The sequence below is a fragment of the Magnolia sinica genome, chromosome 3 (assembly GCF_029962835.1).
Source record: "Magnolia sinica isolate HGM2019 chromosome 3, MsV1, whole genome shotgun sequence".
Taxonomy (NCBI): domain Eukaryota; kingdom Viridiplantae; phylum Streptophyta; class Magnoliopsida; order Magnoliales; family Magnoliaceae; genus Magnolia; species Magnolia sinica.
Window position 1 is genome coordinate 58,547,581 of NC_080575.1, and position 72,089 is coordinate 58,619,669.

General features: G+C 42.9%; 1 pseudogene; it reads right to left on the minus strand.

Moving 5' to 3' along the window:
- Positions 1-672: 672 nt before the first annotated feature.
- Positions 673-46,825, minus strand: LOC131238895 (probable boron transporter 2; annotated as a pseudogene).
- Between the last annotated feature and the right edge of the window lie 25,264 nt (positions 46,826-72,089).

The window sequence follows — 72,089 nt, forward strand, 5'->3', positions numbered from 1 at the left end:
TTTGTCATGTTCTTGCTTAGTAGTTCCCTTTTTTTCCCAATTGAATACTAGCAAGGCTCGAATGTATAATTTATAATTGTCAGTGTATCAACTATCATACTCTGCCCAAAATACAAGTTATAAACTTTCAAAGCAAATCAGGTTTTAGAATGTCTTGTACTAAATCTTTTCATTCAAGGAAATGTGTGATATTCATGGTTTTCTTAACCTTGCAGTGAATGGGCAATACCATTCATTTGTTAGTGCCTGTCATCAGGAAAGACGGATACCATCTTTATTTCATTTCCATCCTAACCCAATTGAAAATTCATCAAAAGATGAAAACCTAAATTTTGATAAAGCAATCCTATTGGATAGGTTAATTAGATGCCATACATAGACTACATAAATGTTACACAAATGTTTTAGGAATGCTCATTTTATCTATGAATGATTATTTTTTGAATCTTCCTTGAAAATGGTAAAACTTACAAGCATGGAGGACAAACTGCTACATTGCTGTCTAACTCGAGAGCTTGGACTGAGGTTGATTACTCAGTGTGCAAAGCTACAGGAAGAAAATTTTTCCAGCCAAAAATTCATATGCATATTAGATACTACACTGGTGATTGGATACATGAAGCCAAAAAAAAATGTATTGGTAAAAGAAGCAAAAAATCCAAGTTGCATGGACTATAGCTGTTGATAAGCTTCTTGCATATTTCCATATAGTTGTCCTAAGCTTGCGTTCTTACTCATACTTTTACGTGTTGTGGCCACCAGTTGATTGCAAAGCAACTACAGGATTAATAGTTTTATGTTGAACGAGAACATTTGATGGCTCAACAGATAAATCTTCGACTCATTGAGTTGCATAGATGGTATTCATGGGATTACCTGATGCTTAACAAGTAGCCAGGCTCTTTGCGTACATTGGAGATTGTGGAATGACACCATTGGCTGGAGGAATTCCAATAAGACCACATAAAATGACCTGACATGAGGAAATGAGGATTTAAATAGAATAATTAGAGACCAGTCACCATTTATAAGAAACAATAGAACTAACCAACCATCAAAATTCAATATAACCAAATAGTGATTCTCATTGTCTTTTAATGCTTAGCTCATACAGATATGTCAACAGGACAACCTTGTCTAGTCATATGTTGATTCCCTTTAGCTCCCTACTGGAAGTGACACACACACACACACACACACACACACACACACACACACATATAATGGCCATTAATAGAGTGGAATGGCAGAACAGGACTCATGTAACCTGATCTCAATTGGTTGGGATAAGGCTTTTAGATGATGATGATGATGATATATAACTAGCATACCATAAACCCCAGGAGTAGTAAATCGTAATGAAATGAAGGCGGCTTTCTCAGATTGAACTCTTTTTGCTGAGCAAGTTGAGATGCTATGCTGTGATCGAAATAATAAAGCATGGTAATCATCATTGCTAGAATGAAAGCTCTGACTATGTAGAGTATGGGCACATCTAGCATTTCCTGCAAGTTCAAGTGCTTATCATCAGCTGCAATACACATAATAGGCAATTTCAATAATGAAAAACGGTTCCCAAGATATTCCCAATGAAGAAGCATTAGATCAAGCAGTTCAGTCAAAGATGAAATGACCCAATTTTAAACACATTCCTTGATGATTGTCCAGTTCTCATATGCACCTGGAGACCACGGATTCGGGCTGAAAAGCCACCTCGGGATCTTGCTTGGAACACTGGATGAAGGTATATAAGAAACGGCAGTCCAGACTAGAACCATCAAGGGCACTCCATAGTCTACAATGAAGCCTCGCAGCCAACTTGTAAAAAAAATTTTATTTTTTTTTAAATCCCAAGTTCAAATTTGTAGGTAGAATATAAATGACAGTTTTAACCATTTAAGCTTGCTAAACATGTGTTAATTACGAACATATCTCTTGTATATTATCAAGGGACTCCTTAAACGAATCTAGTAGCTATACTTACCAGCCCTGTATCGCCATGATTGTGCTTTTCAGCTTCTTAATGCTGTGATTAGAAGTCCAAATGACAGGAGCAAAGCAAACATCCCGCTCGGAAACCTCCATGAAGGTATGAATTCTATCGAATTTTGATTTTCTCGTTGAGGTATGTGAACCTCATCCACAAGTCCCTATATAGCAGCCAATCCATGAATTAATGATAAGTTCGAATTGATGAAAAGAGTAACACCTTAAATCTCATATTAATGTATTGACACAAGATACATTTCAATAAGATAAGATTTTTCTAACATGTTCTAAATTTTGCTTAATTGAAAATCTCAAATGATGAAGGTGGAAAAGAACAGTAAAAACCTAACAAACCCATTTGATTTGTTTTAATGTTATTCTATTCAATTTTAACCACAAAAGGGTCTCCAACTAAGACAAGTGATTTCCCTTGTTTTCCATTAATTTTTGAAGATCATGTTTTAGCTGAATTTGAAAGTTATCCAAATGCCATTAATGGTAAAAACTAGTCATCAATATATTCAAAAGAATTGGTTTATGGGTCTTCTTGAAATACATCATAATACATGAAGCCCGCCAAAATAGGCATTAAAATCCTTACTTTGATAGGCTGTTGCATGAAGAGCATCGCGATAAGCAGACCAAACAGTTAACCGGCCATACAGGTAAACCTATTGTAAGCCCCGTATCCTAGACCGTACCGTTCCATAGGCTTCCGCGGTCTTTCCGGTCGAATTCCGGCAACCTTCGACCCTTAACCGGTATTTGCGTGCGACCTGGATTCTCATGCCGTCGACCCGAGTCGACTCAACCCAGGACTTATACCTTAGCGACCGCGTCATCGCCGCGGTTCCGATGCCGCGACTCGCGCGCTGATGCGATGCTCTGGTTGGGAGTTGTGGGCTAGCGTTCGGTGCGAGGAAACGCCGCGCGTGCGAATTCTAAGGGAATCTCTACAAGGTGTCACATCAATCAATCAATCCCATCATGTCAAGTACACATCACCTTTCACCCTTTCCCAAGCAAACCCCAAAGTCAAAAAGTTCTTACACCACCCATACCCTTTCTTACAACTTTTGCCAAAAAAGTCAAAAATCTCTTACGCTCCCATCCCTCTCTCCCATCCATCACTCCCTCTCTCTCTCTCCCTTACAAGTCTCTCTCATTTTCAAACTCTCCCATAAGCAAAATCCCATACGTATGAACCTCTCCAAGCTCTCCCATGGTGAGAAAAATGCTCATATGTGGCCCACCTTTCCATCCCTAGATCTCTCATCTCAACCATCCATTTCACAACTTCCTCCATCAAAGAGAAGCACAAGGAGCTAAGGAAGCCAAGGGAGCAAGAAGATCAAGCGGTGGGTGTTTTGATAGGATAGTTTTTTATGCTTTTAAGATGGGCTAAGTGAGGCTAACCGATCAATGGTTCGGATCTCACTTTGGACCCTAAGATGTGGCCGATGGCCCACTTGGATCATCATGATCATTCCATGATGGGGCCATTCTCCATGGACCCCATCATGATGTTTATTTCTTTGCATGCTTAGGGTCATCTAGACCGTCTATTTTAGTGGAGAAGGGATCTCCACCGTTGGATTTCGATTTCATGGACCCACATGTGATAGGACCCACTTGATGTATGATTTAGTGCAAGGGAGGGCCCATAGTGCCGGGGTCCCTCCATCACGCGGGTCTCACTCTCTATCCCTCTCTCTTTTATTTTATTTTATTTTATTTTTGTGATGATAATGAGGTTATGTGGCCCACTTGAATGGACCCCACCATGAGGTAGGTATTTTATCCAAACCATTTATAAGTGGGGCCCACCTTATATGTGTAGTACCATGCCATCCATCACTTGGTGGCCCACCTAAGCAGGGCCCACCTCCAAGGAATATGGAAAGTCCAGCGTCCAGGGACGCTGGACGTTCGCTGGAAAGAAACACAAATATCAGCTTTTTCCCAAGCTTTGGGGTGGTCCACTCATGTAGGCCCCACCTTGATGCATGTATTCAATCCACGCCGTCCATTCCCTTCTTGACCCCATTTCAGGCGTTGAGCCAAAAGATGGGATCAATTAGACCTTCGGGCGGGCCATACCATACCAAATGGTGGTTTTCACCATTGAAACCTCCCCTGATTTCCTATACGCCAAAATATGTCCGATATTGGACTTATTTTGCTCGTGCTGAGCCATGGAATGCCATTAGACGGTGTGGATTGTCAAAATATGGACCCCACCTGCAAAATCCTAAGAAAAACAGAAATAAAAAAAAATCATCAACACTGGCCGACGTATAGCCCAGCACGGCTGTAGCCGTGGGCCCCACCTTGATGTTTATATGTCATCCAATCCATTCATATGGTGGACCCTGAGGTCAGTGGACCACCCTCCAAATTTGAGGTCCATCCAAGACTCGGGTGGCCCACATCAAAGGAAACAGTGTGAATTGGACTCTACCCTTGGAACCCTTTCTGGGCCCACAGAAGTTTGGGATCAAGGTGAAATTTATTTTCACCCTTCATCTGGGCCCACGTGGCCTTATCAACGGGTTGGATGACATAGCAACATTATGGTGGGCCCCACATGGAGCCCACAAAAATGTATGTGTTCCATTTCCACCGTCCGCCTGGACGGTGGAGCCCACTGTGATGCGTGCGTGTGTGTGTATATATATATATAATATTATATTTCATATAATATTGTATGTATTATGTATATATATATTATATACTATATTATATATATATATATATATATATATTTACTAGTGTTGAGGCCCGTGATTGAGGCCCACCTTGATATATAGGTAAGGCCCACCTCAATTTGCTTGAGGCCCACTTTGATATATAGGTAAGGCCCACCTCAATTTGCTTGAGGCCCACTTTGATATATATGTAAGGCCCATGGGTCGAGGCCCATTAAGATGTAATGGGGCCAATGGGTTGAGGCCCATTTGATGTACATATGGGGCCCAATTGGTGTGGCCCATTTGATACATATAAGGCCCATAAGATTAGGCCCATTTGATGCATTATAAGGCCCACGGGTCATGGTCCATTGCAATGCACATAGGGCCCATTGGTGCAGCCCAATGATGTGGCCCACTTGATGAATATAAGGCCCATATGATATGGCCCATTTGACATATTTAAGGCCCAATGGGATGTACCTAAGGTTCATTGCAATGTGCAGTCCCAACATGATTTATGTAATGATGTTTACGTCAGGGCTATGCCTTGGGAGCAATGGTAGTTTGACGTCCACATTGCAAGTATAGTGTGGTTAAATGTCTGCATTATGACTTTCCCTAAGGCCCATTGTTAGGCTCGTACGTCTGATGTGTAGGCCGTCTAGGCCCATCTTCGTTATGCACATCATCCATCCTATATAACATGTTTAGTTCCATGATTCATGATCATATGCATCATACGTATGCTTGATATGAGAAATGACTGATCATAGCATATGCCTTCGGGCAGATTGTTTAGGGGCTCCCGTACAGGGGATGTTGCCTTACATGAGCGCACGATACGCGCAGGATTGCTGCATGACTGAATAGTTTGATTCATGCATTTGCATTATGTGATATGGTTACTGTATGCCCTAGCGACATTAGGGTCGTTGTCACGCCCCAAACTCGGAAACCGGGCTCACAAAATTCCCGATCGCCGAATCCGGCGCGACAGCCTCCGTAGAACCCCATTCTCGGCTCCCAGCGCCCATTTGCCAGGTTCCGATCCTGGGATGCTAAAAGGAGGATTTTCAACATCAGTTTGATTCGTAATAAGCATAACCAAAGGCATAACCCACAAACAACAACCAAAAACTCCATCACATTTCCACTATAATAAAAAACTTTACAAGTACAATGAGCATAAGGGAAATACAATGATGATAGACCAAAAGCTCCACAAAAGATCAGCTACGCGCCCAAGCCTCAGCGCTGCTGCGATCCAACATCACCTGCACGCAACGGTCATGCATAAGCTTATAGAAAGCTTAGAGGGTGGTGAAAGTGTATGATCAAGGTGGTAATGCAGCTATACAGTATCAGAGTAATGCGGAACAAGCTAATGAATGCCAAGAATACCATAGCCGTACCAAGGCCATGCGGTGCAAAGAATGATGTCGGCCATACCAAGGCCATGTAATGCGAAATGCAAGTCAAGCATACAAATCCTCGTCTAAGTTCACATGTCAATACGGCTCAAATCTGGAATATCACCGGGGTCTAGTACATTCCAAGCCAGATTGCCACCCCATCGCGCGCAATAAGGTGAGTGGAAAAGACCTCACTATCCGCCTGCTAATATCGGTCTCGACTCGTCAATAGCGGACCCATTCCTCGAGCTAGTCAGACTCAGCCTAGCATTGCCCCCTACTCTCGGGCGGGTAAGGCCGCACCCCCTTCCAACCGACCACGACACAGTGGAAAGCGCAACCGTCTGGTAATCGGTACTCAGCACTCACACTATCCAGTCATGCAGCAATCCTGCGTGTATCGTGCACTCATGTAGGGCAACACCCCTGTATGGGGCCCCTAGACAATCTGCCCGAAGGCATATGCTATGATCAGTCATTTCTCATATCAAGCATACGTATGATGCATATGATCATGAATCATGGAACTAAACATATTATATAGGATGGATGATAATCATAACAAAGATGGGCTTAGACGACCTACACATCAGACACACGAGCCTAACAATGGGCCTTAGGGAAAGTCATAATGCGGACATTTAACCACACTATACCTGCAATGTGGACGTCAAACCACCATTGCTCCCAAGGCATAGCCCTGACGTAAACATCATTACATAAATCATGTTGGGACTGCACATTGCAATGAACCTTAGGTACATCCCATTGGGCTTTAAATACATCAAATGGGCCAAATCACATGGGCCTTATATTCATTAAGTGGGCCACATCAATGGGCCGCACCAATGGGCCTTATGTTCATTGCAATGGGCTATAACCCGTGGGCCTTAGAGTGCATCAAATGGGCCTACTCACATGGACCTTACACATACATCAAAGTGGGCCTCAATCATGGGCCACAAGCAACTGAGGTGGGCCTTACCTATATATCAAAGTGGGCCTCAATCATGGGCCTCAACATTAGTAAATATATATATATATATAATATAGTATATAATATACATATGCATAATACATATAATATTACATGAAATATAATATTATATATATATAAACACACACACACACACGCACGCATCATAGTGGGCTCCACGCCATCATCACAGTGGGCCCACACAATCATCACAGTGGGCTCCACCGTCCAGGCGGACTGTGGAAATGGAACACATACATCTATGTGAGCTCCATGTGGGGCCCACCGTAATGTTTATAGTCCATCCAAACCGTTGATAAGGCCACGTGGGCCTAGATGAAGGGCGACAACAATTTTCACTCTGATCCAAAACTCCCGTGGACCCAAAAAGGGTTTCAAAGGTAGAGGCTCAATTCCACTCTTTCCTACGGTGTGGGCCGCCTGAGTCTTGGGTCAGGCTGATTTTTGGGGTGGGCCCACTTCAGAGGTTGGCCCACACTATGAACGGGTTAGATGACATATGAACATCAAGGTGGGGCCCACGGCTACAGCCGTGGTGGCTGTACGTCCGCCCGCTGGGCGCTGGCGCGCAGGCAGGGCTGCTGCCTTCTGACACAGCAGCAGCAGCTGCTGTGTTGTTTTAATTTTTTTTTTGATTTTTTATTTTTCAATGGTTTTCGCAGGAGGGGTCCACATCTAGGCGATCCACTCCGTCCAATAGCCTTCCATAGCTCCTGACAAGCGGAACAAGCCCAATATTGGGCCTGTTTCGGCGTATAGATACAACAAGGAAAATTCAATGGTACACCCGTCGTTTGCCGTACCATGGCCTGCCTGAAAGTCTGATTGGTCCCATCTTTTGGCTTAACGCTTAAAATAAGCATGGGAAAGGAATGGACGGCATGGATTTAATACATACATCAAGGTGGGACCTACATAAGTGGACCACCCTCCTTGGCTTGGAAACAAGCTATTTGTGTTTTCCAAAAAAAAACGTCCAGCGTCCCTGGACGCTGGACTGTCTGCCGAACTAGGTGGGCCTCCTCATGTGGGCTACCACTGATGGATGGTGTGGTACAATACATGCACAGTGGGCCCCACTTGTAGGTGATTTGGATGGAACACATACCTTGTGGTGGGGTCCATTCAAGTGGGCCACACAACCTTCTTAACATCAAGCATAAAAAGAGGAATAGAGAGGGAGAGAGAGAGATAGAGGGTAAGATCCGCGTGATGGAGGGACCCCGACACTATGGGCCCTCCCTTGCACTAAATCATACATCAAGTGGGTCCCCTTTACATGTGGGTCCATGGAATTGAAATCCAACGGTGGAGATCCCTTCTCCACTAAAATAGACGGTCTAGATGACCCTAAGCATGCAAGGAAATAAACATCATGATGGGGTCCATGGAGAATGGCCCCATCATGGAATGATCATGATGATCCAAGTGGGCCATTGGCCACATCTTAGGGTCCAAAGTGAGATCCGAACCATTGATCGGTTGGCCTCACTTGGCCCATCTTAAAAGCATCAAAACTATCCTATCAAAACACCCACCACTTGATCTTCTTGCTCCCTTGGCTTCCTTAGCTCCTTGTGCTTCTCTTTGATGGAGGAAGATGAAAAATGGATGGTTGAGATGAGAGATCTAAGGATGGAAAGGTGGGACACACATGAGCATTTTTCTCACCATGGGAGGGCTTGGAGAGGTTCATACGTAGGAGATTTTTGTTGCTTGGAAAAGTTAAAAATGAGAGAGAGACTTGTAAGGGAGAGAGAGAGAGAGAGAGGGAGTGATGGGTGATGGAGTGATGGATGAGAGAGAGAGGGATGGGTGTGTAAGAGGCTTTTTGACTTTTTTGGCAAAAGTTGTAAGAAAGGGTATGGGTGGTGTAAGAACTTTTTGACTTTGGGGTTGCTTGGGAAAGGGTGAAAGGTGATGTGTACTTGACATGATGGGATTGATGGGATTGATTGATTGATGTGACACCTCGTAGAGATTCTCTCGGGATTCGCACGCGCGGTGTTTCCTCGCACCGAACGCTGGCCCACAACTCCCAACCAGAGCATCGCATCAGCGCGCGAGTCGCGGCATCGGAACTGTGGCGATGACGCGGTCGCTAAGGTACAAGCCCTGGGTTGAGTCGACTCAGGTTGACGGCACGAGAATCCAGGTCACGCGCAAATACCGATTAAGGGTCGAAGGTTGTCAGAATTCGACTGGGAAGACCGCGGAAGCCTGTGGAACGTTACGGTCTAAGATACGGGGCTTACAACTCTCCCCTCCTAATAAAAGTTTCGTCCTCGAAATTTACACAATCATCGCAACTAGGCAGAACTCAAGAGGGAGAAGAAACATAACATCACTATATAAAATCAAAGATAACATACAACATACAACACATAATCAATCATCAAAAAGATGGGGATAACGCTCTCGAATCTCAGCCTCGCGCTCCCAAGAAGCCTCCTCAACAGAATGGTGACCCCACTGAACCTTCACCAACGGAATGACCTTGGTCCGGAGGACCTGCTCCTTCCGATCAAGGATACGGACTGGTTGCTCAATATAGGAAGCGTCCTCACGAACCTCTAACGACTGCCAATCGATAACAGGAACGATGTCTGACCCACACTTCCTCAACATGGAGACATGAAAAACGTTGTGGACGCCAGACAACTGAGATGGCAAGGCAAGCCGATAGGCCACGGCGCCAATGCGCCCAGTGATCTCAAAAGGTCCTATGAATCTCGGGGCAAGCTTGCCCTTCGCTCCAAATCGAACTACGCCCTTCATGGGCGAGACCTTGAGATACACATGGTCCCCTACATCAAACTCCAAGGGACGACGCCGACGATCAGCAAAACTCTTCTGCCGGCTCTGAGCTGTGCGCATCCTCTGCCTGATGATATCAATAGCCTCTGACGTCTCCTGCACAAGCTCGGGACCTAAGAGACGACGCTCTCCAACCTCGGTCCAACAACTCGGTGATCTGCATGGTCTGCCATATAGTGCCTCAAAAGGAGCCATGCCGATGGTCGCCTGATAGCTGTTATTGTATGAGAACTCAGCCAATCGCAGATGCTCATCCCAGCTACCCCCGAAATCAATCGCGCAGGCCCGAAGCATATCCTCAAGGATCTGGTTGACCCTCTCGGTCTGGCCATCGGTCTGCGGATGGTACGCGGTGCTGAGCTGTAAATCAGAACCCATCGCTCTCTAGAAGCTCCTCCAAAACTGAGATGTGAACCTCGGGTCTCGGTCAGAAATGATCGAGACTGGAACGCCATGCAGTCTCACAATATCCTCGATGAATAATCTCGCAAGCCGATCCAAAGGCCAAGTTGCACGTATCGTAATAAAATGTGCCGACTTCGTCAGATGATCCACAACAACCCAAATGGCGTCATGACTACGCTGAGTCCTCGGCAAGCCCATAATGAAATCTGTCGACACGTGCTCCCACTTCCACATCGGGACACTCAACGGCTGCAATAGACCAGGGGGTCTCTGATGATCGGCCTTGACACGCTGGCACGTGTCACACTCGGCCACAAAGCTGGCGATCTGGCGCTTCATCCCCGCCCAAAAATACTGTCGCCTCATGTCATGGTACATCTTCGTCGAGCCAGGATGGATAGAAAACCGCGATCGATGTGCCTCGGTCATAAGATCTCGACGTAGCTCAGGAATATCCGGGACACATAATCGGCCTCTGAAGCGAAGTCCACCATCTGTACCAATCTGTCTGACTCTCAGATGCTGCCTCTGCTCGGTAATCCTGTAACGACTCGTCTACTGCCGAGCCTCGATCACCCTTGCGACAAGAGAGGGTTGAATCGACAGGCTCGATAACTGCACAATAGAAGACTGCAAGCCAAACTCAAAGTCGTACTCTGCTATATCCTCGAGCATCCTCCACTCCTTAATCATCATATGCGCCACCAGGCCTCGTGGCTGACGGCTGAGGGCATCCGCCACCACGTTCGCCTTGCCCGGGTGGTACTGGAGATCGAAATCATAGTCCTTCAGGAGCTCCATCCAGCGCCTCTGCCTCATGTTCAACTCATGTGAGAAGAGGAACTTCAAGCTCTAGTGGTCGAAAAGAACTCAAACCTAACCCCATAGAGATAGTGTCTCCACACTTTCAGTGCGAGACGACTGCGGCCAACTCTAAATCATGCGTGGGGTAGTTCGGCTCATGGACCTTGAGTGGCGAGACGGAAGACCTCAAAATGACCCGTGCTGCATCAGGACAGCACCCAAACCAATATGCGAGGCATCAGTAAATACAAAAAATTCGTCACTCCCAGAGGGAAGAGTGAGGACAGGAGCGGACATCAGACGGTCCTTTAACTCCGTAAATGCTCGCTCGCAGGCGTCACTCCAAATAAACTCTGTGCCCTTCCGAGTCAACCTGGTCAACGGGGCTACAATACGAGAGAAGCCCTCAATGAAACGCCAGTAGTAGCCCGCTAAACCAAGGAAACTACGGATCTCGGACGCAGTCGTGGGCTGGCCCCACTGACGCACTGCCTCAACCTTCGAGGGGTCCAATGCAACACCCTCCCTCGTCACCACGTGACCGAGGAACTTCACCTCCTCCTGCCAAAACTCGCACTTCTCCAGTTTCGCATACAACTGGTGTGCGCGGAGGGTCTGCAACGTAACCTCCAAATGCTGCGCGTGCTCCTCACGAGTCCTCGAATAGATCAGAATGTCGTCGATGAAGACTACAATAAACTGATCGAGATACAGACGGAAGACCTCGTTCATCAACTACATGAACACTGCTGGCGCATTGGTCAGTCCGAAGGACATGACCTGAAACTCGAAATGACCATAACGCGTCCTGAATGTTGTCTTCGGAATGTCCTCCTCTCGGACCCGAATCTGATGATAACCGGAACGGAAGTCAATCTTCGAAAAGAACTGTGCACCCTGCAGCTGATCAAACAAATCATCAATCCTCGGGAGCAGGTACTTGTTCTTGATCGTGACCTTGTTGAGCTCGTGGTAATCTACGCAGAGCCTCAACGAGCCATCCTTCTTCTTCACGAAGAGTACCGGCGCTCCCCACGGTGAATTGCTCAGACGGATAAAGCCCAACTCGCGCAACTCGTCTAACTACTTCTGCAGTTCCCGCAACTCCAACGGTGCCATACAATACGGGGCCTTCAAAATAGGCGCAGTATCCGGCACGATATCAATCTGAAACTCGGTAAGTCAGCGAGGCGGTAATCTCGGAATCTCCTGGAACACATCGAAAAAATCGCAAACCACAGGCAACTAGTCGATGCTCATCGCTATGGGCTCCTCTATGGCACATGACATCAAACAAGACAACAGCTCTCCTCTGAGCTTAGCAATGAACTGGAACTGCGGCAAGCCAGGTATACAAAACGTGACTGTCCTCGCGGAGCAATCCAATATGACGTGGTACTCAGCAAGCCAATCCATGCCCAAGATGACATCGAACTCAGACATCGGCAATGCAAACAGATCGGCAGGCAAAAAGATATCCCCAACCAGAACGGGGCAAGACGAGCAAAATCGGCCCAACACTGCAGTCTTCCCTAAGGGAGTTGATACTGTCAACCCCTCATGAGCAGACTCCAATGGCAAACCAGTCGATCGGCAAAAACTCTCGGCCACAAAAGAATGAGATGCACCAGAATCAAACAACACATGTGCAATGCATGCAGATACTGGAAGTATACCCTCAACGACTCCTCCAGATGACTGAGGATCCTGCTGGGCCGCATAGAATCGAGCCTGTGCCGGCTGGGGAGGTGCCTATCCCCTCTGAGTGTGCTGCTGCCTCTGCTGCTGCGGCCTCGGAGGCTGGTGCTGATGCTGCTGCTGAGGTGCTCTCGGTGGTGGGGGCTGCTGTCGCTGCTGCTGTGGGGGTCTCTGCTGCTGCTGCGGTGGTGGAGGCTGCTGTGGACCTCTCTGCTGCTGCTGCTGGGGGCGAGGACACTCCCACATACGGTGTCCTGTCGCACCGCACCTAAAACAAGTGCCGGTGAACTGCCTCAGAGGTGGTGCTGGAGGTGCTGGAGGTGCTGCTGGCGCTTGGAAGGCTGGGCGACCTGTGAGCCTCTACTGAGGTCGACCCTGCTGTGTATCACTGGAAGAAGCCTGCCTCTTCCGGTCTCTCCTCTGACCACGATCAGACTGAGAACCGACCCACTCAGCCTCAAAAATCTGGGCCTTCTGCACCACTTCCTCAAAGGTAGGGAGCTCATGTCCAATAACACGGCCTCGAAGACCGTAACGCAAGCCGCCCTCAAATCGGCGGGCTCTCCGCTCCTCATCGTCCACTAAGTAAGGTGCAAATCGGGACAATGCTACAAAACGAGCGGCATAGTGAGCCACTATCATATCGCCCTGCACCAAGGCCTCAAACTCTAACGCTTGCTGCCGCCGGATGTGATCAGGAAAATACTGTCGGTCAAACCGATCCACAAAATCCTCCCAAGTCCATACAAAATCAGCACCCGCTGCTCGGGAGACTGACGCCCACCAGTGCTCAGCCTCACCATGAAGAAGAAATACGGCTAATCGGACTCGCCGCTCAGTCGCGCATCCCATCGTCTCAAATATCTTCTCTACGTCGGCGCGCCATCTCTCAGCCACGGTCGGGTCTGGCTCACCCTGAAAATGCGGGGGATCGAGGCGTCGGAACTCTCGAAGGAGGGCACTCGAGCGCTCCTGCTCTGCCTGCGCTGGTGAAACGACTGGGGGTCTGCCCTGCCCCTGAAGTGCGGCCGTCACAGCCTGCAGCATCTGCTGTAACTGAGAAGCACTCACGGAAACGGTCGGCTCCGCACCGGTCTCTGGTGGAGGAGCTGCACCCATAGGCTGGGCAGCATGAATCCCTGGTAGATGGGCGGCATCCTCAGGCTGGGCAGCAGGAATCTCGGGTGGTGGAGCAGGAATCGTAGGTGGTAGTGCGGGAGCCGCAGGTGGTGGAGCCGGAGTCTCAGGTGGTGGTGCGGGAGTCGATCGGGTCACTCTCCTGCGCGCCATGTCCTACAGGAAAGAGCGAAGGTGCCTAATCAACCTTGAAACTCTCGGATGCACGCTCGTTAAGGGTCGGTAATAAGAAATCGCTAGGCTATCCGAACTTAGGACTTAAATCATTCATAGCAGATATGTAATGTTGTTCTTGGTTTTTCCCGGGTTATGCTCTGATACCAACTTCTGTCACGCCCCAAACTCAGAAACCGGGCTCACAAAATTCCCGATCGCCGAATCTGGCGCCGACAGCCTCCGTAGAACCCCATTCTCGGCTCCCAGCGCCCATTCGCCAGGTTCCGATCCTGGGATGCTACAAGGAGGATTTTCAACATCAGTTTGATTCGTAATAAGCATAACCAAAGGCATAACTCACAAACAACAACTAAAAACTCCATCACATTTCCACTATAATAAAAAACTTTACAAGTATAATGAGCATAAGGGAAATACAATGATAATAGACCAAAAGCTCCACAAAAGATCAGCTACGCGCCCAAGCCTCAGCGCTGCTGCGATCCAACGTCACCTGCACGCAACGGTCGTGCATAAGCTTATAGAAAGCTTAGAGGGTGGTGAAAGTGTATGCTCAAGGTGGTAATGCAGCTATACAGTATCAGAGTAATGCGGAACAAGCTGATGAATGCCAAGAATACCATAGCCGTACCAAGGCCATGCGGTGCAAAGAATGATGTCGGCCATACAAAGGCCATGTAATGCGAAATGCAAGTCAAGCATACAAATCCACGTCTAAGTTCACATGTCAATACGGCTCAAATCTGGAATATCACCGGGGTCTAGTACACTCCAAGCCAGATTGTCGCCCCATCGCGCGCAATAAGGTGAGTGGAAAAGACCTCACTATCCGCCTGCCAATATCGGGCTCGGCTCGTCAATAGCGGACCCATTCCTCGAGCTGGTCAGACTCAGCCTAGCATTGCCCCCTACTCTCGGGCGGGTAAGGCCGCACCCCCTTCCAACCGACCACGACACAGTGGAAAGCGCAACCGTCTGGTAATCGGCACTCAGCGCTCATGCACCCACTCAGTCTAAACGTTGGAGCAACCTCTTGGTACCATAAGGGTTTAGGGACTTTCACCCAGGGATATCTATCGCACCCCATATAGAACAGTATTTTCGGTATCCAATCCTGCCAACCACGATACGTCTGTGGAGGCTACGGCCCTGATGTCGCTAGGGCGTACAGTAACCATATCACACAATGCGAATGCATGAATCACACTATCCAGTCATGCAGCAATCCTGCGCGTATCGTGCGCTCATGTAGGGCAACACCCCCTGTACGGAAGCCCCTAAACAATCTGCCCGAAGGCATATGCTATGATCAGTCATTTCTCATATCAAGCATACGTATGATGCATATGATCATGAATCATGGAACTAAACATATTATATAGGATGGATGATAATCATAACAAAGATGGGCTTAGACGGCCTACACATCAGACACACGAGCCTAACAATGGGCCTTAGGGAAAGTCATAATGCGGACATTTAACCACACTATACCTGCAATGTGGACGTCAAACCACCATTGCTCCCAAGGCATAGCCCTGACGTAAACATCATTACATAAATCATGTTGGGACTGCACATTGCAATGAACCTTAGGTACATCCCATTGGGCTTTAAATACATCAAATGGGCCAAATCACATGGGCCTTATATTCATTAAGTGGGCCACATCAATGGGCCGCACCAATGGGCCTTATGTTCATTGCAATGGGCTATAACCCGTGGGCCTTAGAGTGCATCAAATGGGCCTCAACCCATGGACCTTACACATACATCAAAGTGGGCCTCAATCATGGGCCACAAGCAACTGAGGTGGGCCTTACCTATATATCAAAGTGGGCCTCAATCATGGGCCTCAACATTAGTAAATATATATATATATATATATATATAATATAGTATATAATATACATATGCATAATACATATAATATTACATGAAATATAATATTATATATATATATATACACACACACACACACGCACGCATCACAGTGGGCTCCACGCCATCATCACAGTGGGCCCACACAATCATCACAGTGGGCTCCACCGTCCAGGCGGACTGTGGAAATGGAACACATACATCTATGTGAGCTCCATGTGGGGCCCACCGTAATGTTTATAGTCCATCCAAACCGTTGATAAGGCCACGTGGGCCTAGATGAAGGGCGACAACAATTTTCACTCTGATCCAAAACTCCCGTGGACCCAAAAAGGGTTTCAAAGGTAGAGGTTCAATTCCACTCTTTCCTACGGTGTGGGCCGCCTGAGTCTTGGGTCAGGCTGATTTTTGGGGTGGGCCCACTTCAGAGGTTGGCCCACACTATGAACGGGTTAGATGACATATGAACATCAAGGTGGGGCCCACGGCTACAGCCGTGGTGGCTGTACGTCCGGCCGCTGGGCGCTGGCGCGCAGGCAGGGCTGCTGCCTTCTGACACAGCAGCAGCAGCTGCTGTGTTGATTTTTTTTTTTTTTGATTTTGTCCACATCTAGGCGATCCACTCCGTCCAATAGCCTTCCATAGCTCCTGACAAGCGGAACAAGCCCAATATTAGGCCTGTTTCGGCGTATAGATACAACAAGGAAAATTCAATGGTACACCCGTCGTTTGCCGTACCATGGCCTGCCTGAAAGTCTGATTGGTCCCATCTTTTGGCTTAACGCTTAAAATAAGCATGGGAAAGGAATGGACGGCATGGATTTAATACATACATCAAGGTGGGACCTACATAAGTGGACCACCCTCCTTGGCTTGGAAACAAGCTATTTGTGTTTTCCAAAAAAAAAACGTCCAGCGTCCCTGGACGCTGGACTGTCTGCCGAACTAGGTGGGCCTCCTCATGTGGGCTACCACTGATGGATGGTGTGGTACAATACATGCACAGTGGGCCCCACTTGTAGGTGATTTGGATGGAACACATACCTTGTGGTGGGGTCCATTCAAGTGGGCCACACAACCTTCTTAACATCAAGCATAAAAAGAGGAATAGAGAGGGAGAGAGAGAGATAGAGGGTAAGATCCGCGTGATGGAGGGACCCCGGCACTATGGGCCCTCCCTTGCACTAAATCATACATCAAGTGGGTCCCCTTTACATGTGGGTCCATGGAATTGAAATCCAACGGTGGAGATCCCTTCTCCACTAAAATAGACGGTCTAGATGACCCTAAGCATGCAAGGAAATAAACATCATGATGGGGTCCATGGAGAATGGCCCCATCATGGAATGATCATGATGATCCAAGTGGGCCATTGGCCACATCTTAGGGTCCAAAGTGAGATCCGAACCATTGATCGGTTGGCCTCACTTGGCCCATCTTAAAAGCATCAAAACTATCCTATCAAAACACCCACCACTTGATCTTCTTGCTCCCTTGGCTTCCTTAGCTCCTTGTGCTTCTCTTTGATGGAGGAAGATGAAAAATGGATGGTTGAGATGAGAGATCTAAGGATGGAAAGGTAGGACACACATGAGCATTTTTCTCACCATGGGAGGGCTTGGAGAGGTTCATACGTAGGAGATTTTTTTTCTTGGAAAAGTTGAAAATGAGAGAGAGACTTGTAAGGGAGAGAGAGAGAGAGGGAGTGATGGGTGATAGAGTGATGGATGGGAGAGAGAGGGATGGGTGTGTAAGAGGCTTTTTGACTTTTTTGGCAAAAGTTGTAAGAAAGGGTATGGGTGGTGTAAGAACTTTTTGACTTTGGGGTTGCTTGGGAAAGGGTGAAAGGTGATGTGTACTTGACATGATGGGATTGATGGGATTGATTGATTGATGTGACACCTCGTAGAGATTCTCTCGGGATTCGCACGCGCGGTGTTTCCTCGCACCGAACGCTGGCCCACAACTCCCAACCAGAGCATCGCATCAGCGCGCGAGTCACGGCATCGGAACTGTGGCGATGACGCGGTCGCTAAGGTACAAGCCCTGGGTTGAGTCGACTCAGGTTGACGGCATGAGAATCCAGGTCACGCGTAAATACCGATTAAGGGTCGAAGGTTGTCAGAATTCGACTGGGAAGACCGCGGAAGCCTATGGAACGGTACGGTCTAAGATACGGGGCTTACAGTCGTAGCCTCTACAGACGTATTGTGGTTGGCAGGATTGGATACCGGAAATACGATTCTACATGGGGTGCGATAGATATCCCTGGGTGAAAGTCCCTAAACCCTTATGGTACCAGGAGGTTGCTCCAACGTCTAGACCGAGTGGGTGCATGAGCGCTAGTGCCGATTACCAGACGGTTGCGCTTTCTACTGTGTCGTGGTCGGTTGGAAGGGGGTGCGGCCTTACCCGCCCGAGAGTAGGGGGTAATGCTAGGCTGAGTCTGAGTAGCTCGAGGAATGGGTTTGCTATTGACGAGCCGAGCCCGATATTGGCAGGCAGATAGTGAGGTCTTTTCCACTCACCTTAGTGCGCGCGATGGGGCGGCAATCTGGCTTGGAGTGTACTAGACCCCGGTAATATTTCAGATTTTAAGTTGTATTGATATGTGGACTTAGATGAGGATTTGTATGCTTGAGTTGCATTTCGCATTGCATGGCCTTGGTATGGCCGAATCATTCTTTGCACCGCATGGCCTTGGTACGGCTAATGGTATTCTTGGCATTCATCAACATGTTCCGCATTACTCTGATACTGCATAACTGCCTTACCACCTTAAGCATACACTTTCGCCACCCTCTAAGCTTTCTATAAGCTTATGCACGACTGTTGCGTGCAGGTGACGTTGGATCGCAGCAGCGCTGAGGCTTGGACGCGTGGCTGATCATTTTGGAGTTTTTGTTCATCATCATTGTATTTCCCTTTATGCTCATTGTACTTGTAAAGTTTTTTATCATAGTGGAAATGTGATGGAGTTTTTGGTTGTTGTTGTGGGTTATGCCTTTGGTTATGCTTATTACGAATCAAACTGATGTTGAAAATCCTCCTTGTAGCATCCTAGGATTGGAACCTGGCGAATGGGCTCTGGGGGCCGAGAATGGGGTTCTACGGAGGCTGTCGGCGCCGGATTCAGCGATCGGGAATTTATGAGCCGGTTTCCGAGTTTGGGGCGTGACAGAAGTTGGTATCAGAGCATAACTCAGGGAATAAGTAAAAATAACATTACATGTCTGTTATGAATGATTTAAGTCCTAAGTTCGGATAGCCTAGCGATCTTTTATTACCGACCCTTAACGAGTGTGCCTTCGAGAGTTTTCAAAGTTGATAGGCACCTTCCCTCTTTCCTGTAAGACATGGCGCACAGGAGAGTGACCCGATCGACTCCCGCACCACCACCTGAGGCTTCAGCTCCACCACCTGCGGCCTCCGCACTACCACCTACCATTCCTGCTCCACCACCCAAGATTCCTACTGCCCAGCCTGTGGATGCCGCTCCTCTACCAGGGATTCATACTGCCCAGCCTATGGATGCAGCTCCTCCACCAGAGACCGATGCGGAGCCGACCGTTTCCGTGAGTGCTTCTCAGTTACAGCAGATGCAGTAGGCTGTGACGGCCGCACTTCAGGGGCAGGGCAGACCCCTAGTCGTTTCACCAGCGCAGCAGAGCAGGAGCTCTCGAGTGCCCTCCTTCGAGAGTTCCGACGACTCGATCCCCTGCATTTCCAGGGTGAGCCAGACCCGACCGTGGCTGAGAGATGGCGCGCCGACGTAGAGAAGATATTTGAGACGATGGGATGCGCGACTGAGCGGCGAGTCCGATTAGCCGTATTTCTCCTCCATGGTGAGGCTGAGCACTGGTGGGCGTCAGTCTCCCGAGCAGCGGGTGCTGATTTTGTATGGACTTGGGAGGATTTTGTAGATCGGTTTGACCGACAGTATTTTCCTGATCACATCCGGTGACAGCGAGCGTTGGAGTTTGAGGCCTTGGTGCAAGGCGATATGACAGTGGCTCAGTATGCCGCTCGTTTTGTAGCACTGTCCCAATTTGCACCATACTTAGTGGATGATGAGGAGCGGAGAGCCCGCCGATTTGAGGGCGGCTTACGTTACGGTCTTCGAGGCCGTGTTATTGGGCATGAGCTCCCTACCTTCGAGGAAGTGGTGCGAAAGGCCCAGATTTTTGAGGCTGAGTGGGACGGTTCTCAGTCTGATCGTGGTCAGAGGAGAGACCGGAAGAGGCAGGCTCCTTCCAGTGATTCCCAGCAGGGTCGACCACAGCAGAGGCGCACAGGTCGCCCAGCCTTCCGAGCGCCAGCAGCACCTCCAGCACCACCTCCGAGGCAGTTCACAGGTACCTATTTTGGGTGTGGTGTGACGGGGCACCATATGTGGGAGTGTCCCCACCCCCAGCAACAGTAGCAGTAGAGAGGTCCACAATAGCCTCCACCACAGCAGCAACCCCCACCACCGAGGCCCCCTCAACAGTAGTATCAACACCAGCCTCTGAGACCGCAATGGCAGAGGTAGTAGTCTCAGTGACCCCAGTAGCAGCAGCACGCTCAGAGGGGACAGACACCTCCCCAGCCGGCTCAGGCTCGATTCTATGCGGCCCAGCAGGATCCTCAGTCATCTGGAGGAGTCGTTGAGGGTATACTTCCAGTATCTGCATGCATTACACGTGTGTTGTTTGATTCTGGTGCATCTCATTCTTTTGTGGCCGAGAGTTTTTGCCGATCGACTGGTTTGCCATTGGAGTCTGCTCATGAGGGGTTGACAGTATCAACTCCCTTGGGAAAGACTGTAGTGTTGGGCCGATTTTGCTCGTCTTGCCCCATTTTGGTTGGGGATATGTTTTTGCCTGCCGACCTGTTTGCTTTGCTTATGTCCGAGTTCGATGTCATCCTGGGCATGGATTGGCTTGCCGAGTACCACGCCATATTGGATTGCTCCGCGAGGACAGTCACGTTTTGTATACCTGGCTTGTAGCAGTTCCAGTTCATTGCTGAGCCCAGAGGAGAGCCGTTGTCTTGTTTGATGTCTTGTGCCATAGAGGAGCCCATAGCGGTGAGCGTCGACCAGTTGCCTGTGGTTTGCGATTTTCCCAATATGTTTCAGGAGATTCCGGGATTACCGCCTCATCGGCTCACCAAGTTTCAGATTGATCTCATGCCCGGTACTGCGCCTATTTCAAAGGCCCCATATCGTATGGCACCATTGGAGTTGCGGGAACTACAGAAGCAGTTGGACGAGTTGCGCGAGTTAGGCTTTATCCGTTCGAGCAGTTCGCCGTGGGGAGCGCCGGTACTCTTCGTGAAGAAGAAGGATGGCTCGTTGAGGCTCTGCATAGATTACCGCGAGCTCAACAAGGTCACAATCAAGAACAAGTACCCGCTCCCGAGGATTGATGATTTGTTTAATCAGCTACAGGGTGCACAGTTCTTTTCGAAGATTGACTTGCATTCCGGTTATCATCAGATTCGGGTCCGAGAGGAGGACATTCTGAAGACAGCATTCAGGACGCGTTATAGTCATTTCGAGTTTCAGGTCATGTCCTTTAGACTGACCAATGCGCCAGCAGTGTTCATGCAGTTGATGAACGAGGTCTTCCGTCCGTATCTTGATCAGTTTGTTATAGTCTTCATCAATGACATTCTGATCTATTCAAGGACCCGCGAGGACCATGAGCAGCATTTGGAGATCACCTTGCAGACCCTCCTTGCCCACCAACTGTATGTGAAGCAGGAGAAGTGCGAGTTTTGGCAAGAGGAGGTGAAGTTCCTCGGTCACGTGGTAATGAGGGAGGGTGTCGTAGTGGACCCCTCGAAGGTTAATGCAGTGCATCAGTGGGGTCAGTCCACGAGTGCGTTCGAGATCCACAGTTTTCTTAGCTTGACAGGATATTACCGATGATTTATCGAGGGATTCTCCCGTATTGTAGCACCACTAATCAGGTTGACCCGGAAGGGCGCAGAGTTTGTATGGAGTGATGCCTGTGAGCAAGTATTTATGGAGTTGAAGGACCACCTCATGTCCGCTCCTATCCTCAGTCTTCCCTCTGGGAGTGATGGATTTATTGTATTTACCGATGCCTCGCATATTGGTTTGGGTCCTGTCCTGATGCAGCAATGCAGGCCTATAGCCTTCGCGTCTCGTTAGCTTAAGGTCCATGAGCTGAACTACCCTACGCATGATTTAGAGTTGGCTGCAGTTGTCTTCGCACTGAAAGTGTGGAGACACTATCTCTATGGGGTTAGGTTCGAGCTCTTTTCTGACCACAAGAGCTTGAAGTACCTCTTCTCGCAGTCTGAGTTGAATATGAGGCAGAGGCGCTGGATGGAACTCCTGAAGGACTATGATTTCGATCTCCAGTACCACCCGGGTAAGGCGAACGTGGTGGCGGATGCCCTCAGCCGTCAGTCACGAGGCCTGGTGGCGCATATGATGATTCAGGAGTGACGAATGCTCGAGGATATAGCAGAGTACGACTTTGAGTTTGGCTTGCAGTCTTCTATTGTGCAGTTATCGAGCCTATCGATTCAACCCTCTCTTGTCGCAAGGGTGATTGAGGCTCAGCAGGTAGACGAGTCGTTACAGGATTACCGAGCAGAGGCAGCATCCGAGGGTCAGGCAGATTGGCAGATTGGTACAGATGGTGGACTTCGCTTCAGAGGCCGATTATGTGTCCCGGATATTCCTGAGCTACGTAGAGATCTTATGACCGAGGCACATCGATTGCGATTTTCTATCCATCCTGGCTCGACGAAGATGTACCACGATATAAGGCGACAGTATTTTTGGGTGGGGATGAAGCGCCAGATCGCCAGTTTTGTGGCCGAGTGTGACACATGCCAGCGTGTCAAGGCCGATCATCAGAGACCCCCTGGTCTATTGCAGCCGTTGAGTGTCTCGATGTGGAAGTGAGAGCACGTGTCGACAGATTTCATTATGGGCTTGCCGAGGACTCAGCGTGGTCATGACGCCATTTGGGTTGTTGTGGATCGTCTGACGAAGTCGACACATTTTATTGCGATATGTGCGACTTGGCCTTTGGACCGGCTTGCGAGATTATTCATCGAGGATATTGTGAGACTGCATGGCGTTCCAGTCTCGATCGTTTCTGACCGAGACCCGAGGTTCACGTCTCAGTTTTGGAGGAGCTTCTAGAGAGCGATGGGTTCTGATTTGCAGCTCAGCACCTCGTACCATCCGCAGACCGATGGCCAGACCGAGAGGGTCAACCAGATCCTTGAGGATATGCTTCGGGCCTGCGCGATTGATTTCGGGGGTAGCTGGGATGAGCATATGCGATTGGCTGAGTTCTCATATAGTAACAGCTATCAGGCGATCATCGGCATGGCTCCTTTTGAGGCACTATATGGCAGACCATGCAGATCACCGAGTTGTTGGACCAAGGTTGGAGAGCGTCGTCTCCTAGGTCCCGAGCTTGTGCAGGAGACGTCAGATGCTATTGATATCATCAGGCAGAGGATGCGCACAGCTCAGAGCCGGCAGAAGAGTTTTGCTGATCGTCGGCGTCATCCCTTGGAGTTTGATGTAGGGGACCATGTGTATCTCAAGGTCTCGCCCATGAAGGGCATAGTTCGATTTGGAGCGAAGGGCAAGCTTGCCCCGAGATTCATAGGACCTTTTGAGATCACTGGGCGCGTTGGCGTCATGGCTTATCAGCTTACCTTGCCATCTCAGTTGTCTGGCATCGACAACGTTTTCCATGTCTCTATGTTGAGGAAGTGTGGGTCAGACATCGTTCCTGTTATCGATTGGCAGCCGTTAGAGGTTCGTGAGGACGCTTCTTATATCGAGCAGCCAGTTCGTATCCTTGATCGGAAGGGGCAAGTCCTCCGCACCAAGGTCATTCCGTTGGTGAAGGTTCAGTGGGGTCACCATTCTGTTGAGGAGGCTTCTTGGGAGCGCGAGGCTGAGATTCGAGAGCGTTATCCTCATCTTTTTGATGATTGATTATGTGTTGTATGTTGTATGTTATCTCTAATTCTATATAGTGATGTTATGTTTCTTCTCCCTCTTGAGTTCTGCCTAGTTGCGATGATTGTGTAAATTTTGAGGACAAAATTTCTATTAGGAGGGGAGAGCTGTAAGCCCCGTATCCTAGACAGTACCGTTCCATAGGCTTCCGCGGTCTTTCCGGTCGAATTCCGGCAACCTTCGACCCTTAACCGGTATTTGCGCCGACCTGGATTCTCATGCCATCGACCCGAGTCGACTTAACCCAGGACTTATACCTTAGCGACCGCGTCATCGCCGCGGTTCCGATGTCGCGACTCGTGCGCTGATGGATGCTCTGGTCGGGAGTTGTGGGCCAGCGTTTAGTGCGAGGAAACGCCGCGCGTGCAAATTCTAAGGGAATCTCTACAAGGTGTCACATCAATCAATCAATCCCATCATGTCAAGTACACATCACCTTTCACCCTTTCCCAAGCAAACCCCAAAGTCAAAAAGTTCTTACACCACCCATACCCTTTCTTACAACTTTTGCCAAAAAAGTCAAAAATCTCTTACACTCCCATCCCTCTCTCCCACCCATCACTCCCTCTCTCTCTCTCCCTTACAAGTCTCTCTCATTTTCAAACTCTCCCATAAGCAAAATCCCATACGTATGAACCTCTCCAAGCTCTCCCATGGTGAGAAAAATGCTCATGTGTGGCCCACCTTTCCATCCCTAGATCTCTCATCTCAACCATCCATTTCTCATCTTCCTCCATCAAAGAGAAGCACAAGGAGCAAAGGAAGCCAAGGGAGCAAGAAGATCAAGCGGTGGGTGTTTTGATAGGATAGTTTTTAATGCTTTTAAGATGGGCCAAGTGAGGCCAACCGATCAATGGTTCGGATCTCACTTTGAACCCTAAGATGTGGCCGATGGCCCACTTGGATCATCATGATCATTCCATGATGGGGCCATTCTCCATGGACCCCATCATGATGTTTATTTCTTTGCATGCTTAGGGTCATCTAGACCGTCTATTTTAGTGGAGAAGGGATCTCCACCGTTGGATTTCGATTTCATGGACCCACATGTGATAGGACCCACTTGATGTATGATTCAGTGCAAGGGACGGACCATAGTGCCGGGGTCCCTCCATCACGCGGGTCTCACTCTCTATCCTTCTCTCTTTTATTTTATTTTATTTTATTTTTGTGATGATAATGAGGTTATGTGGCCCACTTGAATGGACCCCACCATAAGGTAGGTATTTTATCTAAACCATTTATAAGTGGGGCCCACCTTATATGTGTAGTACCATGCCATCCATCACTTGGTGGCCCACCTAAGCAGGGCCCACCTCCAAGGAATATGGAAAGTCCAGCGTCCAGGGATGCTGGACGTTCGCTGGAAAGAAACATAAATATCAGCTTTTTCCCAAGCTTTGGGGTGGTCCACTCATGTAGGCCCCACCTTGATGCATGTATTCAATCCACGCCGTCCATTCCCTTCTTGACCCCATTTCAGGCGTTGAGCCGAAAGATGGGATCAATTAGACCTTTGGGCGGGCCATACCATACCAAATGGTGGTTTTCACCATTGAAACCTCCCCTGATTTCCTATACGCCAAAATATGTCCGATATTGGACTTGTTTTGCTCGTGCTGAGCCATGGAATGCCATTGGACGATGTGGATTGTCAAAATATGGACCCCACCTGCAAAATCCTAAGAAAAACAGAAATAAAAAAAAAATCATCAATACAGCAGCCGCGGACGAGCTGGCGGACAGCTACCCACGGCTGTAGCCGTGGGCCCCACCTTGATGTTTATGTGTCATCCAATCCATTCATATGGTGGACCATGAGGTCAGTGGACCACCCTCCAAATTTGAGGTCCATCCAAGACTCGGGTGGCCCACATCAAAGGAAACAGTGTGAATTAGACTCTACCCTTGGAACCCTTTCTGGGCCCACAGAAGTTTGGGATCAAGGTGAAATTTGTTTTCACCCTTCATCTGGGCCCACGTGGCCTTATCAACGGGTTGGATGACATAGCAACATTATGGTGGGCCCCACATGGAGCCCACAAAAATGTATGTGTTCCATTTCCACCGTCCGCCTGGACGGTGGAGCCCACTGTGATGATTGTGTGGAGCCCATTGTGATGATTGTGTGGAGCCCACTGTGATGCGTGTTTGTGTGTGTGTATATATATATAATATTATATTTCATATAATTTTGTATGTATTATGTATATATATATATTATATACTATATTATATATATATATATTATTTTTTTTACTAGTGTTGAGGCCCGGGATTGAGGCCCACCTTGATATATAGGTAAGGCCCACCTCAATTTGCTTGAGGCCCATGATTGAGGCCCACTTTGATATATAGGTGAGGCCCACCTCAGTTTGCTTGTGGCCCATGTTTGAGGCCCACTTTGATATATATGTAAGGCCCATGGGTCGAGGCCCATTTAATGCATTAGGGGCCCATGGGTCGAGGCCCATTAAGATGTAATGGGGCCAATGGGTTGAGGCCCATTTGATGTACATATGGGGCCCAATTGGTGTGGCCCATTTGATACATATAAGGCCTATAAGATTAGGCTCATTTGATGCATTCTAAGGCCCACGGGTCATGGTCCATTGCAATGCACATAGGGCCCATTGGTGCGGCCTAATGATGTGGCCCACTTGATGAATATAAGGCCCATATGATATGGCCCATTTGACATATTTAAGGCCCAATGGGATGTACCTAAGGTTCATTGCAATGTGCAGTCCCAACATGATTTATGTAATAATGTTTACGTCAGGGCTATGCCTTGGGAGCAATGGTGTTTTGACGTCCACATTGCAAGTATAGTGTGGTTAAATGTCCGCATTATGACTTTCCCTAAGGCCCGTTGTTAGGCTCGTACGTCTGATGTGTAGGCCGTTTAGGCCCATCTTCGTTATGCACATCATCCATCCTATATAACATGTTTAGTTCCATGATTCATGATCATATGCATCATACGTATGCTTGATATGAGAAATGATTGATCATAGCATATGCCTTCGGGCAGATTGTTTAGGGGCTCTCGTACAAGGGGTGTTGCCCTACATGAGCGCACGATACGCGCAGGATTGCTGCATGACTGCATAGTGTGATTCATGCATTCGCATTGTGTGATATGGTTACTGTACGCCCTAGTGACATTAGGGCCGTAGCCTCCACAGACGTATCGTGGTTGGCAGAATTGGATACCGGAAATACTGTTCTACATGGGGTGCGATAGATATCTCTGGGTGAAAGTCCCTAAACCCTTATGGTACTGGGAGGTTGCTCCAATGTCTAGATCGAGTGGGTGCATGAGCACTGAGTGCCGATTACCAGACGGTTGCGCTTTCCACTGTGTCGTGGTCGGTTGGAAGGGGGTGCGGCCTTACCCGCCCGAGAGTAGGGGGCAATGCTAGGCTGAGTCTGACCAGCTCGAGGAATGGGTTTGCTATTGACGAGCCGAGCCCGATATTGGCAGGCGGATAGTGAGGTCTTTTTCACTCACCTTATTGCGCGCGATGGGGCGGCAATCTGGTTTGGAGTGTACTAGACCCCGGTGATATTCCAGATTTTAAGCTGTATTGATATGTGAACTTAGATGAGGATTTGTATGCTTGAGTTGCATTTCGCATTGCATGGCCTTGGTATGGCCGACATCATTCTTTGCACCGCATGGCCTTGGTACGGCTAATGGTATTCTTGGCATTCATCAGCATGTTCCGTATTACTCTGATACTGCATAACTGCATTACCACCTTAAGCATACACTTTCATCACCCTCTAAGCTTTCTATAAGCTTATGCACGACCGTTGCGTGCAGGTGACATTGGATCGCAGCAGCGTTGAGGCTTGGACGCGTGGCCTATCATTTTGGAGTTTTTGTTCATCATCATTGTATTTCCCTTTATGCTCATTGTACTTGTAAAGTTTTTTATCATAGTGGAAATGTGATGAAGTTTTTGGTTGTTGTTGTGGGTTATGCCTTTGGTTATGCTTATTACGAATCAAACTGATGTTGAAAATCCTCTTTGTAGCATCCCAGGATCGGAACCTGGCGAATGGGCGCTGGGGGCCGAGAATGGGGTTCTACGGAGGCTGTCGGCGCCGGATTCGCCGATCGGGAATTTTGTGAGCCAGTTTCCGAGTTTGGGGTGTGATACCTATTGATAATGGAGCATGCCCCCAAAATAGCAAATACGAACAGCAACAATGCAGTTCACATGCATACCCTGCCCATCCAAATGACATAAGTAGCTGTAGTGAAAGGAAACTCATTTTGCATGTATCATGAACATGAAATTCAGTATCCTTATTTTTTCCATTGAACATAAGCAAATAACATACCACCCAGTCCATGCTAGAAACAGCTTTCATCCCAAATCCGGTCTATCTTTCACGAAGTCAAACATGAAGGTGTACATAAGTACTGTGTGCTCTGCTACACCGAGAATCAGCAAAGGCTGACCGCCAATGATTGAGTGTATGATCCCGCAAATTGTAGTGGATACCAATGTTTGAACTGCAGTTATGATCCCATCTGCCATGACTAGGTAACATATATAAACCCAAGTTAGAAATATATGTGTGAGCCCTTCATTTTGTAAAGAAAGATGTTGCACTGAGCAGCTAATAACTGAAATGGTATAGCATCAAAATTTTTGGATAGTAGATTACTCTAATTGCAAGGTTAAGGTCATGTTTCGACACTCCATTGAAATGTAATAATTCAATTCAGTATGGTGGGATGACCCAAGTGTTGCTAGCCTTCCCATTCATCATGAGAGACTAGCAACCCAAACAACAATTCAGGTAGTTCCAAGTCTAATGTAAAAATGGAATTGGAATTCGGGGCTAGTTGTCTTTTTTAGTTAAAATGGTCATACCTCCATGGGGTTCATTTCCTCTATGTTAGTCGAATATAGCGATTCAGTCAAACTGGGCAACGGGAATCCAATTGAGATATGGAATGAAATGAAAAACTACTGTAACAATTGGTTTACCTGTATTTCTCTCTAGCTGTTCGCCAAATGCCATGCACCCAAACATAGAAGAATTGACCTGCATGTATGACAACAACATATGCTTAAATCTAAAATATGCAGCTCCAATCCTCCCACATGTAACATCCACTTGAAAGAATGCACATAACCGTCATGCATGAGCAATCAATACAGGAATGTACAAGTAAAACCATAAAACCAGAGATACTCACTGCACTTTCAGGATCTCTTCCATAATTAACAATCTCATTCTAAAGCCCTTCTCCCTCCTCCTTTACCCGAGCTTGGGATCGGCAATGCAAGGAGTTGCATTGGTGGAGTTAAAAAAGGGCTCAAGCTCCATTTGGTTTGGAAAAAAAATGTATTCATAAATACTAATGTGATGACCAAATGGAGCCTAAGACTATAAATAAGTTCAAATATAGAGTACAAAATTCAGTACATATTAAAAAAATATAAAAAAAAACAAATCAAATAACATCTACAAAAGCCATGGACAGGAGCTATTTCGACCCAATATATTTGGGTCTACTGCCCCCATCAGGTTCTTAACAACCATGGGTGATGCTGCGGAACCTGTTGTACAGGATTCTTCTTCAGTTAGCCCTGAGATAGTTCGGCCCATCAAATTCAAAAGGCCTGATAAAACAACCAGGCACATAATGTAGATTTTGGATAAGGAAGTAGTGGAGGCAGTAAAGGTAGATAGAGAGATCCCTAACATAAAGCCCGGTTATATTGTCCAGCTTAAAGTGGAAGTGCCCGACAACAAGCGTCGAGTTTCAATTCTGAAGGCATCGTTATAGCAAGGTGCAATGCTGGTCTGAATACAACATTTAGATTACAGAGGCTGGTAGCAAGTGTTGAAGTGGAATCTGTTTTCCCTTTATACTCTCCCAACATAAAGGAATTCAAAGTGCTGGACAAGAAGGAAGTCAGGAAGGCAAAACTATATTACCCTAGGGATAGAATGAATGCTCTCAGGAAATGAGAGTTGTACAAGTGAGACTCTCCCCCTGATTTTTCTTCCCAATGGATTTGATTGAATCAATTTTCATATTTTATTCGAATGCATCAACTGATACTTTTGCACACAAGATGTCTGGGGAAATGGTACCTGGATCCACAGATACCTAACATACGGTTTCATCGGATTGGGTCTAGATTTTGGGTCTGATTAAGAATCCAGATCCTACTCAGTTGGATCGGATTCCTGTCAATTTTGGGTAATAAAAATCTCTAAATCTGTTCACAGATGTTGGTTCTGATCTAATCAGGTCTAAATGTGGGTACAATGCTTCAAATCTTATTAGAAATATGGTCAGATACTTGAATCCACCGTATATTTATGTACGCATTTTATTTTTATTTTTAATTTCAATATTTATTTTATTAAAAAAAAACCATTTAGCATTCTCCAACCGATAGTTCAACTGCTGAACATCTCAACTTAGTTTAGGTCGATATAAACCATTGGAGAAGCAACATCCCTTGATGCTATCAATATAACCACTTCTAAAGGTTTTAGAATTTATGAGAAAAGGAACTTTGTGACATTGGATAAATTTCTATAGCATAACAATATAACACATTTAGAGGAAGTCAGATGCTTGGTTCCCGCACATGCTCTTTCAAAGCAAGGGTACCAAGTATAATTTTAACATCCTGTCAAAATCCAAAAATCCCCCAAATGAAAGTTTCAATTTTTTAGCAATGCAGAACGAAATTCAGAGAAAGAAAACAACCAAACGCCATTTCAGAATCATCTGCACAAAATCAAAAGAAAAGGAAAAGAAAAACCTAGTTAAAGTTTCTACCATTCTACCAATAAAGAAAAGCAACTAAGAAAGCTTAAACACCCAACAACATTACAAAAAAGGAAGTTTCAGGATATTTTGCCAAAAGCCAAGAAATCCAGATGAAGTTTCCAGCTTCCCAGCATTGCAGAACCGAAATCATAGAAGTAAAATAACCACAACACTATACAACAGAAGATTATTTCTGGTTCCGAAATTAGTAGCCTCTCTTCCACGACTTGGAGATGGGTTCTGGTGTTCTGTTGCTGGTGGCTCAGCTTCACCATTACCAGCATTAAAACATTCTTATCTCGCCTTATAAGGCTGATTTCTACCTCTAATTGATGAACAGGCACAGAGATTTCTTGTGCAAGATATATATGTTGGGCAAGTGATAGTACAACATACAGAAACAGAGATTTCAATGGTGCATCCAACCACAACTGATTTTGAAAATAGAGAGAGAGAGAGAGAGAGAGACTAATCGTTCTTCTCCTTCTTGCGGCGAAGGGGATTTTGAAATTGCTAACGAGAGAGGGAGAGAGAGAGAGAGAAAGAGAGAGAGAGAGAGAGAGAGAGAGGTTGGGAAATAGAGAGGGGAATGCGGTCGAGAGACGGGGAGAGGTTAAGGGAGAGCGGGAGATCGAGAGATGGCGAGGGAGAGGCTGAGTGCGAGAGAGAGAGAGAGAGAGAGAGAGAGAGAGAGAGAGAGAGAGGGTGAGGAAGCCTAAGAGATGGAGATAGGTAGCAGACGTAAAAGCCCTTGTTTTGGGAGGTACACGGGCGGGAGAAAATGGCGGAATGAAATTTGGGGAGGGGTACGTGACGGACGGCTCATTAAGACCATGGGTTTTATGAACGTGGGGCCCACCATGATGTATGTTATTTATCCACTCCATCCATTAAATTTAAAATATTATTTTAAGGGTTATTACAAAAAATGAGTTAGATCGAAGCTATAAGAAGACCACACAACATATTAACAATAGTATTTAATTTTTATTATTTCTTATTGTCTGGTCCACTTAGACCTTTAATCTACATGACTTTTTGCCCGATCCACTGAAATTATATATCAAAATTTATAGATGGCTTAGATCAAACACATATATTTCAATGGGCCCCATGGAACCCCTTAAGCACCATCAATATCTAATACGGCTATGACGAGAGGGTAGGCTTTAGGTACGGATCAATTAGGTTTTAGGCATGGATTAAATTCGTAGCTGAAAACTTTCAAAGTCCATGCCCTTTGCTCGATTTTTTAGTAGTGAAAGTAGATCCCTAACCAACCAAAAAAATAGTGCCACGGGGTGAATGAAGAAGTTGCTCCAACTATTGGGCTTGAACAATGTGCTGCGACGTTTCGAAAAGTTCTGTATAGAGAACATAAGACAGGAGGAGCTAGAGAGTATTTCTTTTTGCCCTCTGTCATGGCTCATGCATCCAAAAATAGAGTTGGGCAGATTAAATCTGACCACTTCGAGCTGGGTAAGACAACTAGACTCAGCCAATATGCAAGGAAAGAAGCTAGCTCAGTTTCGGGGGTAAAAGTAGCCGGACCCCTTCTCTGGCGAGCAGCCTCCAGCTCTAGAGAGTGACTTCCAGAAAACCTGAGGAGAAAAGGAAAAGTATAAGAAACACATGTATACTGTAAGAGACAAGAAGAAAGAAGAAGAAGTATTAAAATTATATACCGTAGGCATCTTGAGAAATGTGCTAGTCACTAGAGGGGGAATATTTTATGCACATCTGGAAAGTTTGACATCTCCTTGAAAAGCTTGATGGTAGAAGTGAAAATTTGAGGCACTCTTCCCGATGCAACATAAGCAAATTTTGCATTAGTTGGAATGTATTCATTGAGGAAGGAGCCCGTGATGGGAAGGCCGGCCATTTAATGCAGATCCCATAGAGTGATACTCGCTTCACCGATCGGTAAATGGAAAGAGTTTATGGCAGAAGACTAGTGCTTTAGGAATCCTTTGTAGATTAGAGTGTCTTTATGGAAGAAATCAGAGGTGGCTTCTATCGCTACATATATGTTCATTGCATTAAGAACCCCTTTGTATTTTTGGAGGATAGCCTTAACCCACGAACTATAGAATTGACGATGGGAAAAGAGACTACGTGTCCTGAATTCAACCTTTCCCCATAGAGAGTCACGATCACGGAAGCGTTGTTGGATGGTTTCGAAGTAATGAGTGGGATACAGAGAGTGGGGATTATGACATGAGGTAAGGAAGTGCATGTATGATATCTGTCCAGTCTTCTGCACCATACACTTCTCTGTGAGGAAGCCTTCCAAAATCTTTAGTTCATTAATAACCCAATTCGCTATGTATAACAGTCGATTCTGCGTCATGTGATCAAAGGGCTCACTCTGGATTATGGAAAGATGACATTGCAGATTTAAGGGAATGATGACAGTCTCATCCTTGTAAGGATTCTTAAATTTGATCACATCCTCCTGTGATTTGATCATGTCCCAAATGTTTTGGTAATGCTTGTTATGGTCCTTCATCTTCTTCTGGAAAATTTCATCTTTACTCTTCTGCTTTTTGCCTTTCAAAATGGAGGAAGGAGGGGAAGATTCGGCAAGAGCGGAGTGAGAATCATCAGTGCAGAAGTTGGTATGAATTTTAACCAGTTTTCCCAATTAAACTCATGGGCCTCCGTTGGTGGTCCTTCCTAGTCTCTCATTAATACAGCATTGCGAATAGAATCAGGAAGATGTTGGATTCGATCAGCTAGCGATCTGAGGGTCTGGTACCTTGAAGAGAGAGGAATAGTCTTCAGTAAGTCTAGACCTCTTCTGAGGGCTGTCTCCTGACGGTTGGGGATTCAAAGATTCAGCAGCATATTCATCAAGTGAAGAATGTGGTCTCTTGGAATGAGCCATAGTAAAAGCAAGCAAAAGTCTATAGGGGAGTTGTGCGCAAGCAGTTGTGCGCTGAAGGAGATTAAGCGCTGAAGGAGATTGTGCATTGAAGGAGGTTGTGCTAAGGAGTTGTGCGCAAGGAGATTGTGTGCTAAAGTGGTTGTGCACAAGAAGTGGTTGTGCGTAGGAACTGGTTGTGGGCAGGAAGTGTTTGTGCATAGGTATATGTTGTGTGAAAGGGATTTGCACGAAGAGGAAGCCGGTCAAGATTCTGAATGGGGGAAATGAAATTAAGTCTTGCTTTTATAGTGTTCTGAACTCGGGTCAGTTGTGCGAACCATTACCGTACAACAAGCATTGGTTGTGCGCAAAGAATGATGTGAAGGAAAATTTATGGATTAATCCTCCATTTCATCTTAAAAGTAGAAAATCAGAAATGAAGGATCAAGGGGGCATCTATTGAGGCATAAAATTATCATCAGTCAGAAGATGTGAAGAGAAAAAAATGAAATTTCTTATACTTTGGTTGTGCAGCACACAATAAGAATTTATTTAATAGTTCCATTGTTCGGTGCACAATGAGAGTATGAACACAAGGGAGCTAGCGCACAATGGAGACTTATATTATGTGGATTAAGAGGTTTACACGTGTGGAAGTCTATAAATACTCCAATTCCCCTTATGATTCATTCATAAGAAAAGCAAGATTAGAGCAGCAGGAGAGAATTCATACTTCGGGACAACTCAAGTATTCGAGCGCACAACTAGTGAGCTACACAACCAGTTTGGACACACAATAGCTCTGTTCATATCAAGGGTTCATTGCACAGACAGTCAGTTTAGTTGATAATTATTCAATGTTAAAAGATCAATGTATCTACTCAGAAGCACAAAATCAATCAGAGTGGATGTCATTCCAGCACAACAATATTCAGATCTGAAATGCTGCAGAAGTTAATATCAAATGTTTAATATCTGTATTGGTTTATGTAAATGCTTTACTTTGGAATCAAAGGAGATAAAGTATGTAAACAAATTCCAGAATAGATAAATATTGTGATTGCTCTCTTTATTCTTATTTTGTTAATTATTGAGTAAAATAAATTCCCCCAAATCGAATGCATTTGTTTCTTATCGAAACACAGTCCACTTGACAGAACCAAATTTTCCAACTTAAAGCATGATATTGGTTTGTGCTTTATTAAATAATTATCTTGTTTCTTTTTATGCATTGTTTGTTTATGTTTATTTTTATTAAATGCACAAAATGTTAATAATGATAAATTTTAAAATAAATAAGTAAAAAAAATATCAAATTTTATGATTTTTCAACTAGTCGAAGTACATACTCGACCAGTCAAAATTTTCAACCAGTCAAAGATCATGCGATTTCATCTAAAAAGGAGGAAAATCACTTTTTCTTTTCATTTCTCATCTTCTTTCTCGACTAGCTGGTGCCCCATTCGACTAACCCATCATCCATGCTTGCCAGTAAGTGTTTTTCTTTCAATTTCCTTATAATATTTGGTAATTAATTGCTAGCAAATCTCTTTTAGGTATTGTATTCTTCATTTGAAACCCTATTTGGGGTGGGTTTCTTCAAAAACTGATCCAGTCTCATTCCTTTCACTTTCTTTGATTTCTATCTTGTGCAAACTAATATGGAGTATCGATCAAAGAAAATGGCATGCAAAAATTGTGCTAGCTCATCATCTAGATCTACTCCTATTGGTGTGAGAACCCTACGGGCCCTAGAGGAGGATTTGGAGCACGTTCGGGATTTCCGCACTAAGGATATTCTCATCGAAAGAACAGTCAATGTTGATCATATTTCTTCTTTTGGTCTAGTTCACATTCTCAATGAAATCAGTTGGGAACGTATTTTGGGATGGGGTAGAACGGCTTACCGCTCCATTGTGCAAGGAATGTATGCATTAATCTACGATGTATCTCTTGATAACTTAACATTCACAATTAAATTCGTTGAAGGGACATTCCAAGTTTCATTGCACGTTATTTCAGCGTTGATGGAAATCGATGTTACGGAAGGTGGCATACCTATTGCCACATTAACTGAAAAATGTCACATACTGAAAAGCAAGTGATAACAAGTAAGTTGTGTCACTTTAATGCCAAATGGAGGTTGGGAAATGCTCTCCCTGCAAACCAAATGCTCCTTAAGTATAGAGTCTTGTATAGAATTTTTACTTCCAATGTTTATCCTCGATCAGGGAATAAGACTGATCTTACTTCCTTTATGGTTAGAGTTTTTCATTCAATTGTGCCGGGTATGTGTATTTATCTTCCATCGGTAATTTGTTACATCATTATTCAGTATCGCTTGCATCCCAAGCATAGTTCGATTCCTTTTGCATATCTTATGACTTTCCTTGCATTGCATTATAATGTTCAAATCCCATTGGCTGAGGCACCAAAATCCGAAATCCCATTCAATAACTCTAATCTGAATAAGATGAACTTGAAACCTCTTCCTAGTCAAAATGAAGAAGAGGAGGAAGCACAACAAGCTATAAATACAACCATGGATGACATTTTCGATGAGTTGGAAGAATCAGATATCTAAATGATTTTGACTACCAAGCCTCCGAGGTTGATGAGCATCTCAAATTACTAGAGGAGAAGGTTGAAGCGTTGCATGTATCATAGGAAAATTTGGTTCAAACCCACAAGTCTTCAATGAAGTACATGAAGAAGTACTTCCATCACATCAACCAGAGTTTGAATCAACTTGACCCATCAATGCCTGCTCCGTCTTCTTCCGGGTTGGATTGAGATTAATTATCTCCTAGTTAAACTTATTTTGATGGTTATGTAACTTAAAACTTTAATCTTGTGATGGTGCTTGAATGATTTCCCTTAAGACTTCCTTGACACTTTTTAATTTTCAATGTCATCTGGTTTCCCGACATTTGCTATTTCATATGCTTACTTCTACTTAACCTATTTCATAGCTATCTCATATGCTTCTTCTTAATATTCATAGTCTATCATTGCTTACTTGGTACTTATATCATTCTTCCTTTGTCAACTTGTGCTAAAAGGAGGGAGAGTTGGTTATAATTATACTAGTGAAAATGGAGAATGCATGAATGATTTGCATTAATGCTATGGAATGGTATATATATGTGTGTGTGTGTGTGAGGGGGAGTACCGAGGAAATGCTATTTGAGGGGGAGTACCAATTGAGCATCATAACCTTTAAGAAGCTCCTACTACAAGATTTCTTCGAATTACAAGACTTCAAGTATTTACATACCTGTAATGATATTTTTTTGTCACGAAATTGACAATGGGGGAGATTGTAAGTTTTAAAATGATTAATCATACTTTAGTTGTCAAATTTTATAAAGCCAAAACAACTTGATAAGAGATCTTCAATATTGGTCCATAATCGAGAAAAGATCAAGCTCAAGATAAAGAGAAGATTAAGCTCAGAGGCAATGGCCAACCCAACAAAGAGGAGAGTGGCAATGGCCAACTCAACAGAGAGGAGAGTGGTAGTGGCCAACTCAACAAAGAGGATAGTGGCAATGGTCAACTCAACAAAGAGAAAAGTAACAAGGGCTAACTCAACAAAATTGGTAAAGGCAAAGGCAAAGCTTTTATCCATCGCCCCACATAAAAATAATGAAGATCACTTGTAATTAACATCATATGATAATTCCTAAAGGATAAATAATTGTTAATAGTAAATTAACAAATGCATGGAGAGAATCATAATATCATAAAAGCATAAAAAGGTAAGATAGGATAAAACAACTTAAATTACTGTAAGCTTAAAGGATTCCCTCACCTCTAGTCATTGGATTGCTTTCTAATGTTACTAGATGTTTGTAGATGTACTTCAAATTCAATTTTTATCCTAAATTACAAAACTTGTATGGTTAAAGTTTACTCTGGAGTTTGTCTTATGATTTATGGTTTACATCAACTTGTGATCTAAAAAGGAAAGTAGATGGACAACTCACCTTCTTCAGCACCTAACCTTAGCCCAATAAATGCTTCTGTGAGTCTATTTTCTGAGTTAACTCGGTTGGGCTCACTGGTTGATGAATTTTCATGGTTATGAGTTAAAAATTGAATGGAACTTAACATCTAATGAAATTAGAAGGAAGATCTTCACCACAGGACTTTTCCTTTTAGCATGGTTGGTTAGAATCGATCTGAACCTGGTTTGGTTGTTGTTGGACTCAGTGGTTCCACTGAGTCAACTCGGCTAGCAAAGTCACTTTCTCTCCTGGTCGTCTTCTTCTTCTTCTTCTTCTTCACTTTCTTTTCTTTTTCTTCTCTCCCCATTTCTCCTTCTCTTTCTTTGTCTCTCTCTCTCTCTCTCTTTATTTCTAAATGGTTGTTAAGGGGAGAGTTTAAATAGGGATTCTCCATATTGGTCTCCCGCATCTCGTATGCAGAATGAGTTACGCGTTCCGCAAGCGATGCTTGCGGCTCCATGGACGAGCAGCGTAAACGCAATTCGCAATTGTCCTTTCTCTCTCTCTCTCTTTTATTATCTTAACTTAGTTAAATCTGACTTTGATGATGGTTCAGATTGACTGATAACAGTAATTTCATCATCTTGATCAAGTTGGGTGTGACAATTTGATCATCAATAACAACATTTATAGATTCTTGTATCACCCCAGTTCTTTTATTTATGGCACAATATGCTCGACTGTTTAGAACATATCCTAAAAATATTCTCTCATCACTTTTAGCTGTTGAGTGTCAAATATTGCATATTTTTCCCTACTTATATCTTAGTTTTATGAACATAATACTGCTTAATGTTATATTTTATACATGTTTGCATTGCAAGGAGAATTTGAGAGCTTAAATTAAAAAGAATGTTAAAAGTATGGATTTGATGCTCAAGAATCACCAAGGCAAGGGATGGATCTTAGGAGACCAAGATTGAAGAATGCACATGCCAAAGATCCAAGGAAACTAAGTGAGGAATGAAGAGAATCAAAGATTTGAAGTGAATTTGCATGATTCTCGACTTACCTAAGCTCTGGCTTGACTAGCCCTGACTGTAAGACCTGTATCCTAACCCATACTGTTCCATATCCTTCCACGGTCCTCTCGGTTGAATTTTGATGACCCGCAATCTATAATCGGCATTTGCACACGATCCTGAGTCATATCTCGTATTCCTTAGTCGGCTCGACCCGAGACTTGTATCCTTGCGACCGCGCAATCGCCGCAGTTCTGATGTCGCGTCTCACGTGCCGAGGTGATACCCAAGCTAGGAGATGTGGGCCCATGTTCAGTTCGAAAAAAATGTCGCACGTTTACAATCCCAAGAGAATCTCTACAACATGTCCCATCAATCAAGTGCACATCAATCACCTCATGTCAAGTACAAGAGCAACCCCAAAGTCAACTCTCTCTCTTACACACCCATACAAGTCAAGTACATACCCATCACCCATCACTCACTCCCCATCACTCCATCACTCACACCCATCCCTCTCTCTCCTTACATCACCTCTCTCTCTCTCTCATCTCTCTCATTTTTTCCCAAGCAACCCAACGTCCATGGCTTCCAAGGAGAGAAGAGCTAGGTGTGGCCCACCTCCCTACCACCAATCCCACCATCCAAAGATCATCTCCACCGTTGAAATGTATCCCTTGGAGCTCTAGGATGAGTTGATGGAAGAAGAAGTCCAAGAAGATCAAAGGTGGGTGTTTTTATGATTTGATTTTTGTGATTTAAGGGCCCACATATGGTGGGACCCATCTTGATCTATACATTGTATCATGGAAGAGCTCATAGTGGCGGAGCTCCTCCCACCTCATCCGATCTCTCTTCCTTTTCTTTATCTCTCTCTCTCTCTCTCTCTCTCTCTCTCTCTCTTGTGATGCATGTGGCCCACTAGATCCACACCGATCATGGACCCATATGATGTACGTTTTATCTATGTCGTCCGATCGTGAGGCCCACCTTGCTGCTGCCCATTTTTGGGCATATCCTGGGTGAATGAAAAATATAAATATCAGTTTGATCCAACCCACGGTGGGCCATCACGCGGGACCCACTTGATGCGTGCGTTGTATCCACACCATCCGTCCCTGGCTAGATGTGGGCCCACTTGATGACACCTTCCATCCAGACTGTCCATCCTCTGGACGTCCAAGACGTCTGGATGGAGTGGAAATACAAATATCAGCTAGATGCAAAGCTGGTGGGTCCCACACGTGTGGATCCACCTCAATATATATATATATATATATATATATATATATATGCGTGTGTGTGTGTGTGTTTTATATATCTGGGCCGTCCATCTATTGGACGGCCATCAGCCATGGTAGCTGCTTTAACATCAGCTATGTGGACTGATTATGAGGTATATGTTATATCAGACCATCCGTCCAGGACGTGGCCCACGGATATATATGTATATATATGTGTGGTGTATCCACACCGTCTAGCAACTTGTGGACGGTGCTGGACCCACGGTGATATATATCCATGTCATCCATTACATGGACGTAGGGCCCATGTATGTGTTGTATCCAGACCCTCCAGCATCTGGATGTGGCCCCACCCTGATTTATGTATCTGATCTGCACCGTCTAGATGTACTGGACGGTGGTAGCCACCTTGATTTGTGTATTATTCACACCGTCCACTGCTTGGACGGTGGAGATCCACCTTGAAATATTTATTCTATATCCACTTTTTCCAGCCGTGGACCCCACTTACTACTGTGTGAGATCCAACCGTCTATCAGCAGCTTTAGATGCTGTAAGATGGTAGTTCTCTGGGCCCTGATCACAAGGTATATGTTATAATCCACCGTCCATTCATTGCTGGTGGGTCCCACATGTGTGGACCCACCTGACATATATATTTCATCTAGACCATCCATTAAAGGACTCCATGGCTGGACGTTTGAATAATGGCAATATATATATAGAGAGAGAGAGTAGTGGGGTGGCCCACCCATGTGGACCCACCTTTAAATGCATGTATTTAATATTAGCACCGTCCATCTAGACAGTGCCATGTGGGGCCAAGCCTACTGTAATGTATGTGGTGCATCCGCACCGTCCAATGCTTAGGACAGTGGGAACCACACCATTGATGTATGGGTCTTATCCACACCGTCTAGATGGCTGGACAATGGGACCCACCTTAGATGTATGTGTCCTATCCAAGCCACCCATCTATTTTACCAACATGGGACCACCGTGATGTATGTATTTCATCCACACCGTCCAGATTGTGTTGGACGGTGCCAGACAATGTTTGGTCCGTGCTGATTTACATGGACAATGTTTGGACGATGTTGTCCAACGTTTGGATGGTGCAGATTTACATGGATAGTATTTGGACGGTGTTGTCCAATGTTTGGACAGTGTTGATTTACATAGACAATGTTTAGATGGGGTCGTGGTCTCCACCGTGATGTATTTGTTATCCACGCCGTCCATCTTATGCAATGCAGCCCAACTTGATATATGTATTCTATGTTTACACCGTCCATCGCTGGACGGTGCCATGTGGGGCTTACCATTGATGCATGTATTGTATATCTCCGTCGTCCACCCCTTGGACGTGTGGCTTACCTTGAGGTACGTGTTGTATCCAAATCATCTAGCCATCTAGGTCACCCAGACCGTCCAAATCATGGGGCCTACCTTGATGTGTATGTAGTCCATTGGTGCAGCCCACTTGATGTGTATGAGGCCCATTGGTCACCCCATTTATGCACCCACTTGATGTGTATGAGGCCCATTGGTCACCCCATTTATGCACCCACTTGATGTGTATGAGGCCCATTGGTGCGGCCCATTTATACGGCCCACTTGATGTGTATGAAGCCCATTAGTGTGGCCCATTTATGCAGCCCACTTGATGTATATTAGGCCCATGTGTAGGGCCCACCTATTATGTATTTGAAGCCCATGGGTTGTGGTCCATTGTGATGTATTCGAGGCCTATGGGCAAGGCCCATCGTGATGTATTAAGGCCCATGGGTTGTGGCCTATTGTGATGTATCGAGGCCCATGGGTTATGGTCCATTATGACGCATTCGAGGCTCATGTGATGTGGCCCATAGTGATGTGTAGTAGGCCCATGTAATGCAGCCCATAGTGTTGTGTAGTAAGGCCCATGTGAGTGGCCCATAGGGTTGTGTAGTAGGCCCATGTGAGTGGCACATAGGGTTGTGTAGTGGGCCCATGTGAGTGGCCCATAGTGTTGTATATTTGGCTCATGTGAGCGGCCCATAGTGATGTATTTTAGGTCCATGTGATGCGACCCGCTTGATGTAAGAGACTGCTATGTAAGGCCCACTGAGATTGTATGGGGCCCACCTTGATGCAAATTGTGGCCATTGATGAGGCCGATGTGATATATTTATGGCCCAGTGTGATGTATATTAGGCCCTTGTATGAGGCCATAGGCCCACTGTACGTTTGGCTCCATGTGGGCTACTCCTTGCAAGTAATGTTGGTTAAATGGCCACATTGTTGAGCAATGATGGTTTAATGTCCACATTGTGACCTTCCCTTAGGCCTTGATCGGCCGATTGTCCAGGCTGATTGTTGAGGCAGATTTGGATTCTGATTGTTGAGGCCGACTCCGATTGTCGAGGCCAATTGTTGAGGCCGATTCTGATTTCGATTGTCGAGATCAATTTTGATTACCGAGGCCAATTATTTAGGCCGATTTTGATTCCGATTGTCGAAGCCGATTGTTGAGGCCGATTCCGATTTTCGATTGTTAAGGTTGATTGTTGAGGCCGATTTCTAATGTCGATTCCGACTCTGATTGTCGAGGCCGATTGTTAAGGCTGATGCTGATTTCCAATTGTCGAGGCCGATTATTGAGGCCGATTTCAATTGCGATTGTCGAGGCCGATTCCAATTGTCGATACTAATTTCGATTGTCAATTCTGATTCTGATTCCAATTATCGAGGCCCAATAAAATGCATATGCGGCCCGTATTTGAGGCCCATTGTGATGTGCATTTGGCTCGTGTTAGAGGCCCAATGTGATGTATATGCGACCCATATTTGAGGCCCATTGTGATGTGTATTCATTCCGTGTTTAAGGCCCAATGTGATGTATATGAGGCCTATGTATGAGGCCCATTGTCATGCAGTTGAGGGCCAGGCGATGGAGCCCATTATGATGTATGTTAGGCCCATGTGAAAGTCCCATCGTGATGTGTATTAATCTCTTGAGTGAGGCCCATGGAATTGTATATTTGGCTCTTGTGTGAGGTCATGGGTCCACTGTATGTTAGGCTCTATATGGGCCACTCCTTGGGGGTAATGTTGGTTAAATGTTTACATTGTCGAGGTCGATTGTCGATGTCGGTTATGGATAGCAACTATGAATATGTGACAGCATAACATCATGATATATGCCCATACGCATCTTCTGCATGTTTGTTATGAGATATGATTGACCATTGCATATGCCATAGTGCCGGTTGTTGTGAGACCCCCTGATAGGTGGAGATTGTCTCACTTAAGCACACGATATGTGCATGATTGATGCATGACTGTATTGTATGACTCATGCATCTTGCATTGTGTGCTGTGATTACTATACGCCCTAGCGACATCAGGGATGTAGCCTCCACAGGCATATCGTGGATGGCCAAATGGGACATTGAAAATCTGTTCTACATGGGGTGTTATAGATATACCTGGGTGAAAGTCCCTAAACCCTTTTAGTTCTAGAGGTTGCTCTAACATTTAGACCGAGCGGATGTATGAGCGCATGAGGGCAGTATACCATTAGGTCGCATCTCCCACTATGTTATGGTCAGTTGAAAGGGGGTGCAGCCCTACCTGCCCGAGAGGAGGGGGCAATGTTAGGCTGAGTCTGACCAACTCAAGGAATGGGTCTGCTATAGACGAGCTGGGTCTAATATTGGCAGGCGGATAGTGAGGTCTCTTCCACTCACCTTCTTGCGTGCGATGAGGTGGCAATCTGGTTTGAGTGTAATAGACCCTGGTGATTTCCCAGAGAGGAACGGTACTGATATGTGGACTTATTGAATAGGAGTTGCATACTCATTCATTTATTTCATTCACTATCCACTCGGGATGATGGTGTGCAACTAATTGTTGTGTACCATCGCATGGCCAGGATTTCGGTTGGGCGCGTGACTAACCTGAGATCAGAAGTCTACCACATTGAGTCTAACTATCTAAATTTAGGTATGGGACTGGTTTGGATAGAAGCCCTTTATGATAGACCCCATTGCTTGCAATACTATATACTATCATCCCGACTTCACACTTCAGCTTGGTCATTCCATTCGCACCGCATAATGCATTGCAACCTCGGCATCTGATATTGGCTCATTATGTTTTTGCATCGCACAACCTTGATATGGCCATTAACATTCATTCCTTGCATCGTATAGCCTTAGTACAGCTGATGGCACTCATGAACTTACCAGTATATTTTCGCTTACTCTGATATCGTATGATTCATGATCTTATCAGTATTTTTGCTTACTCTGATATCGTATGATTCATGATCTTATCAATATTTCAGCTTATTTTCGACATTGTATGATTATGACATTATATTGAATACTTGGCACTTATCTTGTGCACACACCTACACCACCCTCTAAGCTTTCTATAAGCTTATGTATGATAGATGCGTGCAGGTGGCGTTAGGTTGTAGCAGAGTTGAGCATGGAGCATGCAGTAGTCTTTTAGAGCTTTGATTTTGACATATGTATTTCCCTTTCAGCACTGTATTCAAATTTTTATATTAGTGGATATGTGATGATGATGTTGCCTTTGTGATTTGGGTAAACTTGTGGTTATGCTTAATACAAGTTAAATGTACATTGAAAAATCCTCCTTGTAGATCCCAGGATCAAAATCTGGCGTATAAATGTTGGGAGCCGAGAATGGGGTACTAAAGAGGCTCTCGGCACCGGATTCGGTGATCGAGAATTTTGTGAGCCCGGTTTCCGAGTTTGGGCGTGACACTGGCTCTAGCTCGACCATCCTTGGCTCTAGCTCGACTAGCATAGGAAACTTTGGGTCGAACTCCAGCAACATGATCTTTTAAATTCACGTGATCCTCGACCAGTCGAAGGCCACCCTCGGTCAGTCGAGGATTTCCTTAGACTAGTCAAAGGTTATGTAGATTTTGCATGGACTGCATAAATTTGAGGCGGTTTCTGAACTTTTCTAACTCGATGCGAAAGTTAGAATTCCCCAACTATAAATAGGAGTTCCTAGGATGCTCTAAAGCATCTTCTAAGGTTTTAAGGAGTGGGGAAAAAGGGTGGAGAGCCACCACCAAGAGTTTTTCTTCTTCTTCCTTAGTTTATTTTTATGCTTCTCTTAAGAGTTCTTAGTTCAATCATGTCTATGGTTGGCTAAATCTCTTAGGTAGGGCCAAGAGGTGAAGTTTGTAGCATGATTGGGATGGTTACTTTGCTTTGATTCATGTTTATGTTGAACTTCATCGATTTCTAGTTAATTTTAAGGAATATTTTCAGTTTTCAATGGTTCATTGTGACTTAAATTACAATAAAATCTACGATAGCTTTGAATATCTTCTTTTTCTTATTTGAGATTGTGGGATTGGTAAATTATGTTGTTTGCCATCGTCTCCTGGGCATGGTTAGGTGATGGAATCCCTTCCAAATCTCCACAATTCTCTTCCATTGAGGCTAGATCAATGAGAAGTTAAGAGATTTGATCATCTCTCTTTCTAATTGGATAAGATAGGACTTTGATTCCAATTGGATATCTTGAATCAAGTAACGTAGCATCTTGATAGCTACAAGTGGATCCTTGGCACCCTAGTTCCCACCTTTAAATTCACAAGTTTCAATTACATCATTCACAATTACTCTTTTTAATTATTCAGATTTAGATTTACATCTTCTTCTAGTTCTAGTTCTACTTACTTTCAGAAATGTACGAAATTAGTCCCTGTGGATTCGACGTCGGTCTCACCGAGATTTTTATTACATCGCGACCCTACACTTGGGGTTGTGAACATTAGCTTCAAATTTTCTCACATTTTTTCGATCTCGTAAAATGAAACATTTACTTTCAAAAGGGTGAAAATATTTAACAAAGGGTTTTTTATCAAACCAAAGTGCATAAACTGTTTTATTTTTACCTACTCTTATGTAAACACGATTAATAGTCTAGCGAGTGGTATTAACAGCTTCAGCCCATAAATTTTTAGTTAATTTTAAACTATTTAGCATAACACTAGTCATTTCTTGAAGAACTCTATTTTTCCATTCAGCAACACCATTTTTCTAAGGAGTTTTAAGAGCAGAAAACTCGTGTAATATTTCGTGGTCATTACAGTACTTCTCAAAATTGCTATTTTTAAATTCAGTACCATGGTCACTTCTTATTCTGATCATAGACAGTCCTTTTTCAGTTTGGATGTGTTTAAATAATTTTGTGACTTCGTCAAAAGCATCCGACTTTACTCTTAAGAAGGCTACCTATGAATATCTAGTGTAGTTATCTACTACAACTAGAAAATATTTCTTTCTGCCTCTACTCTTCATTCAAGTTAGTCCAATTAAGTCTCTATGGAGTAGTTCAAGAGGTCTTGTAGTGGATAAGGAGTTCACCTTTTTTGTGACTAATCCTAATTTGTTTGCCTATTTGACAGGCACCACATATTTTATTTTCTACCTTTTTCAATTTGGGTAGACCACGTAGACGATCTCTCTTGCTCAATTTATATAAGTCTCTATAGTTTACATGTCCAAGACGATAATGCTAAAGTTCAGTTTCGTCTGTTTGGACCATGTAATAAGAGTGATTTGTAGAAAGAGAGTCATCAATGATATAGCAATTTTCAGAGGTTCTTCGACCATTTAATATTATGTGACCTTGATTATTGATTATCTCACATCCGTGATCTGAAATTTTATATTATGACTATTATCATAGATATGAGATATGCTCAACAAATTATGTTTTAAACCTTCAACATATAACACATCTTTAAAGATAGATAGATTTGAAAGTTTTACATTACCTCTTCCAATGATCTTGCAGTTGTTATCATCTCCAAATGTAACTAAGCCGCCATCAATTTTATTGATGTCTGATAGAATCGCCTTGTCACCTATCATATGTCTAGAACATCTACTGTTCAGGTTCCATCTTGAATGACTACTTGCTTTGAAAGTTGTGTGGATAACAAGACACTTATCTTTTGGAACCATTTCATTATGGTTTTGGGTTTAGGAGGATCTCTTACTATTCGCTATGTTTGGGAGTAAGAGTTTTTCTTCTTTCTACTTAATCTGTTATTTCCAGAGTTGGATTTAAAGAGCTCTTTAAGTAAGTCCACTATCTTATTTGCTAGAGGAGGATTATTAATTATCCTTTGATTTTTATAGTAGTTGGCATTAGTTTTTGAATTAGAAGTCATTTGAAAGGATTTTTCATTCTTCTTTACTTCCTATATAGTTTCTCCTTTAGACTTTGAAGATTCTCCTTTTACAAATATGGGAGCAAAATTTTTAGATTTTTTTGTGTGAATTTTTATATATCCCAAACTAAATTTGTCACTACTTCGGCAAGATGCATTTAATAATTTTTCAAGTTTCTGGTTTCCTTGGGTGTATATCTAAGTATCTTTTAAAGTCTTAAGGGAAGTAACTTTTAATTTGAAATTCTCATTTTCAATTTTAAGATTTTGAATTTCAAAAATTTTCAAACTTAAATCTAGTTTGATTTTCTCAAAACAATCAGAAAAATGAGATTTTTCCAAAACTGATTTTTCAAGTTCTAATTGAAGTTTAGTATAGTTTTCTTTTTGAATTTTTAGTTCAGCTGCAATCTTACAACTTTGTTTATATAGGGCATCATAAGCGATTTGAAGATCATCTTCATTTTCATAATCACTTCTACGAGTTTCATAGTCAAAAGTTTCACATTTATCTGAGGAAGTGATTCTAGCTATGGTTATGAAAGCCTTTTGATCTTTCTCGGTTTCTTGGTCTGATTCATCAATTTCTGAATTGAATTTAGATTCTGATGACTCATCCAAAGTGGCAATCATGCCTCTTCTTCTAAGTTTATCATTCTTAGGACATTTTAAAGCTAGATGCCCAAATTTAGAACAGTCGAAGCATTGGGTGTCTTTAGATTTTGATTTCCAGACATTTGAGTTTCCTTTTCTTTTGTTATAAGATTTTTGAAAATCTGATCTATTTTTATTTTTGAAAATTCTATAAAACTTTTACCTAACATTGCCATATCATCCTCATTCTCATCATTTTCAGAGTCTATGTCTTTGTATTTAGATTTAGAAGATTTAAGGGGTATGGACTTGTTTTTAGGAGCTTTGAAATTCAGCTCGTAGGTTTGTAGAGATCTAACTAATTCCTTAACCTTCATAGAATCGATATCCCTTAATTCCTGATGCAGTAACTTTATAATTGAACCTGTTAGGAAGTGGTCGTAGTATTTTTGCACAAACTTTGCTTCCTGAGACTTTTTCTCCAAGACCTCACAGAATTAATAATGTCATTTAATTTCACATAGAAGTCCATGAATGACTCACTTTCTTTCTTATAAATTTCCTCAAACTTCATTGTGAGGATTTTAATCTTAGACTTTTGGACAATGTTAGTTCCTTCGTCTGTCATTTCAAGAATATCGCATGCTTGTTTTATAGTATCACAAGAAATGATTATTTTGAATTCATCCAGAAAAAGAGCACAAGTAATAGCATTAAGGGCTTTTGCATTTGTACTACTTTCACTTTTCTGAGTTGTCGTCCAAAAGGTATAGGTGATTTCTTTCATGGACGTGGTTCCATTTTCAGCTACTACTTCCATCGTAGGAGGGATCCATTGGGTCGTGGTGGCTTGCCACTCACTTTCATCAATTAACTTGAGGAAAATCCTCATCCTTATTTCCAATAAGAGTAGTTTGAGCCATCAAAGGGAGGTAGCCTGGAAATGGATAGACTATTAAAATTTGACATTTTAATAGCTCTAGATATAGCTCAAGGATGTTAATCCCAAAAAGAGCAACCCTCTCTTATACCACTTGAAAGGATGAGCTATAGATGTCCTAGAGGGGGCTGAATAGGACAATACAAAATATTTCAACATAATGCAGAATAAAAAAAATGAATATACTCAATTACTTATAGTATTGAAATCTTGATTTCAAATAGTTCGTAGGACAACCTTCACCTAAAAGATTTAGGCAGGACAACCTTATTTCATGATGCCTTTGAGATTAAAATATCAAACTTAGCAAGAGACAATTAATCATAAGGAAAGCATATAAAGAATAAAATTATCACCACAATGCACAAGGGGTTATAGTGGTTCGGTGCTTAAACTTCATACCTACTCCACTCCCAAAATTACTACCCTCGTAATTTTGGCTTTCACTATTTCAAGGTTTTCACAGGTTCACCTTAACAACCTTATGCAGTCTTTGTGATTTTCACGGGCTATCACAACAAAACTCACTTTGTGATTTTCACGAGCTTACCACAAAATAACCCTACTTTTTGATTTTCAGGAGCTTACCACAAAACAACTCTACTTCGTGATTTTCACAGGCTTACCACAAAACAACCCTACTGAGATTTCTGGGCTATCTCAGAAAAACCCAAACTAAAATGAAAGTAAAATAGTACTTATCTTCAATTGACGAGTTGAAGACATAACCATAGCTTGATTGCAGCGATCTTCTTTCTTGGGATATAGATGAAGCTGTATATGTCTTTAACCCTAAAAGAATGTGGGGATCTAATATATTTTCAATGTAATGAACAATACCCTAATGCTGCAAATTCGATTCTCTATTACTCAAGTAGAGTATGGATTATTCTATTAAAATAGATTAAACTAACTTGAGAAAGATAATAGAATTAGTTAAATCAAATATAAGAATTACCACACAAATAGCTCAAGAAGGCTTTGGACTTTCACTCTTTTCTTGAGAATATGGATCTCTAAATTTTGTATCTTGAATGAGTGAGATAAAACCTTTATTTATAGCCAAATGTTTTGGAAATTAGCTAGCCCGATTTTAGGTTCGGCTAGCCGAATTCAAACGATTGCATTCCAACGGATCTTCAGATTTCATGGGATGAAATCTTTCAAAAATTCGGCTGGTCGAACCTCTAGTTCGGCTGGCCGAATCTCCCTAAGATCCAAAATCTTATCTTGCTAGAAACTTGACCGAACATCCTTATGACTAGCCAAGTAGATAGGTTCAGCTAGCCGAACCCAAGGTTGAGCTGGCCAGACTTGCTCTGGAAATAATCTTTCTTGTTGTATACTTGCTCGAATTATATTAGGTTGGCTGAAGGTAGTTAGGTTGGCTGAACCTGAGGTCGGGCTAGCCTAACTCTAGTGTATTTTACTTAGAATCATATGTTATCGTGATAGTATGTGAAATACACCTAACCTAGGGTCAATCCAAGGTTCTACCACATGATGGTTGACACATACAAAGTGATGCAAACTTGGAACCATGTAAGGCTTTAAAGGCTTGAGATGTTGATCGAGTCTTTATGAGATCTTCATGAGTTGTTGAAGTGTATCTTCATGAGTGTTTATGCTCCTTTCAGGACTACGAAATTTGACAATCCTAATTGTGCTTAAGTATAAGCACTTACACATTTCATGATAATCCCATATGAAATAATCAGAAAACTCAATGAGTATCTTTACCAACCGCTCCTTGTCCGAAGGTTCCAACAAACTACTTATGAATGTTAGCTTTAGGTGTTGTTCTATCCTCAAGTTGATTCCAACCAGCGGGACTTGAACTTGTGGTCGGGAGCCTTCCACTTCTTCTTATGCATCTTCAAATTCGATGTCGTCTTCCTCAAATGATTCTTCTAACTCGGTCAGATTCACTAGGCATCCTTCATCCGCTTCTTCCAAGCTTTCTTCGAGCCTCTTCGTTCTAGATGTAAAGTCGGCCCAGTTCAGCTCTCTCCTTAACATTCTGATCATGGGATCTCTTTGATGGTGCAATGCAAGGTCAGCCGATATGGGATGATATCCCTCTGACGGGTGTTATTAGCTTGGGTGATCTCTGGGATAGCATGCACAATACTATCCGGATTCTTTTTAACCTGTCCAAATGGGCTGATATATACAGTGGCTTGAGATGCTCTGTCATGTCATAAGTAGGTTTATCAATGATTACCCTTTCGGATACATCCCCGGCTGCCACGGTGACCGTGTGAGATATAGTGCTTTATTATCCTTAGACTCGCTTCCATCGCCCTCTTCAAATGGGAAAGAGGTGTGTTGTATGATCACTGGGGGAGTATATTCTTCTACATCCCCGACCACGTATTTGGTTGAGTTGGCCTGTCCTAAAAGTTGGATGACAATGTGAAAACTATGTTGCAATGAAATGTTATTAGCGACAACGATCTGAGCATAATATCATCACTCAAATTTTGCCCCCCAGGTGTTTCAAACTCCATCTTTTTTACCTGATTAGGGCATTCATCGGCCACTAGCTCGACTGATGGGTCGACAGGTGAGGTGATTTTCAATGTCTCAGCAGTTGATGTCAATACATTGTTTAACCATTCATCCGTTGGGAAACATTCTTCACTAAGATCATCTGAAAAATTGCCGCAGTTGTCTTCTTATTTAGGATTCATTGGTCGATCTATGTTGTCAAAGGGTATTGAGCCCTAATCCTATAACACAGCAGGTAACACTGCTTCGACTGTGTTTACCGTTAACTATTCATCAGGAATGGGGATCCTTTAGAAAGGCTGGGGCAGCTTTATTTCTAGTTAAGGAAGCAACACCTTTTCTGTAGTATCTCTTCTTATGGCTACCTGTTGTCTCTGTCAACGTGTTTTTGGGTCCTCATCAAAGCTTCTGGTATTGCTAGAAACTTTGGGTGAGTGACTCATTTCCATACCCCTTCACGTATAGTAAGGGGCTTGACCATCTGTGGCAGAGGTGGCCCCCATCATGAGTGACGACTGGGAGTCGATCATGGTGACTGGAGGCGGTCGAGGCCATTATTTAGTCGGATATCCACATGGTGATGCTCCCATGTCTTCCTATGAAAGTCTTTAGACTGAGACCCAATTTCTCGAGCACATTGGTCGCAAAGTCAAGGACCTTGATGAGCCCTTCATACAGTATTCGATCATTCATTTATTGGGCAAGGGACCTATTGGTGTCCTTCCATGGATCGACCAACCTATCTTCACTGATTGTCCTAGCTGAAATCAATCTTCGGCCGTGGATGGTCCCTCAGATTTGCAGTGATCGTGTTCACTCGATATTGGACAGAAATGGATCAGTGTCAATTAACATTACCTCCTTGCCTTTTTTCAAGAATTTCAACAGTCCACAGTTGATATAGTCTTAAATGACGTTCCTAAATACAACACATTTATTAGTTGAATGCGACCGAGTTCCATGCCACTTGTAGTACTCTGTCTTCTATAATTCATCAGTCGAAGGTATCTTATGATTCATAGGAATTTTAATGAATTTTCTGGTCAATAGAATATCAAATATTTCTTCAGCTTAGGTGATATCAAAGGTGTACACCTTCTGAGCCTTTTGTGCAGTCGGAGTGGCCGACTCCACTTTGACCAATACTGAACACACTAATGGCTTCTTAGCCACTACTTTAGCAATTGCAATCTCGTAATTGGGGTCATGTAATACTTCCCTAATGATGAGTTTTTCTTCCTAGCCCCTTCCTGTAGGAGCTCCTCATAATGAGAAATATTTTTTGTCAGGTCATATAAATTAACAAACTTTGTACTAATGAATTTCTTATGAAGCTTATATTCAAGCCCATCTTGTGTCAATTACACAAACTAGGCTTCGGTCATGACAACTTTATAGTGGCTCTTCGCCCGTTTGAATCTTATGATATAGCTCTCATATGATTCCCCTAGTATCTGTCTGAATCGTGCGAGATCGGCCATGGTAATCTCTTAATTCTTAGAGAAGAACTAAGTGTGAAATTTCTCTTCCATCTCCTGCCAAGTATGTACTAAGTCTGGTAGTCGATTTGAATACTAAGTTAAGGCCGTTGTGATCAGTGAGTGACCGAACAGTTGTAATTTATAGTAATCATTGTTATCCAATTCCTCACACTGCATCATGAATCGACTCACATGATCAATGGTCGATTTACTGAGCTTGCCCGAGAACATGGCAAAATCCAGTCGATAGTTTCTTACCAATGGATGTTGTTGAGCTATTCATTTAGGGTAAGGTTTGTGAAACATAGGGATAATGTTGCGATCGAGCACTGAACTAGTGAATTCTTAGAAAAATTTTACTAACTAGTCACGATCCATCCGTTGAGGCTCTAAGGTCGGTGGGTGATCTGAACCAAGCCGATTAAGATTATCCTAGAATCTAGCAAACTATTAGGGATTGAATCATCCCGCCAACCCTTGATTCCTGTTTTCAAGTATGAAATTCCTAACATCTCGCTCCGGTCACCTAACTTCCATAGGGGGTGGTACATTTCTCGCATCCTAGGTAGGAACTGGGGGTGGATTACATTGTAGAGGTGTTATGGGTAGTAACGGAGCTGCATTACCAACTGAACTTCCATCAACATTATGTTATACTACCGATAGTGTTCATTCTATTATCAACCACATGTTGCATGGCTTCAGTCTGCCTTGCCATGTACCGATTGGTGCTCTCAGCTTGAACACAAAATTGTTCCCCTTGGGCTCTTCCATATTCTTGCACCATCTAAATGCTCATTTGAACATCCTGAAGCACAACAGACACTTCGTCTAGGAGCACGATTCGAGATGTGGATGTTCACAACCTCAACTATAGGGTCGTGATGTAGTAATAATCTTGGTAAGACTGAGGTCAAATCCACAGGGACTGAAATTTTTACGTTTCTGAAATTAACTAGAAGTAGAACTAGAAGAAGATGTGAAACTAATTTTGAAGTATTTGAGAGAGTAATTGTGAATAGAGTAATTAAAAATAAGAATTTAAAGGTGGGAACTATAGGGTGTCAAGTATCCACTTATAGTGATTAGGGTGCCCTCTTGCTTAATTCAATTAACACAATTAGAATTGGAATCCTATCCTATCTAATTGGAAAATATATTAATAAAACAAAATATGAACTTCCATTGACCTAATTCTCAATGAAGGAGAACTATGATAATTGGCAGGGATTCCATCACCAAATCATGCCCAAGAGATAATGGCAAACAACAGGATTTACCAATCTCATAATCTCAAAGCGGGAGAATTGTGAAGATTAGGAAGGATTTCATCATCCTACCATGCCCAAAGGATGATGGTGAACAACAGGACTTACTAATTTTACAATCTCAAATCAGGAAAATAAGATACTTGAAGCTATTCCAGACCTACTGTAATTCGAGTTACAATAAACCATTAAAAACTGAAAGTATTCCTTAAATATCAAATTAGAATCCATGGAGTTCAGCATAATCATGAATTAAAGCAATAAAAACATCTCATCATGCTAAAAGCTTCACCTCTTAGCCTTAGCTAAGAGGTTTAACCAACCATAGACATGATTGGATCTAAAACCCTAAAAGAAAGCATAAAAATAACTAAGGACGAAGAAGAAAAACTCTTGCAACAGCTTCTCCACCCTTTTGCTCCACTCCTTAAACCCTAGAAGATTCCTAGAAACATCGTAGGGAGTCCTATTTATAGTTGTGGAACTCCAACTTTCACACCTAGTTGGAAAACTCTAGAAACCGCCTCAAATTTACGCAGTTTGTTAAAATAGACTTTACTCTGTGCAATTTCACAAAATGACCCAGAGTTTCAGAATATGCATTTTCAGGATGATTTCAGGATTCCTTTTCTTCACTTCAAATCTTTGATTCGCTTCATTCCTCACTTGGTTTTCTTGGATCTTTGGCATGTGAATTCTTTAATCTTAGTCTCCTATAATTCATCCCTTGCCTTAGTGATTCTTAAGCATCAAATTCATACTTTTAGCACCATTTTCAATCCAAGCTCTTAAAGTCACCTTGCAACATAAACATGAGTAAAATAGAACATTAAGCATTATCATGTTCATAAAACTAAGATATAAATGGGGGATAATATGTAATATTTTACCCTCAACACAATCCCCAACCAACATTTTGCTAGTCTTGAGCAAAGTATGCGAAAAATATTTTGAGAACCATAGGATAATTTCTATAAGCTCAAGTGGTTTTAAAAAAATAATCCAGATAATAGAATTCTAAAATACATCAATGTTGTGCTTTACCTTCTCCTAAACTCTAGTACTCGGTAAGTTTCATAATCAAGTTCAAAGCATTAATCTTGCAATTAGAACAATTTCAAACATTAAGTTCCATAGGTGTATAATGAAGTCTAGACTTATCACAATCAAAGGTTCAATTCGTCACTTTCATGATAACATTGATAATTAAAAGAGAATTCAAGATAACAAAAACCTAAACCCAAACTTGCCTTAGAATTCATCATTTAGTTCTCTCTTTTATTCCTCCAGCTCTTGATTTTTCCATCAATGGCTTTCACGATATGTTAACCTTTTTAAAGATCTTAAATAGGTAGTCCTTTTCGATGACAACTATTTTTTTAGCTGGGCATTTTCTTTTTCTTTCTTTTCAATTCTTCCCATTGAACATGATGGACAAATTCCCTAGGTTAGTTCCTTTCATGCATAATAATCATCAACTTAACAATTCAATATCAAACTGACACTTTACTGTGTAAGCTAGATGTGACATGTGAGATCATGACTCAATTAATGTTTAAAACTTCTAATCGAGGATTATTTACTTAACTTAATTTTGAGATCTCCTATGTGACTAAACTCCAATAGACATAAGGCATCAACATTAAGTATCTTGTAATTCTATTTTTAAAAAAAAAAAATTCCAATTTTCCACATTTTTTACTCAAAGACTAAGAAAACACTGATTAGCATGTCTAATCCATACCCCCAACCTAAAATCTACATTGTCCTCAATGTAAAAGAAATAAGCATATAATGCAAAAGAGGCAATAAAAAGAAAAGGGAAGTGATGCAAAGATAATACTTGAAGAAGAAATATTTGAGGCTTTTCTAATGATCTCAGTGTGAAGATGGGTTAGCACAAAAGACTCAACAGAAAATAAGCAAACTATCCTAAACAGCGGAAAATAAACTATCCTAAAATAGCGGAAAGCAAACTATCCTAATCATAAAATCTTTAAAAGCAGTAAACCTAACTAGAAAAATAGGGGAAAGCTACTCAGTCATGTCTTAAGGTTCCTCCTCTGGCCAATATCTTGATAAATTTCTCAGTAGGTTTCTCAACAAGATCATCCAAAAGCCCTTTTTGCAATAGGCTTGGATGTCCTGGAGCATGAATTTCCAGAGAAATTTATGGACCTTAGCATAAAGTTTCCTTTTAATCTCTTGAGGTGTCCAAAGTATATATGATTCACTTGTAACAGAAAAAGTTTCAATGTTAGAACACCGTGGTGAATCAAAGACTACAAGTAGATGTAATTTAGAAAAATTCTCAGTAGGTGATGCAGTCTTAACACATTTCGAAGTTTCAGGCTCCGGTTCAATTTTAGCTCCTCCTCCTTCAATGGTAAACATTCAGGATCTGTAGAAGGAGGGGCTTCAGAAGAAGGGTTCTCTCGGTCAGTAACAACTACAAGGTATTGTCTTACTAGGCATCCACTATTGATGTTATCATATTATCATTTGATCTTCAAAGTGTGCTAAACAATCTTCTAGAGAGCTGGGAGATTTAGTTGAGAGAGACTCGTTCTCCACATCGATATCTGTGATGATATGCCCAATAACTCCATCATCTTTGAAAGTAGATGGAAACATGTTCTCTTACTCCTCATCTTGGTGAGAATAAATCGTCACCGGATGTATCTTGCATTACCCTACATAGATAGATTTAGGATTAGCAGGCGAAGAATTGATGTGAAGACTCTATTCATTGATACCACTCAGTAAAGGCATTGTATCCTCAAGGGTTGACAACTCAAGTAGTGGCCTCCACTGGGTGGTTTCAAATTCCAGAGTCCTATCAAGCAACTCGTCCATCTCCCTAACCATATTATAATTTAACTCAGGGGAGTTGTATAAATATGCATCACAAGAATTGAAAGGGTCAGTTGAAAGGAGCTCATCCTCCACATTTAAATCAGACATGTCAGATGGGTGGAGTAGATTATTATGGTCAACAACTTCCTATACCTCTTGATCATTGACCTGGACTAAACTTGAGGTCGATTCGAGTGAAATTTGGGCTGTAAACTCATGAATGTCATCTTAATCCTCATCATTTTTCAATTCAGTGCAGTACACAAGTGGGATGGGATCACTTTCCTAACACTATTTTCTAGGTTGAGTTGAGGCTTGAATAAACTAGCCTATTCCTCCTCGTTGAAGTCAAGTGTGTCATGCGATTAGAGTATATCAGTATCATTATATTTGAAAGATACCCACGTCTCTTAATCATTCCTTCAGACAGTCATTGAGATCGACTCTTCAGGAAATTAAACCATATGCTCATTAACACAATCCAACTCTTTATTCTCAATTTTAGTACCCTCTGTAAGTGAACTAGGATCACTTTCCTCGCATTATGTTTCTGGATTGGGTTAAGGCTGGGATAAACTAGCCTCTTCCCCCTCATTGAGGTGTCACTAATGTTCTAACCTGGTCAATTTCATCAATTCAATAGATTTTTTAATGGCTACAAATGATTGCACGAGATATTGATTGAATTTCTCCTGTGCATCCATGAGTTTCTGAAGTGAATCCTCTTAGATCGTTTCTAGTTGGATTTCAAAAGTAGAAGACCCAAGAGAATTGTCCCTATGATGTATTACTGGTTCATCTTCCCAACATTGATGTTTCCATTGATTATAGTCATACAGGCATAGGTGGGAGAATCCGGTGGTTGTTGGTACATATTATCACTCATAATATAATCTCTCATTGTTTTCTTCTTGTCTGATGGGTGATAATAGTTCTCACTCCCATGATAACCCTAACAATCATGTACTACTTTCTTAATCCATGGGGTATATAATTGTTCTCCCACATATGATTATGTAAGGACTTCTTAACCGGTGAAGCATTGTATTCTATTTGGTTTTTGATGATGTTTCCAGAAAAATTTTAAGACGTAGGTTGTTTTCTAACATAATCATCTGACAACCCTTCATAATTTCTCACATTCTCTGAAACTAGCTTAGTATATTGACGTTCCCACTCTTGCATATATATGTTAAAACCCTAATTCTGAATCTAATCCTAAAATAGAATAAAAGAAAAATCCAACACCATTATGGAAAGTAGAGCAAAAGTTACAAGGAGTTTATCGGTTTTGAAAGTTCTATGTTAGGATCCTGCAAAATAGAAAACAATGTTAGTTTCTAAAAATAAATCAGCAAAAACCATAACCTAAAAACAAGACAAAAAGTTAGTCCTAAAAATAATTTAGTTTATATATATATATATACAAAAAGAATTATTTTCCAAAAATAAACTAGGAAAGTTTCTAAATCTAGAAATAGAAAGAAAAGTTAGTTTCTAAAAAAATTAAGAAAGTTTCTAAATCTGGAAATAGAAAGAAAAGTTAGTTTCTAAAAACAAATTAGGAAAGTTTTTAAATCTAGAAATAGAAAGAAAGAGAATTAGAAAGAAGTTACCAAATTAGAAGTTTCTATTTTGGGATCATGTAAAAGAAAAAGGAAAGTGACTTAGATTCTAAAAAAGAACTAAGAAAGCAACCTAGTTTCTAAAAAAAAGAAAAAGGAAAGTTCCTACAAATAAAAAGTAAGTTTCTAAAAACAAAAAAAAAGGAAAGGAAATTAGTTTCTAAAAATGGATTAGGAAAGTTTCTAAAAAATAAAAAATTAGTTTCTAAAAACAAATTAGGAAAGTTTTTATCCTAGAATTAGAAAGTAAATTAGTTTCTAAAAACAAAAAGGAAAGTTTCTAAACCTAGAAATAGAAAGCTAAGTTAGTTTCTAAAATAATTCTGAAAATACCCTAACCTAAAAATAGAAAGTAGAAAAATCTTAATTTTAACCTAATTCCAAAACTAATCAAATCCAGAAAACGCAACTGTCGATCCTCGGCAACGACGCCAAAAACTCGTTCACAACCCTAAGTGTAGGGTCGCGATGTAGTAATAATCTTGGTCAAACCGAGGTTGAATCTATAAGGACTGACACTTGTACGTTTCTGAAATTGACTAGAAGTAGAACTAGAAGAAGATGTGAAACTAATTCTGAAGTATTTGAGAGAGTAATTGTGAATAGAGTAATTAAAACTAAGAATTTAAAGGTGGGAACTAGGGTGTCAATGATCCATTTATAGTGATCAGGGAGCCCTCTTGCTTGATTCAAGTAACATAATTAGAATTGGAGTCTTATCCTATCCAATTGGAAAATATATCAATAAAACCAAATCTGAACTTCCATTGACCTAATTCTCAATGATGGAGAACTATGATAATTGGCAGGGATTCCATCACCAAACCATGCCTAGGAGACAATGGCAAACAATAGGATTTACTAATCCCATAATCTCAAAATAGGAGAATTGTGAAGATTAAGAAGGATTCCATCACCTTACCATGCCCAAGGGACGATGGTGAAGAACAGGACTTACTAATTTCACAATCTCAAATCTAGAAAAGAAGATACTCAAAGTTGTTACAGATTTACTGTAATTTGAGTCACAATAAACCATTAAAAACTGAAAGTATTCCTTAAATATCAAATTATAATCCATGGAGTTCAACATAAACATGAATCAAAGCAATAGAAACATCCCATCATGCTACAAGCTTCACTTCTTAGTCCTAGGTAAGAGGTTTAACCAACCATAAACATGATTGAATCTAAATCCCTAGAAGAAAGCATAAAAACAGCTAAGGACGAAGAAGAAAAACTCTTGGCGACAGCTTCTCCACCCTTTTGCTCCACTCCTTAAACCCTATAAGATGCTTAGGAACATCCTAGGGAGTCCTATTTATAGTTGTGGAACTCCAACTTTCGAACCTAGTTGGAAAACTCTAGAAACCACCTCAAATTTACACAATTTGCTAAAATAGACTTCATGCTGTGCAGTTTCCCAAAATAGACTTCACTCTGCCCAATTTCACAAAATGACACTGAGTTTCAGAATATGCTTTTTCAGGATGATTTTAGGATTCCTTTTCTTCACTTCAAATCTTTGATTCTCTTCATTCGTCACTTGGTTTTCTTGTATCTTTGACATGTGAATTCTTCAATCTTGGTCTCCTAAGATCCATCCTTTGCCTTAGTAATTTTTGAGCATCAAATCCATGTTTTTAGCTCCCTTTTCAATCCAAGCTCTTAAATTCACCTTGCAACACAAACATGAGTAAAATAAAATACTAAGCATTATCATGTTCATAAAACCAAGATATAAATGGGGGATAATATACAATATTTGACCCTCAATAGTGGACGACCCTATTGGGTCTCCAATCTGGTTATTATTCAGATTTGATTCCTTAGGGGGTGCAAGGACTGGCATGTCCTTGCCTGGACGTGGTGCGGTTGGTGTTGAGGGCTTAACCCCGGCAATACGGATGCTTCTATGCAATTTGGTAATATCACACTGGTAGTTTAGAGACGAGCTCCCACCAGGCATGCTAGAAAACTGTTTGTTATTGTTTCTGCACTAGTGCGCAAGCATGCCATAATTGGAATTGTGGCTCTAATTTGAACCGATCAACAATGACCCCGAGTGCTAAGGTAGGCAAACACATAGTGTATAACCGAGATTTGAAGAGATTGGTCGTCTATTCAGCCATTCGCTCAATGTGTAAATAGGATCAGGCAATATTCTAAGAGTGGGGTTCATCCCCTGATGATGGGTTACAACTTTGCCTTCCATACAAAAGGTCTTTTCAATACAGATGAGATGAAAGTGGGAAAGAGATCCTTACAGTCGGTCATGAAGAGCAGCTGAAGAATATCTTTCTAATAGAAGAACCGAGTCCAGCATGTGAGCGTAGACTCAAATTACCCCTAAAGATTATCAACTACCTAGTTACTGCTATGGATTACACTACAAAATATAAAATAGTAGGCTTAAAAAGTAAAGATTATACTAGGAAATGTAATTCACTTAACAAGGAAAGTGATAGATTACACCAAGGAATGTAAATCGATAGATAATTGAAAAGATAATCAAAAAATAAGTTTCATTTGTTTGGATTAGTATGAGACAATTTTTCTTGTTGTATTCCCTTTCTATTTATAGCTTTTGATCTAGTTTTTTTGGACCCTTCCCACATTTTGAAAGTTACCATAACCGCTCTCCACTATGTCCGTGTTGTCAACAAGCACATGACGTGATAGATCCTTGTTTGAATGACCCTCGTCAAATTACCCAGCTAATGGTTTCATGTCAGAGTACCGATCGAACGACCCAGGCATGAATGGAATTGGATGACAAGCCCTTTTCCATGTGATGATCTGGTTTTATATGACAAGCCCATACCTCGAAATTAAATGATCATACTCGATGTTTGGGTGACAACCCATACCGAGTTTATCCTCGCACCTGTAGGTTTCATGCCTTACCTTTGGAATTATTGATTTGTGTGATAAATGGGTGATACCTAAATTTGGATCATGGATCGCAAGCTCAGAATCGTTACGACCATCTTAGGCTAAGTGATCTGGATAAAGCCATTGATTAAATGGAGGTGTTTTAGCTTCCCCAATCTTGCTAAATAAACTAACTTAATTAAATACTCGGCTAACATGAATATTTATAGTATTACATTAGATTAGGTTATGGTGACTTGGGCGTTGTGGTCGCGTGTTGAGGGAGTATTGGCATTTTTGAATGAGGTGTCGAAGTCACTTTTGAGGGAGTGTTTGATTATGAGGGCATGCATCATCTCGTGAGAGCATGCATGTGCATTAATAAGAGCATTTAGGAACTGAGTGTTTAAGTTGCTTTATCATTACTTGTGCTAGTGGAACTGATAACATGCGTAACTTAGAGTTAATGGAACCACTGAGTTGATCACTCACTCCCTCTCTAGGATGGTGTTTTAAAATATTAACCAGATGATATTATCGATGCAAAAACTATTGAGATCTCATACGGGTAAGCTTAGAGTGGCTTGCACTACCGATGTTGTGTTTCAAAGGATTGGACCCAACAAAAAAATTTACACTTTCATCATTTTGGGTATTATATTGTGACTTGTATAATCCCCATTTCGGTGAACACCATATTTTAAATGTATCTTTACTATCAGCCCCATATTTATTTATTTTTGTTGTCTCTACCTCACTTTGGATCCACTAATTTAAATTGCACTACTCTGATTGCTCGTATGTGAAATAAGTGTGAATATGGACGAGGTCACACATGAATTTTTATTTGGTTAACACCTGAAAACTCGGGATCAGAGTTTATATACTTGGGTGCCAATTTTTGGGGTGTTACAGCCAACCTCTTCACTAATTATTACGTACCTTCTAGCTCAAATTCCTGTCGCTTCTACCTTACTGGTCGGTGATCGAGGTCGACATTCAATTTATGGACTATTTCCTTTAGACAGAAGTCGTCCATGTCCTGATGGGACTAGGTGAATACATTGGCATGTTGTTGGAGGAGATTCATGATTTCATTCCGCAGAGCTGGAGTGAGTGATAAGACGATCTGCACCGTCCTGGTCATGTCAGATTCAGCAAGTGGGATGCTTACGAGATCCTCCACTGAACACCCTCTAACAATCGAGTCCTCTCGAGGATCTAGGGAGGTGATGTCCACCGCTTGGTGTTGCGTTCTCAACACCATGTAATAGCTTGCCGAGCTTCTTATTGTTCTCCTCTGACCTACCTGACTCCGTGCTCAGTCGGGAATTTCATCGTGAGATGGTATGTTAATATCATTGCTCGTAGAGTGTTGAAGGAAGGTCGTTTCCTTTAGAGGCCTGCTGGTGACGTAGATTTGATGCTCCGAGCTATTGTGACTGACACTTTAGGCATGGGCTCTTCATGCTCAGTTTGAGTCTCCTCTTCTAGTGGGCCCGCCGAAGATAGTGCGGATTTCTTTGGTAACTTCATTGTTAATGGGTTGTTCATTTTTCTGATTTGCCCATTCTTCCCTCTTATTAACATACTCTCACAAATGCCCATTCTGGATGAGGGCTTCGATTTCTTCTTTGAGATCGAAGCAGTTGCTAGTGAGGTGTTGTGGTCACAGTGGAAGTGGCAATACTTCTATTTATCTCACTTATAAGTTGAAGCAAAGGAAAAATGAATCTATTCTCAAATCTCTCATTTGTGTGCCCCTAACTAGGGAAAGTTCAGTCCAACTACCTGTCACCTCTTCTTTTAGGTAATCGCTTCTTTATACGGTAATCCAAAGAGAAGGAGAGAACCAGATCAAGGAGATCTGAAGCGGCAAGGCTTAGAATAGTAGAATGATTCCCTCTTCTAATAAGCCCTATCTCAACCGAAAGCCCTCTTTGACCATGCCCAGGAATCAACTTCTTGACTATTTACTATTTAAATAGAAACTGTTGGAATGAAGTCTCAATATACTATGCTAAACCCACCCTCCAGCCCTTCTCTTCTTTGATTTCATTTTCATTTCCTTCCCCAGTCAGTTTGCTAAGGAGAGCAGCTAGTGGAATAGCTCCATGACATGGTCAATCGCTTTTCTCCAGTTGGTTATTCATTAGGAAAGTGCTTTGGGTGAACGCCCGACCTTGTGTTCAATATTTCGTACGTAGACTTTTATTAAAATATCTATACCCAAATCAAGAGTTCCCAGCAAGGCATTAGGAGCATTTCTATTTCTCCCGATCCATTCCTGTGATTGTGGTATAGTTCCAGCATATCATAAGTGACCTTCGCCAAGGATCTATCAAGCTGTGATTTCCTTGTTGGCATATAGAGATAGAGAGAGCCACAACAAAGAAAGGGCCTAGTATGGTCGTATGTCCTTAATTCTCGTATTAATTAAGACAACCCCTCAACTTGAACCTTTAATGTTGTTCTAACGCAACGCCTTGCTGTAATGTATTTTTTTTTATAAAGTCAATGTATGTTAGTTACTCTGCCTTTCATGTCGGTTCTCTTTAATGTTTGTTGTTGTTTTAAGGTCGTTGCTTGCTTTCAAGGTCAACGTCATTTAATTAAATAATACCCTGCGAAAAATGAACATTTCCAAATTTAGTAGTAGCTCTTCCCGAGCTACTTTCTTACGCTAAAGCCAGCCGAAAAGCTTATCGCTAAGCCTGGCTTGGTGATTAGTCTAAAGTAAAGAAAGCGCGATTAGACTGTGAGGTGCAATATCTGCCAATAGTTGTGCATTTGGAACTATTGCTAAGCAATAAGACCAACAACAAGCGAATGATCGGGGGGGCTACTCTACGGACTTAGTTGCTTCAAAACCGGGTTCTTTCACTCGATAGAAATTCTAAAAGTGTCACACACCACAAGGCAAATAGAAGAGAACTATTCAATAAATAAATCTATCTCAGGTGGGATTATAGAAAGACTTTAGAAATGACTTCTTTGTCAGTTACGACTAAAAGGCCTAAATACTGAGGGATAAAAAGAAGCATAATATTCAAACTGTTTCCGTGCCTCGTCTGCCTTAGACAAGTCGTATGCTTTGTTCATTTCATAGGCATCGAGTGCGTATACCTAAGAGTACTCATATGCTTATGCCCACTTTGAATGATTAGGAGGGAAGGGCCTATATAGATTCATCCTGTAAGGACGCCTTTTAGCTTTCCAGTTTACCCAATCAACGCCCTCCATCTATTCCCCATCATAGCACTTGGAATGACTTCCACAGACCTCCATAACGGCACTCTTGCCGAGAAAGCCCTTCCACATCATCAAAGGAACTAAAGCTTTCACTAACCCCACAAGCCTTTTTTGCTATCACACGAGAAGAATTCCTTATCGCCAATGATGTTAACCATACCTTCACTTGCCTTAAGTGGTGGGATAAGAGTTGAAGACTGGAAAAGGCTTATCGACTGCATTACTATTTTCATACCACACGGATGCTCTATGTCATTGAGGGTGCTGATATTGTGACCATGGACTGGTCCTACGCCTTTTGAGAGTGTAAATGTCTGGCTTGATTTCAAAAGCTATCCGCCCCGGGGCATTGGGTCTGCTTTCTATTGCCCTCCTCCTTCGACCACTTCGTTGCCCTTCTAGGCTGTGTCGACTCGTTAAATACCCGAGTGGAATTGACCTGGATCAGTCCTATACTAGGTCACAATCGAACCCATAAAATACACCTTGAAATTCGCTTAGAACTCAAACCGGTATACCTAGCTAACAACAAAAGAAAAAGAAGCTGTCAGTAGAAATAGAAAGAACATGCCACTTAGACCTGCTACGATACATAGAATGGCTTTTAGAGTGATGTCAAAAATCTGGGAATTCAACGAGGTAGGAACGAATTTGAAGAACGAGCAAGGAATCGAGTTGCTGACGTTCGTAAACTCCTATATTTAATTTGTACTGATTCTACCCAAATCCAAATAAAGAGATTTGGAAAGGGGAGCGATGAACTAAACCCCAGGCCTGGGCTCGTGAGTATCCTAACCAGAAGCAAGGCTAGGATACTCGCGAGTATGGTACTCTTTCGAGGGGAAGGGCGGTGGGCAGGGAGAAGGAAAGGTTGGCTTTGATTGAAGATGTTGACGTAATAGAAGGAAAAGTCCAGATATCAAGATCCAAGGCATACTTGACTCCCTAAGGGAAGGAAAAAGAATGCCCTCTCCAACTACAAATGGGGGGGACTTAGATTTACAGGGGCGAAAGCCCTCTTTTCCATACGGAGATCTAGCCATAAAAGGAAAATTTTCCATGGTTCTTTTTGGCTCTTCATGAAAGATTGTTGGTAAGCCTACCATAAGACTGACAAGAAGCTCCCAGGCGCACCTGAAGAGTTCTAGCTAACCACCCCTACAAACTTGGTTGGCCTGCTTCTTCTCTGCCCTATCAAAGACTTGCAAGCAACCTTGCTTATTCATCATGTTTTTAGGAAAGGGAATATGCCTCTACTCATTCATGTCCCTCCAAGAATGGAAGTGCCACCGCCTCATGTGGCTTACCGGCTTGCATTGGGATTGACGAGCTTACCTGGCATTCCGATTTTTCATCCAATCCTGCGTTATTAGCATTGACTCTTACGAAGAAAGAACCTCAGAAATGGAATCCCATTTCTTTCCTCACTCAAAAAGACTCACCAACCGATCGATCGCTTCACTTGTCCCATACCGGAAGTTTTGACCTACCCAACTGGGACTTTTCGGGCATAAAATGTTAAGGTGCTCCTCTGCATGGTTAAGCCTACTCCTCAATAAACATCTCATCCACTGAGGATCCTACTCCTCGTCTTCCTCCATGAGGCTACTACTCGACTTGGTATATTCATACTGTTTGGACTAAACTCGGACTGATCTACTCATGCTGGATCGACTGTGCAATACCAACAATGGAGAACGCCCCCCGTCCACGGAGGCATGATGGTAGGAAGGCCGATCGACCACTACATAAAGCCAGCCTCAAAACTCTAGGACTAAAGTCAAAGACAGAGGAAAGGAGCGCAACCACTATAACTGTCGAGGAGGGACCCTTATGACTGGCAAGGAGCTCCTCTTAATCACAGGCCAAGATCAATGAAGTGAACCTGATGAATGGCCAGCAAGGAAAAGTATGACTTTGAAGGCTGGTTAAAGGCAAGGAAGTAGAGAAGAAGAGCGGAATGCCACTCCACTCGATCGAAAACAGCCTCTCCTCAGATACGAGATTGATTGAGTAGGGTAAGGATCAGAGTTCCCCTCCCACTCTTCCTGAGACTAAGGAGAAGAGAAGTAGGGCAGAAGCTCGACCATCCATTGGCTTCGGATTGTTTTTTTTGCTAACGAATCAAACTCAAACTCTAGCTATGCCCGAGCAAGGGCTTTCTAGATGCAATTGATTGAGTAGCTAGCACCTTCGATTGAAAGGGGAAGAGTTTCGACTGTTACTGTCATAGTAGTGGAATGCAACTCCCACTCATCTAGCTGGAGATGAGATGGAGAAGACTCCTCACATCAAGCAAGTCAGCCACCTAAAAGCATGACTTCTCCCATTCGATGGCTTGGCTTAATAGACGAACGAAGAAGGAATGGTCTCATAATGGTCTAGCTCCCGAGCCCATGAACCACGAAAGACAGCTAGCTGGCACAATCGGCTTCGTGTGATCAGTCCGTGTAAAGCCATTAATGAAGCCCAACTCAAAGCATTAGGTTTCCCATTCTCTTGCAAGAAGGCACAAAAGCAAGAGTCCAATCAGAAGATTAGCTCCATCTCATGGAGTAGGGTGAACAGTCGATTCATGTCTTCTATCTCCCCTCGGGAAAGCACTCTTCCTTCAAACGCTGCTTCCAGCGGGGAAGCTTCTACGGAACAAAAAACCCCAGGAATTGAGTTCTTCTTCTTATGGGGAAGAGTGAACACTATGACTGGTAGGGCCCCCTCCTTATCTGAGTTCGCACCTGAGAATCGTATCATCAAAAAGACATTGACTGGACTTGAGAGCATTCTCATTGAGTAGGTATGAGCGATCCCCTGCCAATAACTTGACTTTGATTTCACTCTGACTTGCCCAAATCTATGAATTGCGTCATATAAGGATCAAGAGAGATGACTTTTGTCATATCGATCATCAGTCAAAGGGGCGGGTTAGGCGAGGCAACTAGCCCATCCTTGCTAGAACAATTGACTACCAGACTTGTATACAAGAATCAAAGAGAAAGGGGCTCTATCGATGAGAGCTTAGTTGAAAGACTCTGTATGGGATGTTCTTTCTATAGAGTGATAAACGGAGGAATCTTGCTTTCTAAAAGCCATAGTCAGGCAGAAGGCAGTGTGCAGTCAGCCAGTAGATGACACCAGAGAGGGATTTGTCAAAGCACGGATAGGAGCTCTACCACGATATGATCTCTCTCATTGAGAAAGCGCTATCAAAGCCGCTGTCCCAATAGCTTCGTTCAGAAGCGAACAACCACTAAATTGCTTGTTAAATGGAGGAGCGGAAGGGGCCAAGTCAACGACTGAGGCCAGAAGGTATGTGAAAGTAGAAGCCAGGGACAGAGAGAGCGGAGGAGAGGACTGATTGAATGAATGTCATTTCACGCTGATAGGAATGGGGGTTCTCCCCGTATATTCTCTTTCTCCTGTCTTATTGATCAATGGTGTGCCATGAGATGCTTCGCCCGGAGGATCATTCATGGTGAAGGAAGATCCCAACATGATCTACTCGGTCAAGTCTGATTAAAGCACTCCAACCAACCCAACAAAACAAGCAACGGGTACTACTGGAATGAAATCGGCATCTAATTTCATTTGGGTCGGGATCCAATTCGCTTATAGAAGAAATGGATTGATATGGATTTTTCCCAGCCGCATTGTCATGAAGAGGAAGTGAGATGATGACAAGTGAACCTCTCCTTTAATCTTCCCTAAGAAGAATTAATACAGTGAACTAAGATCCAGCTGGCAAATCAAAGTGTACCCATGTTCTAACAAATGGCTTGTTAAATATGACCGGAGCAACGCGGATCCACATCTGACCGAGAAATCTTTCTATCTCGGCCATAACTAACAGGTAATCAGGAGTTTCAGGAGGATTACCTAAAATGACCCCGAACCTAAAATAATCAAGTGTCGTGAAATGCATGTCAGGCTAAACAGGAAAATCAGAATAAATTAGCTGGAGTTATAAACAAATAGGCTCATCAAGGGGCATTAGCTGCGGGTCGATCATGAATAAGGTTACCTCCATTGGCTGGGGAAGATGATTCGGCCGGATACAAATGAACGAGAAATTGACCTCGATCAATTCAATTCATGTTGCCAACTCTTTACCACAATGGCTATCCGGATATCTATCTGGGGCTATAACCTATTTCTCAACTAGCAGCATGAACCATTGAATCAAGTAAGGTTTTCGGGTGCTTAGGTCGGCCGATAGAAATTATTTTCGATTCCAAAGGGGATGGGTGGTCACTCATCTATGATAGATTGATGAAAGGCTTGCTGTTTGATCTCAAGGAAACTTAAGGAGGAATAATAAATAAGTTGCGAGTACTTGGTTGTATTGTTTGGTTATGGTTAAGAAACGAATAAACTAGGTTATATACATTGTGGGTTGAACCCCTTTCAGCTCTGCCTTCACTCCTGGCTCACAATTCTTTGGGTCAATTGCTTATGTTCCTTAAGAAAAAAGAAAAAAGTTTGATGTTCGAGGAATATGATCAATTGTGAAATCGTCAAATCGCTGTAACGACGTTCTAAACTCTTGCATGATAAGGAAATGATGTGAGGTTTCTTGACAGCAAAGCTGCCAGTCACTTGATTCACTATCAACTGAGCATCTCCACAAACCTCAATCACTCTGACACCCATGCCAAGGGTTAAAGTTCATCCTATAATGAGTTCTTTGTATTCTGTAACATTGTTGGTATAAGGATAGTCCAATTTGAAAGCATGCAGGATAACATCTTGTTCAGGAGTTATGAAGACGACTCCAGTACCACCACCAACACGTCATAGCTACCCCATCGAAATAGTTGGCCCAAGAAGCTTCTATCTGCATTATTTCGTAACTCGACGGGCTTTCCTTGCTATGGAGGCATGAGTACCCAAGGTTCAAGTAGGTCCTTCTTAACCAAGTCAAAGGCTGGTTGCGCCTCGGCAATCCATTGGAACCTCTGACTCTTCTTCGTCAGTTGGAAGAGTGGCAACAGCTTCTCTGCTAACTGGGGTAAAAATCATCGGATGTACGAGAGACATCCAATAAAACTTTGTAGTTCTCTTAGATTCTTGGGAGAAGGCATATCGACGGATGGCCTTGGTCTTCTGAGGATCAACACTAATGCCAACTCGATGAAGAATTCACCTGAGAAACTTCCACTGTAGTGACTCCAAAAGCACACTTCGCTGGATTCATGCAAAAGGTATTTCAATATTACAGCCTACATTGATGCAAACTGGGCTGGATCACTTGACGAAGGGAAGTCTATGGGTATTGTGTCTTTATGGGAGTAAATTGGATCTTGTGGAAAAGTAAGAAGTTGTCAGTTGTATCCAGATCAAGTGCAGAAGTAGAATACTGAGCATAAAAGCGAGGGCAACTGCTGCATGTGAACTAACGTCAGATGAAACTCCTTATGAGTAAAATAGAAGCTTATCAAGGCCCTTGACTATGCTTTGTGATAATCAAAGTGCCTGGCATTATTGCTGCAAATCTGGTTTTCCATGAGTGAACCAAACATATTAAAGTTGATTGTCACTTTGTAACGGCTAAGGTTCTTTCTGGGAAATTCATCACACCCCCTGGAATGGGCAAGACATTAGCTATGAAAGCAAGGATCAAATTGCCAATATATTTACAAAAGAAGTTGGAAGAGTTCTCTTTGAGTATCTTGTTGACAAGCTGGGAGCCCTGGATCTTCATTCTCCATCTTGAGGGGGAGTGTTAGAATAAATAAGTGTTTAGGATGAAGTGATAGATTTTATGCTTTATGCAGTGTAGTAGGATTAGACTGAATTAGTCATTTGATTTTTCACATTATTTGTTGGTTGTAAGGGCATAGTTGTCTTTTTGCCTAATTGTATTGTATTTAGCTTAAGTGTGATGCTACTCTTTTTGCTTTTGAATGGAATAGGATTCTTTCTTCATTCTGACATTTTTTACATGGTATCAGCGCAATAGATCCTTTCCTTAGCTCAAAGAAACCCTAGCACTAGCGTGTGGATCATGGAGCATATGTATCACACATAAGATCCGCCTTGCAGTTTTCTTTTTTTTCTCCTCTTACATTACTTTTTTTTTTGATGCCCTTCCTCCAAATCTCGATCTGTTACTCTTTACTCGGGTCGTTTTTTGTTCATATACCTCCGGCTCTCTATTTGACATTATTTCCTTGTTTTGAATCTAAAAAATCGACTTCTGGGCGGTTGGGACGCCACAACTGTTTTTACTTCAGTTCTGCTCTGCCTCTTTTTATTGTTATCAGCAGTCCTGCGTGCTTTTCCCGTACTTTCTATCTGCATTCCACACTGAACTCTTTTCCTTTTTTTTCTGCTTGCAAATCCGCACTTTGCCCTTTTTTTTCTTGGTTAACAGCATATACACGTCGCTGTTATATTGACTGTTTTCTTCTCGATTAGCAGCACCTAACAGTCACGTTTTGACTGTTTTCCTCTCATTAACAGCAGCAAACAATCACGTTTTGACTGCTTTCCGCTCGTTAACAGCACCCTCTTTTGCTTTCCTCTTCTTTGCTTGCTCTTGGTGCTGTGTGTTCCTTTGTTCTTAGACTCCTTTTTCGTCTTGTTTGTTCTGCTAGCAGCATGCACACCTGTTGTTTGTTCTATTAACAGCATAAAGACTTGCTGTTTTTTTTCTGTTCGTTCTTGGTAGTTCTAGTGTTTTGCTCCATTACATCTCATGGCAGCAGAGGGTACTTCACAAACATCATGTTTCACTCAAAATCCCTCTCTAATCACCGCAAATTCAGTGTTCGGTTTCTCGCCAAATGACAACCCAGGCCTGCAAATTGTTCCTCATCGCTTAAATGGAAACAATTTTCTGCAATGGTCTCAGGCAGTTCAGTTGTTCCTTTGAGGAAAGAAGAAAGTCGGCGAATACTTTGTTTTTGGAACGCGCTCAAACAGATCCAATACACGGTGATTGGAAAGCTAACAACGATCTTGTTAGCTCTTGGCTGTGAAATTCCATGGAGTCTGACGTTAACGCCAGCCTATTTTGGATTAAGTCTGCACGTTTCATTTGGGAACATGTCAATCGATTGTATTCCCGCGGCTTTGCCTCTAGGATCTATCAAATCAAGCAGTAGATATCCTCAGCCAGACAGGGAGACGTCGAGCATAAATGCCTTCTATAATCAACAGATGTCGTATTGGGCCGAGCTTGAATCATACCAACCACTTCCACTATGCACATGTGGCGCACATGACACGCTTGCCACTCAAATGGAACAAGACAAAGTCATCCGGCTGGACTGAAGCCGGAATACGAGCTGATCAAAGTCCAGATCCTTGCAAATGAGAACGTCGAGAAGAAGAGACAACGTCCTTCCAGTTCTACTCAATGAGGAAGCAAGACAGCTTGCAATGAAGAACCCCATGCATCACAACATTAAAGCCTCCGCCCTTTTAGCTAGAGGCCATTGATCCTTTACCAATCATACAAGTCAAAGTGGAAGAGGAAGGAATGGGGGCTTAAACCGGCCCGTTTTCTCTCATTGTGGGAAGCCAAATCATACTGTGGATCGATGTTGGGAACTTAATGGCA